This window comes from Natator depressus, chromosome 6, assembly GCF_965152275.1.
Source record: "Natator depressus isolate rNatDep1 chromosome 6, rNatDep2.hap1, whole genome shotgun sequence".
In the NCBI taxonomy this organism is placed as follows: domain Eukaryota; kingdom Metazoa; phylum Chordata; order Testudines; family Cheloniidae; genus Natator; species Natator depressus.
The window spans coordinates 67,228,683-67,300,771 of record NC_134239.1 but is presented as its reverse complement, the minus strand read 5'-3'; the positions used below and the strand labels follow the sequence as shown (position 1 = coordinate 67,300,771).

Sequence of the window (72,089 nt, the reverse complement as noted above, 5' to 3'; positions counted from 1 at the left end):
TTATCTTAGAGTAAACACACACACAGCATGATATGAACGAAGTGAGAAATTACCTTATGCAGAACAGAAGCTCCCACAGCTGTGCATATAACATTTGTTTTACTTTTTATTATTGGTTTACATATTAATTATTTTAAAAAAAGTAGAAAAACAAAGCAAAGGTGGATTGGGGCTAGAAAATTAATTTGAAGTGAAAACATTCATAAGAACAAAACACAAGAAACTTAGTTCTGGATCCTATGTTTCTTGTGTCCTGCAAACTCCCATTGGACTGCAAGGAATGCAGGGTCAGGCTCAGACATTTCTATTCAGGTTACACTTTACAACGTAAAGGAAAAATCTCTTATCTCCAAAGTGTTTTTCAAATATTCTAGTCTGTCCCACCCAAAACAGAAGAGCTAAAGTTAAACCCCGGCCCAGATGATACAAATGGAACAAACTGTTATGGAATGGATCCTGCTTACACTGATCTCTAGAGTGAAATCTATTTCTATGAAGTAGAATGAAAGTCCCGGTGCACTGATTGCAGTTCAGACACAGTGACTCTGCTCAGAAGGCCTGATCATTGAAATCAATGGAAGGATTGTCTGGACTTCAATGGGCTTTGGACCAGGCCAAAACTGAGGTTGTCTTGGAGGAGAAAAATGCATCTAACTTCACTCTGGGCCTGACTCTGCACCCTTTAAAGCCAATGGCAGAACTCCACTTGGCATCACTTGTGCTGGATGGGGACCCAGTAGAGCACTGGTTTTCAAACTTTTTTAGCTGAGCCCCTCCCCCCATTTTGAGTTTCAATTTTTGGTTATGCCCCCTTCTCCAATACCTGCCCCTCCTGCCTTGGGTTTTCAGGGTTGGGGAAGCTGTGTGTGACGGTCTCTGGGGGCGGAGCTAGCACTGGGCACAGAGGCATTGACACTGACCCACAGGCTAGGTAGCCCATTTAGGTGAGACAGAGGGCGGAGGTGATGCTCCCTTCACGAGCTCCCCCTGCACGGGACTGGCCCAAGCCCCCTGGCATCGCTGCCCCTCCGCCCCCCTGAACATTCCTCTACGCGCACACACACACACACACCCACATCTTTCAACACAGGGTTTTCACTGGGACGCCAAAGCAGCCAACCAAGCAACTCCACCTCTCTCTTCAGACACAGGATCTAAGGACTCCCAGCATTAGCCATTCCCCTGAGCCTCTAGGTCAGTGATTTTCAACCTATTTACCATTGTGGGCCACATATGCAGCTTTCTATGTGTTATGAGGGACTGCATCCACACACTATATACACTACCTGTACTGCTCTGAGGACATCACGTGGGCTGCAGCTGTGTGCTGATTGGGCCGCGGGTTGAGAACCAGTGCTCTAGGGGCTTGTTCTGTTGATCAAAAAGTGACACTGATTCCGTCAAAAGCAAAGAACATTATATTTTACAGGATAGCTAGTCATTTGGGAAAAACAAACACACCCAACAGCTGCACACTGGCTATGAGAGGTGATGATTTGATGTTGGCGGTTTTAGAATTAGTTTTCCCTTTCAATTTCCCCTCTCTGCCTGCCCTTTGGCCCTCGCTGTGTGTTTGAGTTTGCTGCAAAAGAATAATAAAGAGAAGTTTTGAAAGATAAAAGGAAGCCGATCATAGAACAGTTGGTGGGAAGAAAGATCCTCCTGGAACCACTCCAGCTATTCTGTTTAAGCTCTGAGGCTGTTTTCTCTAACCAGCCTCTCCCACTCACACTCCCACCTTCTACCCCTCCCGCTATTCACTGTATGGTCAAAAGTCACCTGTTCTTAGCTACATTCAGCACTGAACATCCACTGCAGTGCTGGTGACAAGACAGCCATATGACAGAGACAGTGAAAGCAAAACAGCCTCCTGACAGTACTTTCCCCCGCCCCTCCTCCTCCATTTTCTTCCTCTAATTCCTGGTCCATTAATACACAGTTACTGAGATTTAATAAATGTAAATCTGGTGTCAAAATACAGCTCTTCAGTTAAAAAGTGTTAAAAAGTCAACCAAGATTTAATTCTAACACACCAAACACTCCAAATCATCATGAGCTGACTACACTGAAACAGAAATTTAGACAGAAATCCCAGCAAATTTTACATTTCAGCTTGGAATGGGAAAAGGACAAGAATGACTGTAATAGCATTAATAACCTCTGGCCTGTCACGCCTTTAGTAGCCAGTGCTTGGAACCGTGAGGCTGAGACAATGCCATCTCTGCAAGTGTCTTTCAGTCGGGCAGTAAGAAAGTTTACCTCAAGTGAAAGCCTGACTGTATTGAAGCCTAATGCTAGCACAGAAAAGTCCTGCATATACTGTGACAAAGTGGAGTAATGAGAAGACAATCTCTCTCTCTCGCTCTCCTCTATGCAGTCACATAGTCCAGTCCCCTCCAGCAAACTCAAAGTGGGTCCAGTTCCTTTCCCGCAGCTCTGTCCTTGTGTGAACTCCATGGCAGATGTGATGGTGCCATGCTCAGGTTTTGCTGGTCACCACTACAACTACAATTTAGATCTCTATGATCCAGGAAAGAGGTCAGGGATCTTCTCCCAGCATGATGAAATGTGCAATCATTACTAAAGGGCATAGGATAGAATCCAAGCTGCACTTCTCTTGCCTTTCTGAGATCTCACCCCCACAAATAGGTGACTTTTTTTTAGCATGTCCCTTTGGTCTGGGGAGGATGTAGTCCAGTGATTTCTGGTTCCAGTGGTAGAAGGTTTAGGTTTGGTTTTAGGTCTGCTTGGGAAATCTCATGCATCTCCTTTGTATTGCTTCACAGCTGCCTGTTGAGCTTCTGTGCTTGCCGTTCCTTCGCCTCAAAGGCAAACTTTGTATCCTGAAGCTGGGCAATGGTCTCCTTGGCTTCCTTCAGATCCTGGCAGATGCGCTCATACTTCTGCATCAGATCCTTGTTTTCCCGGCGCAGCTCCTGCACCACCTGGTTCACCTCCTCTGTCTGCTTAGTGCAGTGGATCTTCAGCTGCTCCACCTCGGACAGCATAATCTCCATGTTTTTTACCAGCGACTCCAGTTTCTCCTTCGACATCGTGCCTGGTATGGTTCCGTTCAACTGGCCTATCCCGAAACCGAAGGGGCCAAAGACAGGTACCCTGAGTAACATGCACCAGGAAGCCTGGCACTTGCACTCCTACTGTCTCTTTTTATGCTCTCCTCTGCTCATCCTCCCCATTTCCCTTCCCCAAAGCATCTCTAATCCTCTTTGCTGTGTTAATCTACTTATTTTCACTGCACTGTAGAAATCTGCTAAAGGGCTGACAACAGTAACATATGCACTGTGTAGCAAAAGGCCCAACAACACTCCCTCTATGCAGCCTCTCGGACTCGCCCATCACTCACCATGGAGATTCACCCAGGGGCTCTCTGCAGTGCTCATCGCTCACGTAGACTAACTGCACTTATTGCTCAGCCAAGCCTCCTGCAAGCCAGCACCCTCCTCAGCGCCTGCTAAGAGCATGGCCTGCCTCACCGGTTACAGCTTCCACTGGCAGCAGTTGCTCCAGAAAAAGGTATTACCTTATCTTTCTCTTGTCTCTCATATCCTGGGGCCAACATGGCTACAACAACCCTGCAAACAGACACCAGTGTCAATCAGGAGTAGCTCCAATGAAGTGAGCCATACAGTGGTATAAAACACGTGTAGGCAAGAGGAAATTCAAGCTATTTCTGCTCTGGGTAAGGGGGAGCGAGTGAATCACGTTTAAACTTCTCACTCTTGCACAAAATACCCTACTGAGCTCCATACCATCCTGAAGCTTAAACCCAATCTCCTACTGTTCTCCCTCACTCCATCGGCTATCTCAGCTTTGCCAATGATGCCAACCACACAAATGACACAAAAATGATCTAACTATACACTCCCCAGATTCCCCTGGGCAATGGGCTGATGCCATCAGCCACTGGAGCCTGTGAGCGCTTTGCCCACTTTGGTCATGTGGGTGGGTGATGGGTACTTCTCTGGAAATTCCGTTAATTTAATAATAAACTTGCCCAGATAATAAGGATCATTCATTTGCTTGTGATCCAGTGTAATGATATTAACCCTGAGAAACTCATTCAGCTAAAACAGGGATGTCGCATACAATTCCACAGGAAGGAAATTTGATGTAGGCTAGTACTGGCCATCTGGTCAAAGCCTACACAGAAACTGGGAAACAGGCTCAAAGATACCTTTTGCAAAGTAAGGACAAAAAGTAGCCCTTCATATTACTCCAGTCCATGCCTACACACACTGTTTCTATTCACACGTGTTCTACATGCACAGACATGTACAATCCCACTCACCCAACAGAGCACGTGTACAGAGACAGAGACACTGACACTGTTTCCATCAGACCCACCCCCAGCCTAGTTATGCTCAGGTACACAGCTCTTTGTATTGCATTTTATTTTGTATGCTTAGTGACAACTGGTCTGCTTAAGTGGGAGCCTTAAGTGGCCTCTGTGGCACTACCATTTGTGTTAAATGCCAGTCTGACTTAGAAAGAGACAGCTGTGTGCACACCTTGCTCCCAGAGAGACCTTCTCCCTCCCTCAATCGGCCTCAGATCAGGACATTCTCTCTCTAATCTTGAGAAGTTTTAGGTGCTCATTCTAGAGCCATCCCCCTCCCCCGAGCTCTGACTATGCAGAGACAATAAATCTCCCTCACACAGGGAGTGGCTCCTCTCCTCCCATGCCAGCTTAAGCTGAAGGCAGTGATGGAATCATGCAAGGCCTGACAGTGTTCAGTATTGGTATTTCAAGCCAGAGCCTTGGAACTTATCATGATGGGAGGTTAAAGGGGCCAGAGTCATACAAGAAACTAGCACTGGCAGGTGGACCAGAGCACTTTGCAAAGGCTTGAGGGAAAACTATGTACAAAAGGGAAGGAAGGTAGGGGGGAGTATAGACGTAATTAAAATATATGTCCTAAAGTCCTTGTAGAAACATTTGCACTGGCTTCCAGCCCAGACCCCACGTGACACACATGGTAATGGAATAGGCTGGAACACAACAGCATTACAAAACTGCAGGTCTTCATTAGTGAGGAACCATCCCTGCCAGCACTGAGACGTACACATGGCAGGCCTACACAATTTAATGCAGATAGAATTACAACACCAATGCCCAGAGAAGGCAGTAGAGGAGTAATTTAGTTGGACTTTAGTACAGCACGTGAAACATGCTCTTTCTCAGTCTTACTCTCAAAACTCATTCAAACTGACTTGGATACAGACACTGGTTGTGGGAACTGAAAACTTCCTGAAAGACCATGGTAACATTAAATTGAAGTAAGTGTGTGTGTGTGTGTGTGTGTTTCTAGTGGAGAAAAGCAGGAATCACCTCTAGCTCTGGTGTTATTCCGTGTTTTTACTGATGATCTGGAAGAAAAAGTGAACTGTGTGTTCATGAAATTTGCAGGTGATGCCAAATTGGGAAGGAACTGCAAATACCCTTGAGGGTAGAGAAATAATGCAATGGGACTTTGGGCATGACTTCAATAGGCATTGGACTGGGCCCTTAGAGAGGAATTGGAGACATGGGCAAAAAACAACAAAAGGAGATTTTTCTTAGAAAAATGCAGGCTAATGTACCTGGGGGAAAATAATTCAAACCACAACTATTCAGCAGGGGAGAGAACAGACTAGCAGCAGTGTAGAAAAAAGATGTGGGGGAATGGTATGGGACAGCACAACTTCAACAGGACTTTGGGATTCAGTATCGCAGAGGAAAATAATTAAGCAGTGCTGAGCTGCATCACTTACAGGCTTCATGTCATGAATCAGCAAGGTTAATATCATTCCTTTTAAAGCTCTCGTACAGTGATTCTCAAACTGTGGGTCAGGACCCCAAAGTGGGTCGCAACCCCATTTTAATGGGGTCACCAGGACTGGCTTAGACTTGCTGGGACCCAGGGCCAAAGCCTGAGCCCCACCGCCTGGGACCAAAGGCCGAGGGCTTCAGCCCAGGGCACTGGGGCTCAGGTTACAGGCTCTCTCCCAAGGGCTGAAGCCCTTGGGCTTTAGCTTTGGGCCTCCCTACCCCAGGGTGGTGGGGCTTGGGCGGGCTCAGGCTTGGGTCCCCCCTCCTGGGGTCATGTAGTAATTTTTGTTTTCAGAAGGGGGTTGTGGTGCAGTTAAGTTTGAAAACCCCTGCTCTAGTACAACCGCTCCAGGGACCCAGTGTTTAGTTCTAGGCGTCTCACTATCTGAAGGGGACTGACAAATTGGAGGATGTTCAGAGAAGAGCAACATAAATGATCAGGAGGCTGCAGGGATTGGTTCATGAGGAAAGGTTAACAATTGCATGGTCCAGGGAATTTTTGGGACTGTTTTTCAGTCGTGCCTAATCCCCAAGTGCTCTGGGGAGATGACTGGTACAAAAAAAGTGCTTCCATCGCATTATTAAGGAAGGGGCTGGCGTACAACCAGTGACTGCTGGTCTAGTCACGTCAAGGTCATACTAAATCAGAAGGCTTGAGTTAAGCCACTCATTGGCTGCTCTAGACACACTATACCCAAAGACCCCAACTCCTAAATGACCACCAACCCCCGCCACACAGGAGAGTACGCGTTTGAGAAAGAGATGCCAACAGATGGGCAGCACTAGTGCTACGGATAGGAGAGACAGGAGCAGGAGAGCAAGAAAATTACAGGGAATAGCACAGGCTGAGGGAAGGGGCTTCTTGGGGTTTTCCATACTGGTTGGGAACTGCCACTACCGGCTGCAGCAGTACACTCGACCATACTACCTTTCCAGCCCCAGAGGCGAGAGAGAGAGGAGGGGGATCACCAAGAAAGGCACCTGAGACACAAATGATTCCAAAGCACAAGTTCACCTAACACGTACCTGTGTGTCGAGCTGAGGGGTGCTTGGAGGAGGGTGACACAAAGGCCTTTCATCTCCCATTACAGCAACTGTACCCTGGGCATTTTAGTTTCTGGGCTCTTCCAAAGGGGCACAGGAGACACCCCTGGGATAAGTCAATGTGTTCCCTCACACTGCCTCCAGGCATTCCTCCACACTGCAGGGAGCACAACTTGAGAACAGACATTTAAATTTGCAACCAACCAACCAAGCCCATTAGTGACAGTGGATGTTAAAGACAAACACACAAAACCTGGGAAATATCGCGTAAAGCCATATATCACACACACATCACCTTCTCACTCATACACTCACCCCCCTTATCTACCACACAAAACAACAGTAATCAACCACAGTCACCAAGGTGACACCCATACAACCTTAATTCTTAAGAGTAGCAGCACTGTATTCCAGAGTCAGGATCCTTATGAGTGGTTTATGCCTTCTACTTCCTTCCAGTTGGATTTTTTTATATGTAACCCTTCTGTCAGGTGTCGTCAGAAGCAAAAACATGCCAGGTACAGTTTTCTAGGGGTTGCTATTGAAAACTTAAACATCAGATTGAGCTCCCGCCAAAAACCTGGGAAGCTAAATTACCTCCCCTGGGTCTCCATGGCAGGCAATACTTCCCAATCTGCAAGCATTGAGTCCAGGGGTTTAAAACAAAAATCTTTTTATATAGGGGTGGAGAAAAGGAGAGACAGAATGAACTTGGGAAAGCCAGCTATTAACAAATCAACCATGTTCTGCAGGGTGTCTGAGCAACAGTCTTAACCTCAGACCTCCTCTCACAGCTGAGAGTGGCTAACACCTTCTAGCCCAGTGGCTCTCAACCTTTCCAGACTACTGTACCCCTTTCAGGAGTCTGATTTGTCTTGCATACCCCCAAGTTTCACCTCACCTAAAAACTACTTGCTTACAAAATCAGACATAAAAATACAAGCGTCTTAGCACGATATGACTGAAAAATTGCATACTGTCTCATTTTTATCATCTCATAATTACAAAATAAATCATTTAGAATATAAATATTATACTTACATTTCAGTGTATAGTATATAGAGCAGTATAAACAAGTCATTGTCTGTATGAAATTTTAGTTTGTGCTGACTTTGCTAGTGCTTTTTATGTAGCCTGTTGTAAAACTAGACAAATATCTAGATGAGTTGATGTACCCCCTGGAAGACCTCTGGTTGAGAACCACCATTCTAGCCACTTCTCTCCTTCTCCCCACTCCCTCACTCACAGTTTGTTGTCCAGGACAGGCAGAATCCAAAATTCAGGCAGATCCTTCTCCAGCCCCTAAGGGAAGTATTGTCAGTGCAGCACCAAGAACTCTACCACCTGACCCAGCTGAAGTGATTTCAGCTTTGATTGCTGGATAGGGAGGCCCACACCTGAATCCCTTAGCTAAGCTGTGGCACTGTCTGGCTTCAGCCCAAGCCGCCTCAGTGCTGTTACCTATCTCAGCACTGCCTCTGCACTGTCTGCTGCCTCAGCCGGCCCCCTTGAAGCTACCTCAGCCCAGCTCTGTATGCTGCCTCAGCTCGCTGCTGATTTACAGAAGGAGCTATGGTGTATAAAAGTGGTTCTCACCCAGGAGTCTGGGGCCTCCTGGGGGGCCTTGGGCAGGTTTCAGGGGGTCCACCAAGCAGGGCTAGCATTAGACTTGCTGCGGCCCAGGGCAGAAAGCCGAAGCCCCACCACCTGGGGCTGAAGCCAAAGCCTGAACTTAGTTTTACAAGTTCCTGTGGTGTGGGGTCCCGACCAACTGCCCCGTTTGCTACCCCTTAACCCTGGCCCAGGGTTTGATATACAGAAAAAACTGTTGTTGTGGCACAGGTGGGCCGTGGAGTTTTGGTAGCATGCTGAGGGGGCCTCAATAAGAAAAAGGTTGAGACCCCTGGCGTATAAGACCCTTTACAGAGTCCTTACCACCTCCTTTTCACCCTGTCCAGCCTCCCTTACCAAACTGTTCCTGACTGCAGTCTTGGTCATGGCAACCCCCTACCCCAGGCACATTTAGTGCTGTTCTTTCATTCCCCCAACAGGGATAATAGCATTTTCTTGCACCCCAAGCTCAAAACTTAACTGAGTTTTAAATGAAAATGCCCCAAACTGCCAGGCCCCTTCAGTTGTTTTCCTCCCCCCGGCCATGGAGCCTTTGCCCATCTGGAGTTCTCAGGCAACTCCGGGTCATTCTTCTTCCTGTTCACCAACAGGTGTCAGTAATGAGCTCCAAGCCCTCTAGAGCTTCAGGCCTTGGGGCTTACATACATATTGCTAATGCACTCATCACATTGGGAGCCAGAATACCATGTTAGATGGATTATTGGGCCACTGCAAGATGACAATGCCTGGGTCCTTGCATACACTATCATCACTTCTAAGTATAACAGAGAGTGGCTGATTTCCCATATCACTACATATGTATGTTTGCCTTTATACTTTTCAATCTCGTGGAATTCAAGGCAGCCTTTGTAGGTTCAGCTGCATGTACAGCTACATATTTTATTTATTTTGAATTAAAACTCCACACCGAAGGGTTCCCATCCACAGCCCTGGCCACACTGACTTACCTTAGAAAACACAATGTTCGAGAAGTTTACAAAATAAATCAGAAAATCGTTGAAAGCAGCAGCACGTCTTTCCCTCCATGCTTCATCTAGTCACCAGTCAGAAGATCAACACGCTACAGAATGGGTTTTATATCAGGTGGCCGGGCAAAGGAAAAACTGTTGACATTTGAGATCTTTCAAGTGCACTTAATGGATTTGTCTCAAAATCAGCGTGTTAGGGAAATCAAATATGGAATAGCAGAAATCAGTTCTAAAAGTGACCACAATTACATTAACTCCCTCCTGGGCATTGATAGGTCCTTTGAAAAATAAAAACAAATGCCTTAAACCCACCCTATTAACACATGGAGAAGATGGGAAAGTCTCAAGTTATTAATAAAGATCTAGATACAAGGTCACCCAAACGTCAAGCTGAGAGAGACGAATAGCTGTGACCTACAAATTTCTGAATCCTTGCCTGACTGAGAATAAAACAGACTGAAGAGTTTTGTATTATCACCTTTCTTGCAAATAAAATGAGATATTCCATGAGGCTATGCCTTATTTACATAAGGCTTCAAAGCATGAGGAAAAACAAAAACCTCCCATTCACCATCACCCCCGTGACAGAGAGTGCCGTAAGAGATTTCAGTCCACTGTACAGAAGTGGATGACACTGAAAATATTCATATACACACACACACACCATACATTTCACTTTCTGGGCAACACAGCGCCAGGCAATGGTGGGGATAGGATGCGTTGCTGCACAAATTATGGTAGCTGAGTATGGGAGGGAAGGGGGTGCAATGGTACCTTCTTGGAAGTATAGGGGAGGCAGTGAGGTAGAAGGGTGAGTGCAGGAGGATGTCTGCTATAGGGGGGCAGCGGGGTGTCCAGCATCTGGAACCAAGTGGGAATGTCTGTGGGAGCTTGCAGCCATCGTGGTTGGAATTAATAATAATATTTATATGGGAAATCAGCAAACACCAGTTTATTAAATCCAAAGGCCAAATGGTATTTTATGCAGCTGCCTTAAACATGTCTAACAGCCTAAAAATAAACACTCACTACAACCAATACAGTAACAAAGTATTCATAAGCATGTGTTCAATATACTTACAAATAGACCAGACCTAGGGATGACCATCTCATTTTGGCATATTCCAGCATGATTAGGTAGAGTCTGACAAAGAACCCTTCAATTCATAACCCTTTAACAAACAAATGTCATCACCAATCAGGGCAGGCCTTAGGGAAAATGGCACCCTGGGCAAACTTGTATTTTGGTGCCCCCCCTATCACCCCTGACCCCTGCTGTCTCCCCACCCATCCCCCCCAGACTCCCGCTACTTCCTCCGGCCCCCCACCCATTGCCCCTGCCCCCCACTGCCTCTCCTCCCCAGGGTACCTACCTATCCCCCCCCCCCAAGCTCCCATTCCATGGCCTCACACCCAAGGCAAACCCCTCTCCTTGCATCTTGGCCATGGTGCCCCAGGCTGTCAACCACTTTAGCTAAAAACCAATTTGAGACAGTTCACCCTTATTTCCATTCTTAATCCAGATAAGATTTACAACCTCCTTTCTTCCCAAGGTTTTTCCTCCCCTCCTTCTTACTGATGAAGAGTTTTTGCACTTGGGTTCACATAGGCCCTAACGTCTGAGATAACACTGGCGTGTGGGTGGGGAAGGGCCATGTTGGTTCATTTTAAGACAGATTTCTTGCGTCTTATTGAAAGCCTCTGCAGTCACCCCTATGTCAGGGGCCTTCTTTTTAGAAATTTCCCCTTACCTCATGAAGTTATTTTTTGAGCCAGACATCCTCCCTACTTCATTCCACCTGGCCTCTTTACTCATTATTTTCAAGGCCTTCCTTCTACTTGCTAGTCAGGGCCTCTCTTTACAACATATATATATTTTCTTAAGGAAACTTAAGATAAATATAAAAGTAAAGAATTAGAGTTATCCTACAATTGTTGTGCCCCTCACCTTCTCTTCCCACCACCACCACCTCTTCTTCCTCTCATCTGCTGCTTCCCAGCTTGGCCCAAACAGGGAGAGTAGAGGTCCTTGGCAGTGAGCAGCAATTACAGGCCATCTCTAGGGCCTACTTGGATGTGTGACCTCTCAGCCTGACTGCAGCAATGTGTAACAGGACAGCCAAATGCCTAGGTGTGACACAGCCTGTGTGACCCTTGGCAGCCCTCTGGAACAACATGAGTTTGGCAACCCCACGTTAGATAAATGAGTAATCAGACAAATCACATTTTTCTACAGATCTGCAAGACACCAAACAAATCTTATCAAATAGATGTTTTATGATTAATAAAATATTTGAGACTGATAGAAGCATTTTAGCATTTCACTTTGCAAATCCACTCGGGGAGGAAATAAAAAAAGGGCTGGATGATAACTGATTGACGTCACAGTAATGTCACAATCCCACTAACAGGGACAGAACGACTGGCTAGTCTAACTCCAGTGTCACAATCTCACCACTTAGTACAGAGTTGTTCAGGGCTACAGAGCAGGAAAGGAGGAAGAGGAAAGAGGAGGTAGGAGGTGAAGCTATCTCTGTCATCAGAACCCTATGGAGGGGTGATCAGCTATGGATTTAGTACAGTGGTTCTCAAACTTTTGGACTGGTGACCCTTTTCACATAGCAAGCCTCTGAGTGCAACTCCCCCAATAAATTAAAAATACTTTCTTATCTATTTAACACCATTATAAATGCTGGAGCTAAAGCAGGGTTTGGGGTGGAGGCTGATAGGTCATGACACCCCCCCCCATGTAATAACCTCACGACCCCCTGAGGGGTCCCAACTCCCAGTTTGAGAACCCCCGATTTAGTATTTGTCAACCAGTGAGCACCACTTTGGAAACACACTTTACGCAAACCAAATGGTTTTATTTATACAGGTAAAACATGCATCATGACAGGGGCTTGTCTCAGGCTTCAGAAAACACAAAAATGAAACAAGGTATATAGTAGAATACAGATACAGACAAAACATATCAATTTACATGTACAATGCTCAGTGGTTTATTTAACTCCAGCCTTCCAGGGAGACTGCAGTGGAACTAACTATAGTAATCTAGTGATGACTAGAGGCCTCAGTTCTTATGCTCAAAACCAGAACTGCCAAATATTACTCATTGGGAGGAAAACTACCTCAATCTTGGATTCATAAGTTTAGAGTCATTCCTGGTGGCAGTGTAGAATTTTGCTGTGTGTTTCAATGTGACATTTAACACCCCCCCCCCCGCGTTCAAATTATGACAGCTTTATAGCCATGCTGATCTCCAAATGCAGATTTAGATGGTGTTGCCCCTTGCAGAATTTGAAAAGTTTTCTGCAGGTTTCTGATGACCCTGCAGCCACGAAGTGGTAATCTAAAACAAACAAACAAGCACGCCCTACTTTGCAGATAGAGAGTACATTTATCCAAATATATTGAGGCACTGCACAAAGAGGTATTTCAAATTCACTTTACAGACTGAGTGTAAGCTCTTGAGGGGAGAGACTATCTTTCTGTACATCTACCATGCTTTTATGGGTCCCAAATCCCTGATTGGGGTCTACAAGCACTACTGCAATATAAATAAAACAGGGAAACCGAAACACAAAGAATGAAGCAATTTGCTCAAAGATGATTCTATTTTTACCTCTGCCATTGGCAAACGTAGGTTTCTTTCCTAGGTCTAGTTCTCCAATCCCTAGCCCATACTGCCTGCAAAAAGGGGCTAGTACATTCACATAGTCATAGCAGTGGGAGGACTGTCCTATCACTTTCATTTTGCATTGTTTCCCAGTGGCATTCTTCCTGTTAACCCTTTGTAGAATCCTCACTTCAGGAAATCCTCATCAAATGGTATCAGACTGGACAGCAGCTTTAAGACTTATGGATGCAGTCAGTAATATCTCTTCACGCTGTTGTCTCTGTACTGCTCTCTCGCATAACCTGCCTCGAAGATTCCAAAGTAGATAATCAAATGACAGCTTCAGCTCCTCAGGAAGTGAGATTAAAGGATTTATTGCTGCTATGGCAACGGCCAAATTCTACTGTCCTTAAAATAGTTTTGAAACCTTAGCAGATAACTGGGAGTTAATCTATGACTCACCTACAGGATTCAGTACCAGTTACCCAGAGTCTTGACACTCACTTTATAAAAAGAAACCCTATTATAAAATGTAACACTTTCTTTTTAATGTGTATTTTCATCCTGCACTTGGAACTCCCTGTTAATTGATGCTGAGAATAGAAACAGTGGTTGGATCCTTAATTATAGCACTCTGATCACAGCTCTGTAAATAATATTTGGTGAGAGTTTGCCCCAGATATTTTAAATTGAGGGACCAGCTCCTGTCTCAGTTCTGTCCTCCACATGATGCCTGTTTCATGTCCCGAGTTGGGGACAAGTCCCCTTTGCTGAAACTGGATGACACAATAAGGTAGTGAATAAATAACCAAACGTAGTTACAACATAAAGACCAGACACCACCATCTTTGTCAAACCTCCCCTTGGCATCTGTGGGTGTTTTGCTGTGGACTGAAGGTAGGGTGTAATCTTACATTTATATCCTTGTGCACTGACCATAATTAAAAAATGGAATTAGGTCCTGTGTGCCAAATAAGTTTGATACCTATGCAGTGGGCCCTGATACTTCAGGGGACAACACAGACACTAACTGAGGGAGTTAGGACACTTCTCTTTGGGGCAGATTATTCCATGATGGAGTTGTCTGCAGTGTCCTCTGCAGCATCTGGCACTGAGTAGAAGGACCATTGGGCTTATATGGTATGACAATTTGTATGCATCAATTATGCTGCAGAAGAAACAGAATTAGCTTGTGCTGTCTTCTGAAGAGTGTTCTCCTTGATGTTCAGCCATCACATCAATGAGCCTAGAACCGTGCTTAGCTGTGGCTAGTGCTAACCAGATCAAAGGGGTAAACCGATTAGTCACTGAAATCTGGATTCAGAATCTCCTCTTCTGACAAGGGGAAGTTCTGTTAGTAAGATGTTTCCCTTTTCACATAGTTTACAGATGAAAATTGCACTTAAAAAAACAAGAGTACACAGGAATTATCTATTAATACCATCTGAAGACAAATTAAAAGCACCACCCAAATGTAAATGCAGTTTTAAAAACAGTAAAGGCCCCAGTTCAGACTTGGTGTAGCCTTACTGAAGGCTAGTATTTATTTATTATAGCACCCACAGTATACCAAGTACTTCACAAACAATGAAGAGGGGTGGTCCCCTGCTCTGAGCGGAGGAGTTACTGCCACTTACAGCAGATCAGAATTTGATCCTAAATTTTTGCTAATGAATTCAGTCACCTCTCATGCCTCAGTTGCAATTTCCCAGCAATTCAGAATCTAACAATATCTATTGCAGGCAGGGCAGCCCTTTCCATGGTAATGGAGGGATGGCAAGATCTCAAACATCAACTCAGAGTAATCTCATGTTACATAGGCCAGGCGATTACATTAGAGAGGAAGGGAGTAAGAAAAGAGTCTCAAAGTGAAGGGGTGGATAAATTGTTATCATTTTACCTTGCAAATCCTGAGATTTTAGAATGGTAAAGCGAGTATTCTCAGTTCTGTATTTAAAAAGGATACACATTTCAGCAAAACAATAATTCTTAGAAAGACCCCACAACCTGAATTAAGTCCAAAGTCTTCATTCTACAGAAGGTGCTGCCTCTCTGAGCACATATACGTAACCTTAAACGATCCCAAGATATCAGACCTTAAAATTGGGACACCATTTTAAACATCCCTGAAATGTTATTAGCTAGAATTTCTCCCTCCCAGGCCTTATGTGGTTGGATTCATGGTGACTATACCAGACTTTATAGGCAGAAACATACAAAAATAGTACAAATAGTTTGTTTTTTAAAATGGAACATTTCTTATATGTTAAACAGAATGGAAAATTTCTTACCAATACTTTCCTTTCTGCAGCCCAGTGTCTCCTACAATTCTGGACGTCTGAGAAATAGCAAGCCATGAATAGATGTGGGGAGGGTTATGAAACCAAAGTTCTGTAGGAAAGAAGTTCCCCTTATTTTGGTGAGCTTGCTCAAAAGTTGGTATTTATTTCTGGGCCACCGCCTGCAGCACCTTTAGGCCAAAGGAGGCCTCAGCAGAAGATCCACCTCATAGTGCTTGGTTAATGAAGGTGTTAGCTGTAGACCCACGTGGCTGCTGTGAGAACTCCAATGAAACCCATGCAAACAATTTACAGACCAAAATTATGTACTGAATCATTCTTGAACAGCTATATTTGAGAAAGTCTTAAGCTGCTTGTGGACAATTCAACAACAATACAGCTAAATTCATCACAAATTATTTGCTAAGGTGTGTTCATAATTTGAGTTACATTTTCTATTTTAACAGAGACAGGACAAATCTCAGTAAAGGAAACCTGAGTTTCCACACAACAGTGGTAAAATTTACTTACATTTGCATCACTCAATAGGAATAAAACTGAAATGTTACTGTTTGAGGGCTGTAAGGCTTTTCCCTCACTCTTACAGCTGTGAAATCAGTATTCAGTGTTGTACATTTAGATGGTTTATGAAGTGATTTCTTCCTGAGTGACCTACATAAATGTTGCCTGACTATGATTATTTTTGCTGCATAAAACATCCTGAATTTCAACAATTTAATATAGCTTATTTCACACCTTAATTATGTCTCATGTGGGTTCCTATAATTGGTTTTGACAGATTCTCTAAATTAAAATGAAAGGAAGCTTTAAAAATGTGTTTTTATGGGAATCTAGTTTGAAGAAATTATTCCTTTGGGAAATAAGAGGCTTTTAAACATCTCTTTAAAACAAGATTCTTGTCTTTAAATACTGAAGCTAAAATCTGCAGTGTTTAGGCATCCAACACAAGTTTAATGTTTAATATAATCATATTAAAACCACGACAATCAGCAAAGTTAGGATCCATGCATTCTTTATTTTAATGATTAGACAAAGGAAAATTTGCAATAATCTATCAAAACTGTATCTTATCAAGAACTGGAAAGGTGTTTAAAAAAACTTATTCACATTCAATTCAGATTATGTACAAACCAGTGTCTGTAAAAAAGAAAACAGCAAATGCTTGAGTGTAAAATAATCCAATTCTAGTTCATATTCCAGCATTCCCAATGACCAAACTTATGCTGTAAAACAAGATACTACCGTAGTGCAGACATGTTCCACAGTCTTCATTATACTGGTCTCAACAGCATAGCTGTCAAAAACAGTTTCCCCACCCCCTTTTATTTATTTAAAGTTTTTTTGAGAAGTTTCCTAACACTTCTTCATCCGTCCTGAAATTCCACTCAGATGTAGTCCAGCATAATTCTTCCTCGCTGTGGCAATGGCAGAACGAGTTGCCATGTACAGTACCAGAGTCCAAACAACAAATGCACGGTCTGCTTTTTACTCCAAGGAGGTTAGCCATTTTCAGCAGAGTTCAGCCCTTGAGTATTTGGCTTAAAATCAGGATTTGCTCCCAGGACAGTTTGAACATGGTGCTCTACACAAGCACGTAGACCTCCAGACTCACCCTACACTGACTGCATCTGAATGCAGATGCACCACAGTCAGAAGGAGCTTCCAGTTATTTATAGTAGCAGCATTCAGTATAGCCATGAAAATAATTCCCCATTTACAAATATCTGTTATAACCATCTGCTCTGGACTAAATCTGAAAATAAAAGCAATGAGGAAGAAAACATATGGTATAAATCCAAGCAGACATTTTTAAGCACTCCTACAACTCAATGATGTTTTGGTTTAAGATATTTTGCAGATGAGTAGCCATTAAAAGAGAATAATCACTTATGAAAATTTGAAAAGTAGGGAAACTATCAGAGATGACAGAATTTAGTCTTGAAACGACAACACTTACTGGTTAATCAAATGTGATAGACATGTTTGGAACACAGAGGAGAAAGATCCACAGCTACTGGGATAACACAATAAAAGCTAAGAGCTTCTGTAGACTAAGGTGTTGTCAATAGTGTTCTAATTTAGGAATCAATAACCCCCTCAAAGAGCTATAAAATATACCAGAAATCTCTGGATTATACAAAGTAGACCAGATTGAAATAATCCAACAACAAATTAGATTTGTATTTTTATGGAAGACTAGAAGAGAAATTATGACAGGACTTAACTTCATACTTGTGCATTAAACTCCCAAATCCCAAGAAATGCAGAATGAACACTATTCTTAATTAACCCTTCTGGACCAAGTACTGAAGTGATCTAGCATCACAAGATCGTATTCAGCATGTGTGCTACCGTACTTCAGTGTAAAAGGGCAAATCAAGGAAAGAGTTTCAATCTTACTTTTGCATCTCCAGGCTTTAGCAAGTGTACTCAAGGCTTAATGTTATTATATTGGTGTATAATCTCCACCACAACCTTCTGTAACATAGCTAGAAGTTAAAACTCCAGGATGGCAGAATTTTAGGCAGTGGAAGACTGGCAATTTAAATGTTTTGAAGATTCTGAGTTGTTCTTTAAGGGCCAGATTCAACACTCACTGAAGTAAATGGAAAGGTTCCTATTTACTTCAAACAGGCATTAGATTGGGCCTTAAGGGAGTCAGAGTTCCAGCAGTGACTATTTCAAACAAAAGATAACCTCTGCATTTTACTAATAACTCTGTTAACTGAGACTTGGCTCAGATGTACAAATTGATGATAGTGATACCAACTTTTGGCAATTCTTTTCTATATAAACGACAAGCAATAGTTAGAATGCCCAACAAAAAAAAACAGCTGAATTTCTCAGAGATTAATGCTGATGAAAGGATCAAGTAACAACAGTAAAGAACACTCAAACTGCAGAAAACTTTGTATTAAAAATCCAATTTAAATGAAGTTCCACTCAAGTAATATCTGGGACAGTGAACTAGTCCTTACAATTACACAGGCAGTTCTGACCTAGACAGCCAGAATGAGGTACCGAGATGTGGTTACTTTATTAATGCTATCCATAATGAATTCAACAGGCAAATGCAGCCACTACCTAGAATGCAAATACTTTCAGATTAGAAGAGTGTGCGCACCTTAGTTGATGTAACTGCCCTGATTTGCAGATGCCAACATTCTGTGGCTAGTTGAGGTCACACTGAGCAATATACAGAAGTTCCCAGGACATTAAAGATGAGGCAGTTAAAGAAAGCAAAGCATTCTTGGTATGCAACACAAATGCAAACACCTCACCATATTACCTAGTACTCAAACAACAACTTGAGAATGTGCATGAAGTCTCAGTCCTACTACTACTCCATGTTTTCTGAAGTTGAGCTCTTTCTGGAGGGGAGAAAGTTTGCTTCAGAGGCTCTGTTTATACTGGTTTTGTCCATTAGGTGTTTAGAAAGGACTCCAATATTAAACTTATGTAAGCTGCAATGCCATCAATAGTCAGACCTTTCCATTCACCCTATGCTTCATTGAGGTCAGCTGCACCAAAACCAGGCTCTTCGCTTGCACAAAAAGTTTTTCTCCAATCTCGTCCTCCCCAAAATGTCCTATTCTAAAAAAACGTTCACCAAACACCAAATCATGTTAGTTTTAAATAAACAACAACAACACAACAAATTAAGGTGGGGTTATTAAGTTTAGTTTCAATTTTTCACTTTGTATAAAGGCTAACAACCCATGGGCCTCCTTTCAGCTGTTCTGGGACTCTCTTCTCCCTCAAGCTTCTCCAGGTTTTGCCAATCTCCTATTCCATCATGCCTCATTATAACTGGGAAAAAAGGCCATACTTTTTATTCCCAGGCAACACTAAGTGATGGCTCACTTGACTAATGAATATTCATTTATCAATATACTATATAAAATAAAATCACTCAGTGTTAGCCTGAAATAAGCTTGAGCGGCTGATCCTAAAGCTTAACATGTAACAGAGAAGTCAACTGAATGTTACTTAGGAAAAACATTGCCCTTCATTTTAATTTGCTGTAATCCAGAGCCTTTCAACTATATGTTTTTGGAGAGAAAGGTTTGAAGGAAACAGTGGAATGCTACTAAAAATAACCCTCCATTTCTCTACACCTGACAACAGAAGGTTAAAATCCTGGAATGCTTTGGACGGAGATGCTGCTGTAAATGTCTGCCTATTTCATATGCCCAAAGACCCAGTGGCGGAGAACGGGAACTGAGGGCAATGCAGTCCGGTGTGGCAAATGGCCATCTAAAGGCAGAGTTTGAATTGATGTTATTCTAGCAAAGATTAGCGAGACGACAAAAATAAATCCAGAAATTGTCATGTAATTTTAGTAAAGAAAATTTTAGAGTATTAGTCCTCCAACTTTTTACAAGGATCCATGTTAGGACCTCATGATTGACTTGTTCCACACTATTCAGTCCAATCCTTGGTAGCTACATCAGAAATTGGCGGCAGTAGGACAGGATGCACGCTCTATGCTTGAGAATGCAAAGCGTCAGTAAATTTGAGTACAGGCTCTTGTTCCAGTGTGAAAATAAGCTTTTAGATTTATCAAAACCAAGCACACTTAGGCACAGAGGCTATTAAGGGGTGGAACTCTCTTTAGGAGAGACTATTCTTTCTCCTTCGGTCCCATTGCTGCAATACCTGGCCCTTTCCTACTGACCCAAAGCGGGGTCAGGACTCAACTGGTGAAAAACATTGCTTTAAAGGTTTATTTTGGATTGACTCTCTTCAAATGGTTTACATGTCAAATCAGACAACTTTGCTAACTTCTTTTGTTTAATCTCATGGCAGTCCTGAGTGCCTTCAGCGTTGGGAAAATATCAACCTGTACCCAGGGCTCACGTTGCTGGTAGAAGCATTAGCAACTTTTACACAGGTGGTCCTTATTACATGTTTACAATTCAGAAATTGCTTGTGACTTAATGGCATCCAAGTTAGTCCATCAATTGAGAAAAAACCCTTTTTACACAGAAGAATCATATGCTACCCAGTGCAGTAGCTCAGGAAAACATGGGAGGAAGTTGCAATGATTCAGGCCAGAAATCTTGAGCATTGAACTTCACTGTCATGCGAGGACCAAGTAAAAAATCCCTTTTTCCTCCCAGATTTTCTAGAGTCAATATAAACGTCTGTAGAATATCAACTTCAAGTGTGCTAGATATAAAACTGATGGAATGCTAGCTGGTCCATAAAGGGCTGCACCAAGTTATCTGTGGCAAAGTAGAAAACGAGCCCAAAGGTTATGGAGATTGGAAGAGCTGGTAAAGCCTTCTTAAAGATGGCAAGAAGCAGTAGAGTAAGGCACAGACCCTGGAAAGAAGGACAAGGAGACGTTACATGGTAAAACTCATGACAGCAAAAATATGTATTACAGAACACATCAAGATGAAGGGCTGACAAAAGGGTTGGTAAATTACATTTTTTTTGCTTTTCCACACTGAGTGCTATTAATGTCAGGATTAACACTTACTACGCAAAGTAACTCACTAATGAGCCCACTCAGTAAAGCACTGAAGCATATATTTAAAATCCCACTGAAATCAATAGGACATAAACATGAACTTAAGTGTTGTGCTGAATTGAAGCTTAAGTGACTGATCCTGCTCCAACTGAAATCCACAGCAAAACTTGCAGTTTAAGTCCATGATGGTAAGATCAGGCACTGAATAACCAATATGCAAAATCCCAAAGGAAAATATACAACAGCAGCCCCCTTGGCCACTGAAGAATGCACTGAAGTATCACCACCACCACCACCACATTACATTATACTCACAATTAGTATAGCTACAAAACAGGCTAAAGTTGTGTTCCAGTCTCCACTTGCTGTTGCTGAGGCCTTGCCAACCAGAACACTGTAGAAAATGAAATCTCCTAAACCAAGCTTTACTCCCCCTGCAATGGTAAAAATATGGAAGTGTTACATAAAGACCCAAAATAACTCCCACAGCAAATGACTTCCATTGTACGTATCTGACAGAATAATCCAAGGAACCCAAAAGAAATTAGCAGATTCTTCTTGACCCTCCTGCTGCAGAGCTGTTCCAGTCTCCAATACACATGAATGTGTCATGTCGCAGTTTGCCAGTACACTTCATTGTATCAAGTTATAAACAGATTAAATGTCACAAATCAAACACAAGAGACATTTTTTTACACATACCCCCATTTTAAAATTAAGTTAGCAAGGACTCAAAATGGGAGGCTTGGAATCAATGAGAAGTAGAATTTTTTCAGAAGCTGTTTTAAAGCAACAAGGGAAGAAGCACTTATCTGCATGACTATCTCTTCCAGATAAACACGGACATCAGAAAATGGAATTTAAAAGGGAAAAATGAATAGAATACGCAAACATAAAATGTTCTGGAAAAAAAGGATAGCCAAAACGCAGTTCACAGAGTTCTACAATGTAGCTGATTTCATCTTTCGTCAGAGGTGTGGCTAGGTCCCAACAGAGTACTCCATTTTGACACAAACGGGTCATTTCTAACATCTCTAGAGTAAAAAGGAGGACCTCTGCTCATTTGCTCCACTTTATGCAAATCAGAGGAGGTCTTCAGACTCCTAATAATTGCCAACATGACTCTGAATTGAGCAAGTTTGGATGTTCCTGTTATATTTGTTATAGATCTAAGCCACTTTCAGTTGTTTCATTTTACAGCAACATTTTGCCAAAAGACTATTCCTATTACCTGGCCTAGTGGGCAGATGAGTCACTTGTCATTTTGGAGTTTCCACTTACATATCTTCCAGCTTACATATTACCAACACCCAGCAAAACATTCCAGTGACCTCTTGTGTCTTCTACAGAATCCTTATTCTGATAGCTCTGAAAGGCTCTTTGTGTAATTATGATGCATCTTTCAGATTAAATGGATGTTTGTGGTTCTGCAGTACGTGGACCCTTCAAAAGTGCATGAGCCAATGTGCTCGTTTTTATGGTAATTACCACCTTGGCAGGGACTTTAGTAGCATAATATCCAATTAACAGCATTTCTGTAAAACAGAAGTAAAGAAGATTTCCTGTATATTTGTTCCACTAAATAAGGCTCAGACAGTGCCATAGCTTTTTCAAAGCCTCTAAGTCAAGGCTGTCAAACACCCGGATGGTGGGCAAGATCCAGCCCCTTGGATACTCTCATCTAGCCCACAGCTCCCTTTCTCACAACAGTGCAATCCAGCTCTAGGCTCGTTCTGCAGGAACCAAGGGAGAGCTGGTGATTGAGTGGGCACCTGCTGAAGAGGAAGAGCCAAGGAGTGAGCTTATGCCTGATTGGCCACATGCAAGGAAGCCCCAGCCCCTTCCACCTCACCTCAGCATCCCTCCTCCTGCTATGGCAGCTGCCTCTGCATCTTCTGCCACCAGGACTGAGCCCCGTTGCTTCTGAACTTCCCTTGCCCCTCAAATTGTTTCTGTTCATCCTGGCCTAGTGGGAAGGGCCCCAGAGCTCTGCTACCCCAGATGAGGCACAGAAATCTAGGACTCCTCTTCTCCACAGCAGCTGCTCTCTCTTTCTCTCTTCTCCCTGTCTTTGTCCCCTTCTTCCCTCTCCCTCCCTGTCCCCTTCTTCCCTCGCCCTCTCCTCATCTTTCCGTCAGGGTTCCTGATAACCCCATCAAGCCCTGCAGCACCAGGTTTATGGGAGTGGGTCCTCCTCTTCCCACCATGTTTTTCTTGCCACTGCTGCCTCCACCAACCAACCCAGCCGTCTGTTACTTTTCAGACAAGGGGAAAGGAAGAATTAACGTAGCTAAACAGACGTACTCTACAGTCAGAGGAGGCTGGAAAACATGCTCCTTACCGGTGAGGTTTGTTTCTCTGGCCCACAAACCCCAAGTCAAAGTACACTTTGGCCCTCACCTCAGAATTAGTTTGACACTCCTACTCTAAGTTATAATTATTGGGTTTTTCTAGAAAGGTCCTCAACAGTTCCCTTCTGAACTCAAAGGAGTCCCCATATCTTAACCATTCCCCACATTTATTTTTCAGCCTAGGTCTACACTGAAAAATTAGATCAACCTAGCTACGTCGCTCAGGGCTGTGAAAAATTTTGCACCCTGTGTGACGTAGACAGGTTGACCTAACTCCCCCGTGTAGACGCAGCTGGGTCGACAGAACAATTCTTCCGTCAACCTATCTGCTGCCTGGATGGATTATCTACATCGATGGAAAAACCCCTTCCATAAAGGTAGGAAGGGTCTACACTAGAGTGGCACAGCTGCACCGCCATAGCTGTGCTGCTGTAGTGTAGACGTACTTCATTCATATGAGGCTATGGCCATTAGCTGGATGAAACGCTCTGCATCCCATCCGCACTGATCTTTGATTTGCAAGGTGGTCCCCCGTTTTGCAGGGACTCAGCATGGTTGCCCCTGAGCCTCTGCTAGCACAGGAGCGGGGTGTGACTGTACATCCCTTCCACTCAGTTCTTGTCCATGTTCACCAGAAATTTCCTGTGAATCTGGGAGGACTGCAGCTCAGGCTGCAACAAGTGTGGGGAGAAAACTCCTAGTCTGCCTTTAGACAGACAGTCCCATGAAGGACAGACTCCAGAAACCCTTTTCTTTACTACCTCTTAAACCTCTACAGTGGTTTCAGCTCTTTCAAACTGAGAGACAGACAGTCCCAAAACCACAGGGTTTGTAGTAAATCAAGATTACTGGCGAGGGGAGGGGAGGGGAAAAGAGATCGATTAAAACAAAAGAAACAGTCTGCATAAAATAGCTAGTCTTCAACCAGGCAAAAGCCAACTTAAGTCACTACTGGAAATCAGAAGCACCTTACACTTCTCATCTCCCTGGAGTCCCTCAGTACCACCGCTCAGGTTACTCTGATCTGTTCACTGTGATCTCCCCTAAGACTTAACCATTATGTGTTTCCTAAATTCATTCAGGATCATGTTCACTGCTTTGGACCAACTCTTTTGGTTCCTGTTTATCCTGTAAGAACTTTTACAGTTTGGAGCCTTTTGAACATGTACACACACAATAGTCTCCCAGCCCCTCTCCAACATCTCATTTACAAGGATAGTTTCCCATACTCCTAAAGGCCATGCTTTCACATGCTGATTGTCTTGACTGGAGGTGCCAATCTAAACCTAACTCAATCTGTCTTTAAAGAGACAGGTTGTATTGTTTTATAAGTCACCCTTCACTTTATTGTACTCTATCAGCTATGAAGCACTTTCAAATTAACACTGATCTGTCACAGAAGATACCAAGCTAGAGGCCAAGTGAAGCGCTGCATGGCAGCACATTCCAATCTGACTAGATTACCAGGCTCCAAGAATATTAACAACTTTTTTTTTTTTTTTTTAACTCCTGGTGGAAAGGTTCATTGTTAAAACTAAAAAGTCATTTTGGAAACAACTTCCGAATATCTAAAACATCTAGAATTGCAGCTACTATTCAAAATTTAATTTCTCATCATATTAAGGTCTAATTTAATGGAAAAGGAAGTATTTCAAAACTAAAAGAATTATGCAGAGTTAGGACTAGCAGTTGTCCTGATCTCAGTTCTAAAGGGCTTTCAAGAGACAGCTGTAGAAGGAAATTAATGCCTTACCATTACTTATCACTGACTACAGTGATTAATAATCCAAGCTCCAGAGAGACATGCTAAACTTTAAGGGAAAAATTCAGTAGGAACCTTACTGCATTGATCCAGTACAGAATTTGTTTACTTACCTTTATTAGCAAAGTGACATTAAAAAAAAAATACTTACAACATCCCAACTCACTCTTAAAAAACACAAAACTAGTGGGTTGCAGTAACAGACTGTATCACTGCTTGCTCTGCACAGTGATCACTGCATGCTAAAACAATTCTCTCTCAAGTCAAGTTGTGTTGAACAGTAACTTGATGAAAAGGGGAGTGTTGAGAATGCTGTCTTACCATGCTGATGATATTAAACATTTACATACTGCTGCAGTGTATTAAACGCTCAGTGATCAGTACAATGGCTACGAAGCTACTTCCACACAACGTGAATTTCCCAACATACTTCTAACAAGTTATTGCTGGCTGACAAGTATGACCAGCAGCACTGTAAATATGCTACTAGAACTACTGATTGTAGAAATAGAGGGAGAAAGACACACATCTCGGAACAATTTATTATTTTCTTCATTTAAAATACCCACATGGGCAGGGAGAAAAAGTGCCTACAGCTGGGACAGGAGTCTAACACTTACTTTAAATAACAATCCATTCAGAAAACTATAACTGTCTACCAACACAGCCAGTCTACACATAAAAGAATTAGGTCAGTTGTTAAAAGACTAAAATACACTCCACCCCACTCCCAAGATCCCTGTGCCCCTAAGTGTCCTTCCCAAAAGCTCTAGCAAAGAAAGAGGCTTTGCAGTTCACTCTGAAGGTCAACAGAGATTTGGGTTATTTTGGAGAAAGGCAGGCACTAAACTCCAAAGATGCGGTTATGAAATACACCCTACTAACATCCTACCACTTTCAACAAGTGCCTTCACAACTATGGCAGTAATGCACCGGGGGGGTGGGGAGGGGGGAGAGAGAGAGAGAGTCTGCCAGACAGGCAGGTCTGAAAATGCTTAGTGCTCTACAGGTCCAACACCACCTTAAATTCCACCTGGAAACGAAAAGCCTGCCTGTGCAGATCCCTGACTCCTGATGTTATGTGCTCACAGCGAGACACTGCATTTAACAAGCAGGCTGCTACAGGGGGAAAAAACAAAAACCAAGCAAGCTGCAACATCCTGCATTGAACTTTGGTTTCTAATTAGACTTAACATTTAGTTTTGTGCAGAGTGTACTGCGGTATTCTAATCTTGAGGTGACAAAAGGCATGGATCGCCGTTGCAAGGTCTGTATCCAAATGGATGACCATCTCTGACCATCAGCAGATTCATTACTGTTATATGACAGTTTAAGCAGATAGGGAGCTAACACAGTTGATCAATAGCAAAATAAGAACAATTATCTCAATATCCCCCCTCTGCAGCATCTCAAACGAAAACGAACAAAGACACCTAAATGGAGCTCCATCCAGTCCTGTGAAGGTCATCAGGTGGATCAACATGTCCTCATCATTAGGGACTTTTCAGCCCGTCCTTGCAATACAGTGTACTATGTAAGTAACATATGAATGAATAGACACATTATCTTTAGCTGACTGAAAACCAAATGTATATTTATTCAGTCTTGGAACAATACTTACTCTCTTCTGGGTCCTCGCTGGCTTGGGAGTTACTAGGGAGAGCCTGAACAGCAGCCCGGGATTCAGGAGTTGATTCAAGGGGCCCTATTCGGGTATCCCTTTGTTGCTCCCATTCCGGATTGAAACCTCCGTCATCCATGTCAGCATCTTCATTCTGAGTCTGGTTCGGTGCGGCTCAAGGGAAGAAAACAATAGTATAAAACCTATTTCAAAAGTGTTTCTCATACAAAGACACTCCTGTTAATACAGTCAGACACATGGGGTAACTGTCCTCCTCTAGTCGGCACTGGTGAGACCTCAGCTGAAGTACTGTGTCCAAGGTTAGGTGCCACACTTTAGGAAAGATATGGACAAATTGGAGAGAGTCCAGAGGAAAGCAACAAAAATGATGAAAGGTTTAGAAAACCTGACCTATGAGGAAAGGTTAAAAAGACTGAAAGGAGGGACCTTCAAATATGTTAAAAACTGTTATAAAGAGGACTGTGATCAATTGTTCTCCATGTCCACTGAACCCAAGACAAGAAGTAATGGATTCAATCTGCCACAAGGGAAATTTTAGGTTATATATTAGGAAAAACTTTCTAACTATAAGGATACTTAAGCTCTGGAATAGGCTTCCAAGGGAGGTTTTGGAATCCCTATCACTGGAGGTTATCTAACCTGTTTTTAAAAAAAAACACCTGTCAGGGATGGTCTAGGTTTACTTGGTACTTCCACAACACAGGGGCCTGGACTTGATTTTTCAAGGTCCTTTCCAGCCCTTTTCTAACATAAGAATGGCCATAGTGGGGCAGACCAGTATCCTGTCTTCTAACAGTGGCTGATGCCAGATGTGTTAGAGGAAATGAACAGAACAGGGCAATTTATCAAGTAATCCAGTTCCATCGTCTGGTGGTCAGAGGTTTAGGGACACCCAGAGCACGGGGCTGCATCCCTGACAATCTTGGCTAACAGCCATTGACGGATTTATTCTCCGTGAATTTGCTTAATTCTTTACTAAGCCCAGTTCTACTTTTGGCCTTCATAACATCCCCTAGCAACAAGTTCCTATGTTGTGTGAAGAACGCTTCCTTATGTTAGTTTTAAAACTGCTGCCTATTAATTTCATTGGGTGACCCCTGGTTCTTATGCTACGTGAAGGAATAAATAACACTGTCATTCATTTTCTCCACACCAGTCAAAATTTTACAGACCTCTATCATATCCCCGCTTAGTTATCCCTTTTCTGAACTAAAAAGTCCCAGTTTTTTTAATCTCTCCTCAGATGGAAACTAATAATTTTTGCTGCCTTTCTCTGTACTTTTTCCAACGTAATATATCTTTTTTGAGATGGGGTGACGTGAATGGCAGGCAGTATTCAATGTGTGGGCATACCATGGATTTATATAGTGACATTAAGATATTTTCTGTCTTATTATCTATCCCTTTTCTAATGGTTCCAAACATTTTGTTTGCTTTTTTGACTGCTGCTTCACATTGAACTGATGTTTTTAGAGAACTATCTACAATGACTCCAAGATTTCTTTCTTGAGTGGTAACAGCTGACTTAGACTCAGTCATTTTATATGTACAGTTGGTATTGTGTTTTCCAGTGTGCATTACTCTGCACTTATCAACAGTGAATTTCATCTGCCATTTTTGTTGCCCAGTCACCCAGTTTTGTGCAATCCCTTTGTAACTCTTCTCAGTCAGCTTTGGACTTAACTATTCTGAGTAAGTTTGTATCATCTGCAAATGTTGCCACCTCACTGTTTACCCCTTTTCCAGATCATTTACGAATATGTTGAAAAGAACTGGTTGCAGTTCAGATCCTTGGGGGGCAGTCTGCTATTTACTGTGAAAACTGATCATTTATTCCTACTCTTAGTTTCCTATCTTTTAACCAGTTACAGTGAGATTGTTGATGCAATATGAGGTTACAGCAAAATGTCATCCTATTATATCATGATCTGACATGACAACATGAGGACGTTTTATCAGCAGAATGTCTTTGACTCTCTCCAGTGAGACAACAGCTATATACCACATGCTCACTGGATGGGAGCCCTTAAAAAAGGGAAGAAAGCAGAACCACTCAGTGTTGTACAGAAATTTGTGAATGGACTATCAGGAAACCTGATCAAATCCTGCCCTTTCAATATGGCCTTATTCTTTAAAATCTCATTTTATAAACTTTGCCTTTCCCTGCACATGGATGTTGCCTTACCTCAACTATCCTCTGCACTGAACTGAGCTCAGTCAGTACAGGAACTCCTCACTTAACATTGTAGTTATGGTCCTGAAAAATGCAACTTTAAGCGAAACGATGTTAAGCGAATCCAATTTCCCCATAAGACTTAATGTAAGTGAGGAGGTTACGTTCCAGGGAAATTTTTTTCACCAGACAGAAGACTATATATATATATATATATAAAATATAAAAAAATGTGTATATATATATATATATATATATATATTACACACACACACACACAGTATAAGTTTTAAACAATTTAATACTGGTACACAGTGATGATGATTGTGAAGTTTGGTTGAGGTGGAGGAGTCAGAGGGTGGGATATTTCCCAGGGAATGCCTTAGTGCTAAATGATGAACTAGCAATTGGCTGAGCCCTCAAGGGTTAACTCTCACACTCTACAAGGCAGCAGGAAAGGAGGGAGGGCAGTCAGAGAGAGAGACAGAGACACACACGTGCATTTCCCCTTTAATTATGAAGAGTGGGGTCAGAAGTACACTGCCTTGTTAATTAGATCAGGAAGCTGAGACCGACCACAGCTGCTGCTGCCTAAGGCAGCAGCTCCCTCATCCGTGTCCCCCCCCCCCCCGCTCTATGGAAGATGGGGTAAGCAGGGTGCAGGAGCTGGGGGGGGGGGGGGGAGGGACACCTTGACATTAGCCTCCCTCTTCTTCCCCTCCCCCCCCACGGCAAGCAGGAGTCTCGGGGAGCAGCTCCAAGGCAGAGGGCAGGAGCAGCACATGGCAGTGGGGGGAGGGACAGCTGAACTACCGGCAATTGATAGCCTGCTGAGCAGCTGCTGCACAGGGAACTTAAGGGAGCAGGGAGCTGATAGGGGTCTGCTGATCCACCCTGGTTCCAAGCCCCCACCAGCTAGCTGCAACGGGCTGCTCTCCCTGCAAGCAGTGGACAAAGCAGGCGGCTGCCAAACGGCATTATAAGGGAGCATTGCACAGCTTTAAACGAGCAGGTTCCCTAATTGATCAGCAATGTAACCATGTTAACGGGACGACTAAGTGAAGAGTTCCTGTACTTGTTTAGACAAGTCTCTTAAATAGAAACCAGGAGTTCCATAACAATGAATAGCTGCAAGAATATTAATTGCATATTAACTGAACATCATTTGCAGTCAAGACAGATTATTTCTAGTGGGGCTTTCACTCTTAGGGAATGGAGAACCATTTGTTGCCCGGTCTGTGCAAAAAGAGTGTTTAAAAAGCCCCATCTGAAAGCAGGGACAGTTCTCTGTGAAGATGTTCTATAGTAAGAAAACATGCAAAAGAAATCCTCACCTTGTTTATCGTAAGTGGAGCTTTTGGAAGTTTTGCGTTGGGCTTCCGGGTCTTCCTCAGCCATGTTCACTAGCCATATCATCGTTGCTGTTGAAGAAAACACGCTGGTCAACATGTGCCAGCAGACAAACTCTGGTCTCAGCATTGGGCTATTGTTTCTCTACTACCTTTTTTGCTGCAACTATCTTCTGTCACAGGCAGTTTTACTTCCTTTTAAAATACTTAAAGGCATACTAATAGATGGGATTAAGTCAGTTTCAGCTACAACACATCTTCTAGATCTGACTGGATACAGACTGATCATAATAGATGTTATAAAAATGATAAGTCAAGTTGCAGCTGCCTTAGAGATACAGTTTCCTTTTAAGAGTACATATTGAAAAACTGAACTGAACTGATGATTCTCCTCCTACTCTCCTGTACAGAGCAACCAGATTTTCATTTGGAAGTAGAATGACTGGTATTGAAGTGGCACCAGTTTACACAGGCAGTGCTGGTAACTGAATCTATAGAAGTTATTTTTCTTTTTAAAAGGCTGGTCACTTCTCCTATTCTTTTACAATTCAATTGTATTCAATTTAAGTTGTTTATTTTTTAGGGCTGTTTCCCAGCCCTAACTTCCACTTCTTGGGCATACAGAAGGGCTGAGCCAGCTATTGGCGGATGTTACCAGTACAACAGAACTAAGATGCATCCGATGACGTGAGCTGTAGCTCACGAAAGCTTATGTTCAAATAAATTGGTTAGTCTCTAAGGTGCCACAAGTACTCCTTTTCTTTTTGCGAATACAGACTAACACAGCTGCTACTCTGAGAACTAAGATTGTGACAGATAAGTCAACCCTCACTCCATCCAACTCTCTCCCTCCACCACACTTCTCTCCTAAGCAGCCAACTGGAGTCTACAACATAAGACATTTCTACTGTGCTTGACATTTTAATACGTTTTCTGAATCAACATGATATTTGCTAGGTTTTCAGGACATCATAGTATCCCAAAGCTAGTATGTATGGAAAATGTCAGTGGTGGATACCCTAACAGATCAGATCTCCAAGTCACAATCTGTCTGATGAGTTGGACATCACCACATACATCCACCCTTCTATATCTGAGATGGCAATACCTAGGTAATAAACTGCATTTATCATGCACTTCTGGCCAGCTTTTAAAACACTGATCTTTAATGTTGCTTTTTTTTATTTTGGATAAAAACATGGCAATTCCCCTTAAACTACTAGAGCCTTCCATTCAATGTCAAAGTATTTTGGATTTTTTATAGCTTGCCTTCTATAGAGCCTTTCAGATGATCTCAAACAGTCCCCCCCCGCCCCTCCACAAAACAAGCCTCACAACACCCCTGCGAGATAGGTATTGGCCCCATTTTATACAAGACAACTGAGGCAGGGGGATGATCAGATATCGAGTTAATGTCAGAGCTAGGAAAAAGACAACTCCTGACTCCCTGTCATCCCACAAGAGCACAGTCCCTCTCCCAATTGTAAGGTCTTACCCAGTCGGCTTTCTTGTAGTGTTAAAATATGTAAGTGGTTTAACCAGATGTTCTGAATTTATCCAGTCTGAATGAACAGTGCTTAAAAAGCTCTATACACTCCCAGTAGCCAGAAATCAATATGCAAGATAAGCAGGAATCCCCAATAGTGAGCTCCATGGGTGATGCCCTGGTGAGAAGACCAGCTGCTGGTAAGGGAGAGGAAGCTGGCATTACCATAGTGGACCTCACCAGGCGGCTCAGGTTTTTTTAATCAGTTTCCGGCTGCTGGGTACCTGATTAGTCTAAAATATGGCTGCTGGAAGGGAGAAATAACTCTCTTCCCACTATCCCAGAGACTCTTAGCTGCTGGAGGTGAAAGTGTGTGTCTGGTACTTTATCTTCACCTGGCATTTTAGTTTCAGTTCTCCTCCTCTTTCATCCCAGAGTTTTCCGGAGCAGCAGCAAAGTAAAATTGGTTGATTCTTGACAATTTCACTGCTGCTCCCAGGATTAGCAACAGCAGCAGTGAAACTGATCAGATTTGTGCTAGTTTTACATTGCTGCTGCTTACTAGAGCTGGGCAAATAACTGATTTTTTTTGGTTCTACTTGAGCCAAATCTAAAAATTTGGAAAAAACATTGGTGAATTTCAACCCAAAAGGTCTTGTTTCCAGGCATTTTTAAAGGCCAGATTCACAAAACTGCCAGAGGTAGTTGTGGTCCTTACCTTATAACTTTTAGCTCAATGGTTAAGACATTCACCCAGTATGGGGGGGACCTGGGCTCAATTCCCCCATTTGCCTGATATGGAGCCAGGACTTGAACTTGTGTCTTCCCCCACTCTGAGGAGAGTGCCTGGACTATAGAACATCCTGAGACAGGTCTCTCTCCTATTGAAGCTATCCCACTTTGTATAAAATACTCGAATAGTTATTGGAACATAGAGAGAAAGTAAGAACCACTCTATAGCTCAGTGGTTAGGGCACTCATCTGGGACGTGGGAAACCCAAGTTCAAATCTTTGCTCCAATGCATAATTATGTATACAAGGTAGAACAGTTTCAACAGGAGAGACTGAGAAAGATCATAACACAATATCCCAGAATACACCAAAATATAGCCCAGTGATTAGATGGGGGGATGAGGAGAGACCCAAGTTCAAGTCCCTGCTCCATATCAGCTGGGGGACGGATTGAACTAGGTCTCCCACTTACTGGGCGAGTGCGCTAAGCACTGAACTAAAAGTTACAAGGTGGGCACACCCCACATATACTTTGTGAATATAGCCTAAACATGTTTTTAGGTTAAAACTAGTCTGCAGATGTGTGTCAAAATTGCAAATAATTTCAGGTCGACAAACTATGAGCAACACCAGAAGCAGACACACACAGAGAACACAGAAGCAGTTCACATTTAATAAGGTATTCCTTGCAACCATAAGCTAGAAACATAATTTTTAAAAGTCTGAAGAAAATTGGTTTTTTGCAGGAATACATGGGATAGGATCCCCTCGCTCTGTGGCGAGTAGATTGTTTAAGCCCTGCAAATGGATAAATATTTCTAAATAGAAACAAAGCCTATCCTAAGCGTGCTACAGTCACATTCTACTGATAATGTTTTGGCCAGACCAAGATCCCTTACCATTTTTTCCCATTTTAATTTAAAAAGAACAATGTGTGCTGTTTTTATCTTGGAATATCTTATAAAGAACATATTTCAGGTTTCTGAGTAAATAGCAAATTAAGAATTGAGGCCCAAGGAAATGAAATGTGATCTCCAGCTGCGCATGCAACAGAACATATTAAAGCAAAGGAAGCCAATGGGATGATTACATCTCCTTTCCTCAAAGTCAGGCAAGAGATTACAAATCTAAAAGCTTTAACGAAATATACTTACAGGAATAAATAAGTGCTGGGAAGAGTGTTTCATTTCTCTCTTGAGCTGTTTCAACCAACATACGAAGAGGACCTTTAGGACATAGGACAGCAACCAGATCTGCAGGGGAGAGCACACAGAAAAGATCCTGTACTACAGTATTACAGACTTGGTTTTTAAAAAGTTTTTATGTGAGACTGGCTGCAGGGATATGGTAATGGGATACCCTCTAAGATGCTGCCTGGAATATAGACCAGGTTAACAAGTTTGTCCCAGTCCTGTTTTCAGTGATAAGATACAAGTCCAGTGGATGTAGATATTGATGGTAAATAGAGTTGATAGTTTATTATATCTAAATTATGTGGCAGGGACCCACCCCCCGTCAAGCCCTCTCCACCATTCACTATATCCCTCAATTCTACTGCCACTTTTAATGTCTGGCATACAGAGGTGTCAGTGCATACCGCACACTTGCTCACTGTAGGAGGTGCAAGAGTGGAAGACTGACTGGTCAGAAGTCTGGGCCTTTGGCATAAACACATATGTTTTCCATGTTTAACTTCTATGATGTGCAAGTGCATGGTTCTCTTTGGTTCCTTCATGTTCCCCAGGGTCTGTTGCCCTCCATCCATGTTAGGTACTTACATGATCTCTCTCCTCCCCCCGCCATCACTGCAGTAATTGAGTGCTTCTTTAATGTATTTATCCCCACACCACCCCTATGAAGCAGGGCGGTATTATTATTCCTGCTTCACAGACTGAGAATTTAGGCACACATGCTGAGTGACATGCCCTTGGTCACACAGAAACTCTGTGGAATTGAACCTAGGGAACTGAGTCCCAAAACAGCGCCATAAACCACTAAGCCATCCCTGCTGGCTCCAGTCATCAGGGCACAACCTGAGCTCCACAGGGAGAAGAGCCCTACTCCCAAGAACTTTAGGAGTAAAGACACTTATAACTCTGTGGCCAGCTGGACTAAAACCCTGCAGCAGGGCTCCCTGGTTTCTCCAAGAAACTGGAAATTATGGCAAATTCAGATAAACTCAAATATTGGGAATTTTAATAAATTAAATAAGAATGCAAATACAGTGGAGTTGCATCTTACGCGGGGGTTAGGTTCTAAAGTCAGCATGTAAGGCTAAAATCGTGTATAGTCAAAATTACCCTTGAAAATCCCTTAAATCGCCCATAAAGTACAGTATACTGTACATGGTTTTGTGTATACAACCCTGTACAGTAATATGTATAAATGTATAATGCACACAGTAATGCACAGTATATAAGAGTACATATGCAAAATATAATTTTACAGTACTGTATTTTTAATTACAGGGTGTCACTGGGGCTTGATGTCGAGCCAGGTGACGGAGAGCTTGGGTGACGGGGAGCGAGTCGTAGACGAAGTGGTTGGCTCTGGTTCAGCTCGAGAAGTTGATTGCGTTGACTCATCTGATGCTGGTTGTTTTTCCTTGAAAAAACATGGTGATTGGCAACTGTCGCTGTTGTTTCTTGAGCTGCTCATACATTTCTTGATACAGTCTCAAATTGTCCGTAATACAACGTGTGATTTTGAGGCTGTGTTCCATAGAGGGATCGTATTCAAAAATTAAATCATTCTTCATTGACAGATGCAGCTTCACCAGTAGTCTGCACGTTTTTGAGGTTGAAGAGGTTCCTAAAATTGTTAAGCCAACCTTGGCTGGCTTTGAATTACTTCTCATCAGAAGACTGTCCCTCTTCGGCAGGAGGTTTGAACAGCGTGTAGAGGCTAAGAGCCTTTTCTTGCAACATGTTGGCATCAATAGGCACACGTTTACGGTTCATGTCTTCCAGCCATAAGTTTAATGCCTTTTCAGTCTTCACTAAAGTCTTATCACGCACCTGGCTCATCACTTGAGCAGTTATTGGAGCACTTGATGCCACAGCTTGATGAATTTCTCTCTCTAATCTTGATAGCACGGATGCTAGATTCATTGCAGCCATATTTACATGCCACGTTGGAGACTGACATACCGTCTCTCAGTAAGTCCAGCACTGCCAGCTTTTCCTCCAGCGTTGGAACAGATCGCTGTTTCTTCAGTTGAGCACCAGATGAAGTAGTTGGCTTGCGTTTAGGGGCCATGTTGTACGAAAAATACGTATCTTTAAACACTAGAATCACACTCAGCACGGCGAGATGCTCACACTATGAGAGGCACGCGGGAACTGAGACAGACTGAGGGAACAGCAGATTCACATCTCCCATCTCATGCTCACTCTGGGGCATATGCTCATTGAGTGGAATGGTGGGCAGAATCACCCGCACTATTTACAGGTATCTTGTTATGTTTCTTTTTTTTTTTGCCGAGCACGTATAGTTGAATTTGCGTAAGTTAAATACGCGTATGATGCGACTCACCTGTACACTAATTAACATATCTCTGGAGCTATTCTGACATTACTTTTAATGAGATATTACTTTTAATGTTTTTCATGCTGTCCCCAAACTGTTGTTTTTCAGCATGCTGTATATTTTTAAACTCAGACCATGTAGTTTCATCACAGAAGCTGGTAGAGGCACGCTTGGGGTTTTGATGACTGGGTAGTAAACAATGCAGCATCTGACAATTTTGGCAACCAGGAAGCAGCTGAAGCTTTGTGTACTGGGGAGGTTGTGAATTCCTCTCCCTCCCTTGTAGGCAGGGATGGGTGTAACTTCAAATTTGAAGCAGGATTTCATTCCAAATTCCTCATTCCACACCCTTGCTGCCCCACTGCACTCCATCACAATACCTATGGAATATCCACCTCAGTACTCGGGGATAAGCACTCAGTCTTGAGGTTTCTGCTAAAATTATAATAAACGGACAACTCTGAAACCTAATGATGACATTGTTGATGTTTGGATTGTTAACAGTCCATTGCGCACGCATTGTAAAACATCTGGTAGATCAATAAAGAAAGGTTAATCACTTTATGATAACGGGAGTCCTTTGAGATGCATGGTCCCTATGGCTATTCACTGCTCCCACAACCAGAAATTCTTCAATAGCAGTGTCTGTTGGTCCACACCAATGCACTGTGTCTCCTCGCGCTGCAAACAGAGGGTGTGAGGGGTGGGGCAAACCAACTGCCTCTCCAATTCCGACTCTGCTGTGAATCACGTGAGAATCCAAAGCAGAAGGGAAGGAAGGTGGATTGTGAATACCCATAGGAACCACACATTTCAAAGAACTCCTGTTACTATAATGTAAGTAACTTCCCTTTCTTCGAGTGCTAGTCTCTATGGGTATTCACTATGAGCGACTCTCAAGCAATGCCTATTGAGAAGGCAAGTGCGAGGAAGAGCTTTGCACCATGGGCGGTGCGCAATGGAGGCTGTGGGAGGCTAAGCCTCCCCAAACCTCACGCCACTGGGGGAGGAGGAATGGTGGATTTGGGGCCCTCAGAAAAATTGCCCCACCCCACCACAGCCCTAGGGTCAGGGCAGGGGCACAGACCTTTTTTGGTCTCACAGCCACAACAGGGGGAAGGAGGGGGGTGAAGCAGTGACTGGGGGCAGGGCCTCACGGGGGGAGAGAAGAGGCAGAGTGGGGGCAGGGCCCGCAGGTGGAAGGGGCAGAGCCAAGAGCTGTGTGCAGTACCAGCCAAGGCTGAGAGCTTGACTCCGGCTGGGGACGAGCTGTTAGCCCCCATCCTCATAGCTCTGACTGAGCCCCAGCCCAACCCACCCTACCCCCTGGTCAGGGCTGTGGGGGGGCTGAGAGCAGCAAGCGGGGGTGTGGCCTTGGAGGAAAGAGGCAGAGCTGGGGGCGAGCCTCCCCAAGGGGAAGCTTCAACCGCCACCCATGCTTTGCACCACAGTTAGCAGGATTGCAGAAACGAAGGAAGCACCCTCAGCTGAGGCTTGAATCAGGGAATAGTGCCTGGTAACATGCCAATAGAGCCAATCTGCCAGTCTATAGGTTTCCAAGAGTGGGACTCCTTGAAAGGATGCCACCGAGGCAGCTTGCACTCTGATAGAGTGAGCCCTGACAGACTGGGAAGGAGGGGCTACTGCCCTCTCATAGCAGAGAAAGATTCAGAATGGATTTCCAGCTGTGAGTCCCTGGAAAGACATCGCCTCTCCCTTCATCCTCTCAGATATGGAGACAAATAGTCATGGAGATCTTCTGAAGTGCTTTGTCCTATCCAGACTGCATGCCCCCAGGGCTCCAGCATTCCGTTTCCTGCCTCTATATTCTCTAGGTCTTCAGTTAAAAACAAAACAAAAAAAAAAAGTGAAGTGGAGTGTCCAGTTCAAGTGAAAGTCACATGGAACCTCAAGGATGAATTCGCAGTCCAGTCTGAGGGATACTCTGTCCCTGTGAAAGACAATATAAGGCAAGGGCCCTGAGGGCCCCTAAGCTCAACTACTCTCTTTGCTGAGGTGATGCTGTGAGGATGGCTACCTTCATTGATAAAAGTAAGAGGCAGCACGAAGCCAAGAGTTCAAAGGGCAGTTTCATGAATTGGGAGAGCTGTAGGTTCAGGTTCCAAAACAGAGTAGGTCTTGATACCAGTGGGAACATTCTGATGGTGCCTTTTAAGAACTTGACTGTTGTGGAATGGGTGAAAACCCTCTACCAGAGAATAAAAGGCATTGATAGCTGCTAAGCAAACCCTTAATTTACTAATGGATAGGCCTGTGACTTCAAATGAGAGGAGACAGTCCAGGATAAGAGGAATGCCAGATTCCTCTAGAGGCAAATTGCACCTGACACCACAGGGAGAACCACTCCCACTTGGCAGTGTAACACTTTCCCACAGAAGGTTTTTTGCTTTTGAAAACGATGAACAGGACTTTCTTCAAGCAGGATCTCTCTAATTCTGTCATCCATCCAAAAACAAGGCTGTCACGTGAAGGGGTGCCAGTTTGGGATACCTGGTGCCGCCCTTGTTCTGTGATCATATGTCTGGAAACGGGTACAGGTGACTGCATGGGTGGGAGGCCACCTGTAGGGCCAGAGTGAACCAGAACTGCTGGGGCTGGTCTTTTGGAGGACTCATGTTAGGAATGGAATGGGAAGGAAGGTGTACATCTACAGGTCTGACCAGTGCATAAAGAATGCATCCTCTCTGGAGCAGTTCTGTGAGCATCCAGAGAGCAATAAGTTGAGCACCTTCTGTTATCCTGGGTTGCAAAAAGTTGGAAGATGGGGATCCCCAATGGGAAAAGATTCATTGGGTGACAGATAGGTAGAGCTCCCACTTGTGAAAATGCCTGCTGAGGCTATCTGCTAGGGAATTCATTACCCCAGGCAGATGCACTGCAGAGGATGATCTGGTGCTGGATGCACCAGTTTCAGAGGTGTACCACCTCCCTGCAGAGTGATGCAAACCTTGATCCTCTCTGTGTGTTTATATACTAAGCAGTGGTCACACTGTCTGATCTTACCTGGACCCAAATGGATTGAATGAAGGGGAGGAATTGTTTGCATGCTTCATGGACTGTTTGAAGCTTGAGTCGGTTGACCTGGTGTATGCACTTTTAAGAAGTCCAGGAGCCCTGAGCTATCTGGTCACCCAGGTATGCCACCCCAGCCTCAAAGGGACACATCTGTCACGAGTGTCTTTGTGGGTGGGGCAGAAGCAAAGGGAAACCCCACCACACACAAACACTCTCTCTCTATTCCCATCAGGTGAGAGATGTTCAGACACTGGGAGGAAGCGCAACTCTCTTATCCAAGGAATCTCTTTGGGACAGACCTTACTCAGCCAAACTTGGAGCCTGCATAGGTGAAGCCTGGCGAAAGGGGTCACATGCAGCCATGTGGCCTAGAAGTACCAAGCAAGACCAGACTGCCATCTGAGGACCGAGACAGATTGGCTACCAAGCTCTCATTGCAAAGAATCCGTACTGTGGCTACACATGAGTCTACGACCGCTCCAATAATATCTATAGTCATTATGGGTGTTAAAGTGGACACTCCTGTATTTACTTGAAGTTCCAAGGAGTGGCATATGTATAGCAGGGCAGCAATTGCTATTCGTACTCCTGATATGATTGCCCCTTGAGGAGCCAGTGTCATAGACTCACAGGGTTGGTGCTATAGCCCCAGCTTTGGAACAGTCGTTTGGATTCTCTAAAGTAACATTACAATTTAAGAGAATAGGTAAGTGGAGCATACAGAGGTATTTTATAGAACGTGCAAGTCTCACACAGGCTGCCAACCTGCCTGCTCCCCCTTGAACAAGAGAAAGCGTGAATATTTATATATGGAGAGTTTGAAAAAACTAGGATTATTAAACTTGGAAAAAAGGAGTATTCGCAAGGATTTGACTGAGGTATTCAAAGTGATGAGCAGCATAATGAAATATGAGCAGCCCCCTTTTTCATCAAGTCCTCTGGTTCTTGTACATGGGACAATGAATGAAACTAAAAGAAGTAAATATAAAATCAAAGGAAGTCACTGAACCAGACATATCAATAAAGGTGGTCATAAGAGTATAGCAGTAGGAATACACTACTGACCACTTGACCAGGATGGGCATTGCATTATGCTCAGGGAGATTATAAAGGCTACATAAAAAGAAAAGCCAATAATAATGGGGGATTTCAACTATCCCCATATTGACTGGGAACACATCACCTTGGGATGGGATGCAGAGATAAAATCTCTGGACATCATTAATGACTGCTTCTTGGAGCAGTTAGTCCTAGAACCCTCAAGGGGAGGGGCAATTCTTGATTTAGTCCTAAGTAAAGCACAAGATCTAGTCCAAGAGGTGAATATAGCTGAACTGCTCAGTAACAGCCATCATAATGTAATTGAACTTAACATCCTCATGGGGGGGGGGGGGGGGAAGAGGGAAGAAACCCATCACAGTAGCTTTTAACTTCAAAGAAGGGGAATTACACAAAAATGAGGAAGCTAGTTAAACGGAAATTAAAAGGAACAGTCACAAGAGTGAAATGTCTGCAAACAGCATGGAAATTTAAAACGTCAGAATAGAGACTCAAACTAAATGTATACCCCAAATAAAAAAAAACAAACAAACTGAAAGAGGACCAAAAAAAAAAAAGTCACCATGGCTAAACAGCAGAATAAAAGAGGTGGTTTAGAGACATCCTTTAAAATTGGAAGACACATCCTACTGAAAACAGAAAGGAACATAAACTCTGGCAAGTCAAGTGTAAAAATATAATTATGCAGGCCAAAAAAGAATTTTAAGAGCAACTACCAAAAAGACATAAAAACTAACAGCACAATTTTTTTTGAAAAGCAGCAGAAGCAGGAAGCCTGACAGAAAAATCAGTGCAGCCACTGGATGATCAAGGTGCCAAAGCAGCACTTCAGGAAGACAAGGCCGTTGCAGAGAAGCTAAATCAATTCTTTGCACCAGTTTTCACTGCAGAGGACATGAAGGAGATTCCCATACCTGAGCCATTCTTTTTTAGGTGACAAATCTGAGTAACTGTCCTAGTCTGAGGTGTCAACAGAAGAGGTTTTGGAACAAACTGATAAATTAAATAGTAGTAAGTCACCAGGACCAGAATGTATTCACCCAAGAGTTCTGAAGGAACTCAAATATGAAATTGCAGAACTACTACCTGTGGTATGTAACCTATTGCTTAAATCAGCTTCTATACCAGATGACTGGAAGATAGCTAATGTAACGCCAATTTAAAAAAAAACAAAACTCCAGGGGTGATCCTGGCAATGACATGCCATTAAGCCTAACTTCAGCACAAGGCCAATTGTTTGAAACTAAAATAAAAAACAGAATTATCAGACACCTAGATGAACCTGATTTGTTGGGGAAGAGTCAACACAGCTTCTGTAAAGGGAAATCATGCCTAACCAAAATATTAGAATTATTTGAGGGAGTTCAAAGCATGCGGACAAGGGTGATTCAGTTGATTAGTGTACATGGACTTTCAGGTTTCAGAGTAGCAGCCGTGTTAGTCTGTATCCGCAAAAAGAAAAGGAGTACTTGTGGACTTTCAGAAAGCCTTTAATAAGTTCCCTCACCAAAGGCTCTTAAGCAAAATAAGAAGTCATGGGATAAGAGGGAGGTCCTCTCATGTTTCAGTAACTGGTTAAAAAACAGGAAACAAAGGGTAGGAATAAATTATAAGTTTTCACAATGGAGAGAAGTAAACACCGGGTCACCCAAGGATCTATGCTGGGACCTGTGCTATCCAACTTATTCATATATGATCTGGAAAAGAGGATATGATATAAAATTACTGAAGATAGTTAAATCCAAAGCTGATTGAGAAGAGTTACAAAGGGATCTATCTAAACTGGGTGACTGAGCAACAAAATGGCAGATAAAATTCAATGTTGCTAAGAGCAAAGTAATGCACAATGGAAAAAATAATCCCAACTATACACACAAAGTGATAAGAACCATTAGCAAAGGGATCGATAAGATGACAAAATATCATAATGCCGCTATCTAAATCCATAGTATGCCCACACCTTGAATACTGTGTGCATTTCTGATCACCCCATCTCAAAAAAGATATATTAGAATTGAAAAACGTACAGAGAAGGGCAAAAACAAAGATGAGAGGTATGGAACAGCTTCCATATGAGGAGAGATTAAAAAGACTGGGACTGTTCACTTTACAGAAGAGAAGAGTAAGGAGGGATATGACAGAGGTCTATAAAATCATGACTGGTGTGGAGAAAGTGAATAGGGAAGTGTTATTTACCCCTTCACATAACACAAGAACCAGGGGCACCCAATGAAATTAACAGGCAGCAGTTTTAAAACAAACATAAGGAAGTACTTCTTCACACAATGCAGTCATCCTTTGGAACTCATTGTTATGGGATGTTGTGAAGGTCAAAAGTACAATCGGGTTCAAAAAAGAATTAGATAAGAATCTGATAACCGTGGAATTCACCCCTACCAGGTTGAAAATAGTCCAAATGTGGTGACCTTCAGGTCACGCTGTGAAGCCTGTGTTCCTTGGGCTAGCACTCAGGGAAGGATAAGGTGCTCCGAGTGTGGGGTTTCTTTGGGGAATCCGAGGGGTGGGGATTATTATTATTATTGGGTAACTGCCTATTTTATATTGGACAGGAATTGCTGCTGTTTGTTATTGTTATGGAGTGTATTTCACATGGATGGGACAGTCTTGTCTAAACATCTATGTTGTTCAAAGTGAAATAAATAAAATCTTATGACTACTAACCCTTGGGTTCATGCCAGCTGTGATACAAGGGCCTAATAAGCAGTTGACCTATGAAAGCCAAGGAAGACTCTCCCTACCTCATTCATAACCTGGGTCAACCAGCTAGTGCTATGTGCATAAGGAACATTTTCACCTTCTTCTGAGGCATCAGATACCTAAGGACAATACTGGCCCAAGATGGACAAAGGGCCAATCAAGTCTGATTAATCCTGTATTTCTACAAATATGGAGAAAAAAAACAAACCAGATCCTCACCTTTCCCGCTATCAGGGAATTTCAGACTCTGTGTTCATCTGCAGTTAAAATTCACTTCTGCGTTTCCAAATTAATTCAAATTCTTTATGAGCAAGTTTGCATTGATCCTCCTCTTTGCTATAAGAAATTTCGATTATACACTAGGAGCTAGATTATACACAAACACATGCTTGCGCTAGCTCTTGTCTTGGTCACGTGAGTATCAATAGCAGTGTAGCATGGCTAGCGGAGGTATGGCTGAGCCACGCCAAGTACATACACACCCAAAACCAGGGGTTAGGTACTTGGCACAGCTCAGCCTCTGTTGCCACGATCCATGCTACCACCGCTTCATTGCTACTTATACTCGCGCTAGCTCTCATCAAGCTAGCGTGAGCATGTGTACACAAGCAGGGGAAATCATACGCCTAGCTTGTCATGTAGACGTAACCTTAGATATTCTGGCCTATTATGTAAACCAAATCAGTCTTTGAGACACATCTGCCCTTATAGCAAGATCATGAATAGCATAAAATACAGAGTACCATTCCTACTGAAGGGTTTCAGTGCCCTTTAAAAGTGTATGATAACTGTCTGAGACAGGTTATGTGATCTCTAGATATAGTTTATTGCAGCCTTCTCTGGGATGAAACAGAATATGTGATAATCTAGAAAAGGAAATGACTACTATAGCAATTTGAACTGGGGGAGAGTGTTTAACCATGCCATGACTAGATCCTCCTGTGTGAAGGGACTTTTCCCTAAGGAAAACTCCTAGAGGAATTTCTGAGATTACCCCCTTCTTGTCAGGGGATGGATTGGCCCCCTCGGTATCTGGAGGACCCTAGGGAGGCCACAGCTACCCACGTCAAGTCCTTGTACCCAGGATGTGGCTCCAGCCTCCCAAGGAACTGCTTCACTCTGGAAATGCAATAGCTCCCAAGGGCCCTTGAGGGAGTGGGAGACACAAGAGTTATTTTCAATGAGACCAGAAGGAGGACTACAATATGGGTCACACGCCTATCCTCTCCTCCCTTGTACTACCCCAATTCCAATCCCATCTGCACTTCCTGCAGACCCGGAGGGGGCCCCTCATAAGGTCCAGGGTATGTGGACAGAGACAGTATTGCAGAGGCACTCAGAGGTAACAGCCATTTGAGGGGGACTTACCCATGGGTTAGATGTAAGGGAACACAATCTGGTCCCTGGAATTTGAGTAAGACATTGCAGCAAAACCCTTGCCCTGCCTCTGTTTGGACCCTGGGTTTTATGTCTGGTCAAACAGATGGAAGAAGTGAAAGTAGGAAGAGGGCATGCCATCATCATTGCTGGTATGATGCTTTTTTCAGGATCTTACCATATACTGAAATCACAGCTAGGATAAGCCATGCAGTCCACTCAGGAAGGTATTTAATGAATACCAGCGCCATGAGAGCACTGATCATAATGAGATATGCTTGCTGGAGCCGGAGCGGGCCTTTCCAGTGAATGCAGATCATTCCCACCACACCGAAGTTCCAGATCATGAGCGCGAGGGTGATGTAGTCCATGGCAACGTTATAGGTTTTAAAAACCTCACTAAAACATTTAAGAAAAGGAGATTAGATAAAGAAAACAGGCAACTGTTTCCCTAAAGCAATGGCAAAAAACAAAGAAGGCAAACTTGAGAATTAGATTTTAAAACTCTACACTCCATGTATTTTAACAAACGAAGTTGTTCTTTTATTAGATCCTACTTAGATCTGACAATGACTCAAAGAAACAGTTTGCTTTTTGAGGAAGAGCTAGTTTTACAGGGTGTGTTTCATTTAAACTATTTCAGGTTTACTAATTCAGTTTTCTGCAGTACAATCCTCCATTGACCCTTGTTTCCTTCTCAGTCACAGATCAAAAAGCTGCCAGCACAGGACATCAATGCAAAGTAGTTACCTTGATTAACCTATAGATGGTCCTCCATTTTGTAAGTAAAATTTCAAAAAAATAATTTCCTGGCATACAAATGGCTCTGTTAGCCACCCGCATGGAATGTCAACTAGACACATAGCACCATTGTGTCAACCATGCAAGGGAAGGAGGATGTAGTGTGAATACTTCAGCTGATCAGACATTGTCCTGGGCCCTAATGAACTGATTTTTTTAAACTGAAGAGAACAAAATATTCTGTGAAATAAATATATCTAAGAAATTTAAAGTTATGACGGCTCTCCAGGAATATAAGCCTGGGGTTCTTCATTCATTTTTGTCCTATTAGATGAAATCATAGTGCTAACTCAGGGGTAAGAAATGCATGCTGACTGTAATAGAGTGTTTGGGGTCTGCATCACCATTATAGCTGCCCACCATTCCTAGAAAGTAAAAATCTCCCTTTGAGGATGGAGCTATGTTTCTCAATCAGATATGAGAGATTACTGAATACAATGAATGGAAAAACTACCTCGCAGGCAACAAGTGTATTTTCTCCAAGTCATAGGTAACTTCCACTGGCCTGTGAAAAATCAGTGCTTGAGCTTGCTGAACGGCCATTCCTGATGAGGTGGTGAAGTGCTGCTTCAGGATTTGACTTACAAGACAAGTACAAAGCCTTGAAACATGGGTCTATTCTGCCGTAGATGCAAGTGCATAACTTCCATTAGATATAATAGAAGTGTGTATCGGTGACAGAACAGATTCCTTTCAGTAGATTAAGTCTTTGAGACTGTTCCCAAATAAATATCCTTTGCATGGCTGACCCTTATCAATTACCACGGTGACATGAGGACAACTGTTTACGTATGCTTATGGTGAACAGACAAAGATTGGCTGGAAGGCAAATTCTGAAGTTGAAACTCTTGTAGACTTACCCCAAGTAGATGAATGAGAAAAAGAAAAGCAGCAATAGAGAAGAAATGATAAGCCAGCCATGGATCACCTGAAAGAGAAAGACACATCAATAAACATCTCCATTTCAAACTGGACATTTTAAAGTTAATTACATCTTTATCAAAAATGCCTTTTTAAGGTTCAATTTCATAAGCAGAAGATATAGTAATATCTGAGCCAGTTTTCAGAGTACCACTTACAGCCCCCAGCCATATTAATATCTTGTGGTTAGAGCAAGGGAATGAGATTCAGAAGTCTTTAGCTCCATACCATACTCTATACTGATACATTGATTTTTGGCTAGTCCCTTGACTTCTGTGCCTGAGTTTACTCATCTATAAAATTGGGCACTGCTTAACCAACCACTGTAAATTGCTTTGGAATCCTTGAATAAAAGGTGCTCTACAAGTGCAAAGTATTTTTAGCATATTAACTTACAGCACTTTGAAAAGGAGGACTTGTGGCACCTTAGAGACTAACCAATTTATTTGAGCATAAGCTTTCGTGAGCTACAGCTCACTTCATCAGATGCATACAGTGTTTTGAGATTAAAGTCTAGCAAGACATACATGAATTTTACAAAAAAAAATTACATTAGAAAATATCATCAAACCTTGTTTTAAGGAGTGAGCATACTTTGGGACAAGTCCTTCATACTAATGTCCCAGACTAAAAACAAAGATTGAAGAGAATTTGGAAAGCCCTATAACTATGATCATGTCTGAACTGACAGGCTGCAAGACGACAAAATGCTAGATTTCCTAAGTACCCGATTACAAAAAACAAAGCTCTGAAATGTTACATCAAACTGGTAGAAAATCATCCTAAACCCAGGGAAAAAAGCAATAGAAGAGATCTTTCAAAAACAAGTGAAGGAGGGGAACGGACAGTCTCTTCAGAAAAACAGATTCCTAGAATTGTAAGTCAAAAACTCCAACCTGTTAAAGACTTTGGGCAAGTTCTGGCCTTAAGAAGAGTACCTTTGAGGTGCAATGGGGTATGAAAAACGTGAAATATAAAGAAATATTTTTTCTTCTAGACAAGGAACCTCACACACAAGCTAAGACATGGACCCCACAACTAGTTTAAAGTTCTTTGTAGATAAAGAAGTCAGAAGCAGTAATTTAGTACTTGCTTGAACTGGTTAAAATGGCACAAGGAATCCTACCTGTGTTGAAGCCAGATTCAGAGCAGAATTTACTATTCAAAACAACTATACATCCAAGAGAACTCAATCTTTCTGATCTGGAGTTTTGTTTTTCCTCCTTATTTCCCTCCTTGTGAATGGTTTATATTGGATTTTAAACATTTTTAAAAACAATAAAAACTTATGAAATTTAATGTTTTACCTTGTAGAGATTATTTCTGTTTCACTAGTATTTATTTTACTTGCATGAAACAGCAACAACCTTCTAACAAACAAAAGAGAGTCAAGTTTCATATAGGTTTTAAATGTATTTTCTTAAGTGTGTTCAGAGTCCTCTGCAGGATCTCTTCCACTTTCTGTCTCTTCCTCTGGGCCATCCTTCATGATGTATCCCAGTTTACAAAAAAACCTCAATGTAACAAGACATGTTGGCAAGCCTGGGTACCTCACAGGTTAGCCTCTCTCTATATCTGATAGAGCCGTTTCAAAAAATAAAGGATACGCAGCTTTCTCCTTTGCATTAAACATTCGGTTTTTAAATGCTGTTGGCAGGGAAGACGTCAAATTTCTGTCACCAACAACTGTTACAAGGAGAAGAACTCTGAAGTTGGGGATCAGCTTTACAAATAATGTGTAAGGCTACACATACATTCTGATAGAGTGAAAGACTGGATTTTGTTTTTAAAAACAAAATCTTTTCAGGTCACTTTGATGGACAAGATGACATAACTTTATGGTTAAATGAAAGACACATTAGCAATAAGAAAACCCCAAAGAAAACTGTCCTACTGCCTAGGAAGAGAAGAGACCTGGAGGTCCAGTGTGCCTGAATACTAAAGTCGCATTCTAGCAAAGAGCAGGTCTGCTCTACTGAACAAATGCCAAAAAGTGCATAACTAAGGGAGTGGTTCTCAACCAGTGGTACACAGAGGTCTTCTAGGGGGTACATCAATTAACCTAGATATTTGCCTAGTTTTACAACAGGCTACATAAAAAGCACTAGTGAAGTCAGTACAAACTAAAATTTCATACAATGACTTGTTTATACTGCCCTATATACTATACACTGAAATGTAAGTATAATACTTATATTCCAATTGATTTATTTTATAATTATATGGTAAAAAGGAGAAAGCAAGCAATTTTTCAGTAATAGTGCACTGAGACACTTTTGTATTTTTAATGTCTGATTTTGTAAGCAAGTAGTTTTTAAGTGAGGTGAAACTTGGGGGTACGCAAGACAAATCAGACTCCTGAAGGGGATACAGTAGTCTGGAAAGGTTGAGAGCCACTGCTCTAAGGCCCCAATCCTGCAATACTTACATGTGCTTAACTACCGTGAGTAGCCTCACTGATACCTAACTGAAACAATTTGGTGTATCACACCACTTTCCACACCAGTAATGTGTGTTCTTCACATTACATGGCTTTTCAAATATTAAATCGTTTTCAAAACCACCTGTCCTTTTCTCATAGAAGTTTCTCAACACACTACATGTGAAAGACAAGTGTTATCCAACATATTTCATAACATGTCATGGCAAGTTTCTAAACTTCTGATTAAAACATTCCCACGTCTCACCTGACAATGACTCCTAACTGATTTGTTGGTACAGAGTCAGCTTGCCTGCTAAAAACCTGAATAAAAGGGACTCGCAACGGTTTGCAAAATACAGGGAATTAAATCTGGAGCTCTGGCAGTAAAAGAATTTGCTTAGACAGACTAAAAATATGGGGGAATTAAGGCAAAAATAAAAATACATGAAAGAATAAGAGAAGCTACTCAGACAAGCTGAGAAGGCTTGATTTCTGGTGGTTAGAGTCAGAATCTGAAATCACGACCAGCTCTACTATTGATTTGCTCTGTAACCTCATGTAAGACGCTTCACATTTGGGCCTCAATTTCTCCAGTTGGAAAATTGGGACAATACTTTCCCTACCTCAAAGGCATTTTCCCAGACATAATGCCTGAATGAAAGGCACTACAAATGAGCAAAGTATATAGCATACTGCCACCACTTGGGATGTCAAATATTCTTTTGCTAGAAGTTTGTTTATGTTCACTGAAATGTAAACCAACAGTGATTCTCTACATACCCAGCAGAAAATTAGATTTATGTTCAGCAACTGGGTGCCTGGATTTTTCAGCATTTCAGTGCAGCGGCTTGGAGATACTGTGTTAGCTTCATTAAAATTCAAAAGTTCAACATTTTTCATGAAGTAAACATGAAAATAAATACAATCACTACCAAAGCTCCAATATTTATTTTGTCATTAAATTTAGTTTTATGCAGTCTACATATTCACTTTCTGATGTGCCAAAGATCTTTGTAATGACAGTGCACAACTGCACTGCAGAAATGGCCAAGGGGAAGCTAGAGGTTTTGGCAGCTTGGTAAGCACAGGTGAGGCTTCTGGCATCTGGAGAGGCCCAAAGGACAGTTTGGGATTGCGGGTTTAAGCACATCAGTTGGCCAGTTCTACTAAAATGATCAGCAGTGAAATAATTTAAATATCTATTTTAAACTATCATTGTTTGGGGTATTGATTCAATACCACATTGTGATAAATGGGGAAGTTAACACCTCATAAATCTTGTTCCAGAGTGTCTGCAGACTCAGGCAGATGTCACTGCATCCATCACAATGTGGTGACATTTTCAAAAGGCTTTTTTTCATTGCATCCATGCAGGTTAGAAACTCCCCTCAAAAATCTAAGAAGCTGGAACTAAATTTTGAGGCAAGTTTGATAGCAAATTATGTGACTGTAAAACACAGATATTCAAGGGTCTGACTAAAAAAGACAGTATATCATTTTGTTATTCCACATCCTGCTTTATTAAGCATTAAAGAAAAAAACACAATCACTGGGCCAAAAGTAGCCCACACCCACAGCTTTAACATGGAGCTTTGACATATGGAGACTGTAAGTTCTAGCAAGTTGATGCGATGCTCATCTAGATTAAGTTTGAGCTCCCATCAATAATACCATTATGTATTTTTGAGTCCTGATCTCAGGTGACATACTGTCACACACAAACATTGCTGTTGAAGTGCATTTTATTATTGGCAATGCCAAGATCATGCCTTGTCCACTTTTACTCCATGAAAGACTATGTACTATCTGATGAAATAAATTGTCCATTCCCCCCCCCAGTATGGGGAACAAGGCTCCAAAAACTAAAGCAGTGAACATCCGCAACTGGTGCTGCCAGTTTAGTTAATCATGATTGCTCTTTCCCTGATAATACATTTCAGTAAATAAAAGAAGGTTAGCAGAACTAATTACCACGGTTAACATTTGTGCTCACCTTATAGCACCTGTATTTGTAAAGCACAACCAGGAGTATGGTCATGACAATGATGACACTGATCATGATGGCAGCATTGAGAATAGAGTTCAGAGCTCTCTGTCCCACGGTGTCTGTGTCTTCAGTGAACGGAGTGTAGATACTACAATACAGACCAAAAAAAGAAATGAAATTCCAATACATATTCCACATAAAAGTTTTCTAGATAAAAGCTCAGGATCAATAGGTAGATATTTAAAGCCAATTTCCCTCTTGACATCTCAGTGTTTATCTTTCAAATCAAAGTTACAAAAGTGAGAGTTATTTTCTGCTTAGTAAGAGAGCAACCAACATTTAAAAACTATTTTATTTATAGCAGTAGTTCTCAAACTGTAGGTTGTGACCCCAAAGTGGGTTGTGACCCCATTTTAATGGGATCACCAGGGCTGGCGTTAGACTTGCTGGGACCCAGGGCCAAAGCCCTCAGGCTTCAGACTTGTGTGGTAGGGCTCAGGTTACAGGTCCCCCACCTGGGGCTGAGCCCTTGAGCTTCAGCTTTGGTCCCCCCACCCAGGGCAGTGGGGTTCGGGCAGGCTCAGGTTTCAGTCACAACTCCTGGGGTCGCATAATAATTTTTGTTGTCAGAAGGGGGTCGCATGCAATGAAGTTTGAGAACTTCTGATTTATAGCATGCAAGTAAATGTGAATTAGGTCACACTAAATACATTTGGGCCTTTGTACATACACCACCTAGTGGATATTCAATAAAACGCAACCTGAAGATAAAAATGAGTAGTGCAGGGGAGGAATTAGATTTTCTGTTCTGTGGGAAATTCCACGAGTTTAAAAAACACCTGTTCCAAAAACAGAATAAAACCAAAATTTTAAGACTTCCTAAATCAATGTAATTCAAAAACAGTAATTTCAGATCAATGTTTCATTCTGATCTTAACATTTTAAAAAATTGAATTTTTTTGCAATATCTATTTTGAAGCCACAAACCAAACATGTTCTGACATTATCAAAAAGTTGTGTCAGTTTTTTTCCTCCAAAAATGCGTTTTTGTTAAATTCAACATGTTTCCACAAAATGTTTCTCCATTGGACAATGCAGATCTGTTGAAATTGAAAAATTTAGTTGGAAAATTTCTCGACAGCTCTTGATAATGTATTTATTTCTTTGTCAACAAGCAACATAAACAAACCCGAACCCTGCATACATATGGATGTTCATTAAGCTCTCATTTTTCACCACTAAGGAAGCTTTAATTTTTAATGGAGTGCAACTTTCATGGCCTGTGCTCAGAATTAAGTCCATATCACGTAAACATCACACAAGAGGCACAAACTATTCAATTAAAGGCCAAGATTCAGACGAAAGCAATGGTGAACAAATTATCTTGAGAGAGATGCTTCTACAAGGGAGACTTGAAACTATTGGCAAAGCTGCAAAGAGAAACTTCCGGTTTCATCGTGGTAAGTCCTTTAACTTACGCAAGCACAAGAAAAATTGGGTTGATCTGATAGGAAAAACCAATCTGGATCAGTCTCCAGGCTGACAGGAGCTGGGAACAATGTTGAAAGTAGGGCTGCTGGACTCCAGAAGGACCAGCATCAAACCAGGGCTTGGGCTAGAAGAAAGTTCATTGTATAACATAGGCACTTGAAGATGCGCAGACACATAGTAAAGGAAAGGATCCCCAGCAGATCCAAACCAACAAAGACAATAAAAAAAAAAAAATTAGAAGATTTGATACATACAGCTGTCCATCCTTGCGTGTATAAAAGCTGACAGACTTGATGGTTGCAACAACTACCACCATGCAAAGTGTGACAGGTGCAAAGAGCATAATCACATGCTTTGCCCCATATTTCAATGTCAACTCCTCATCTTCTTCGTCCTGTTCCACCACTTGCTGCATGCTATTCTGTGGCTGCCCATTAGTCTCCGATTCAGGGTTGTCATTGCGCCTTCGCTCACTATTATCATGGCGTCGTCTCTCGCTGTTGTCATTCTGCAAGATAAGTAATCCCATTTCCATAAGCATCTATTTGCCACGTGTTCTGTATGCTACGCCAAGGAGGCTGTGGAGTGGGGAATATACACTGTACTATTGACTGTCATATAGTTTCAGCAGCAAGGACCTAAACAACAGCATTTACAATACACTGCATGAAAACTGTGGACAGAATGGAAGTATATAAAGTAGGGCTGTCAAGCAATTAAAAAAATTAATCACAATTAATCGCTCTGTTAAACAATAATAGAATACCATTTATTTAAATATTTTTGGATTTTTCTATATTTTCAAACATATTGATTTCAATTACAACACATAATACAAAGTCTACAGTGCTCACCGTATATTTATTTTTGATGAAATATTTGTGCTGTAAAAAAAAAAATAGTATTTTTCAATTCACCTCATACAAGTACTGTAATGCAATCTCTTAATCATGAAAGTTGAATTTACAAATGTAGAATTAGGTACAAAAAAATAACTGCATTCAAAAATAAAACAATGTAAAACTTTAGAGCCTACGAGTTCACTCAGTCCTACTTTTGTTCAGCTAATCATTCAGACAAACAAGTCTGGTTACATTTTGCAGGAGATAATGCTGCCCACTTGTTGTTTACAATGTCACCTGAAAATGAGAACAGGCGTTCTCATGGCACTGTTGTAGCCAGCGTTGCAAGATATTTATGTGCCAGATGCGCAAAAGATTCATACATCCCTTCATCTTCAACCACCATTCCAGAGGACATGTGTCCATGCTGAAGACGGGTTCCACTCGATAACGACCCAAAGCAGTGCAGACCGACGCATGTTCACTTTTATCATCTGAGTCAGATACCACCTGCAGAAGGTTGATTTTCTTTTTTGATGTCTCAGGTTCTGTAGTTTCCACATCAAAGTGTTGCTCTTTTAAGACTTCTGAAAGCATGCTCCACACCTTGTCCCTCAGATTTTGGAAGGAGCTTCAGATTCTTAAACCTTGGATTGAGTGCGGTAGCTATCTTTAGAAATCTCACATCGGTACCTTCTTTGCGTTTTGTCAAATCTGCAGTGAAAGTGTTCTTAAAATGAACAATATGTGCTGGGTCATCATCCGAGACTGCTATAATATGAAATACATGCCAGAATGAGGGTAAAACAGAGCAGAAGACATACTATTCATCCCCAATGAGTTCAGTCAAAATTTAATGAACGCTTTTTTTTTTTAAAAAATGAGCATCATCAGCATGGAAGCATGTCCCCTGGAATGGTAGCCAAAGCATGAAGTGCCATACAAATGTTTAGCATATCTAGCACGTAAACCTTGCTATGCCGGCTACAAAAGTGCCATGCAAATGCCTTCTCACACTTTCAGGTGACTTTGTAAATAAGAAGCTGGCAGCATTATCTCCTGTAAATGTAAACAAACTTGTTTGCAAGGTGAATTTGATTTAAATCACTAGTCAGGAAGACTCAACTTAATCATGGATTTCTACATAAAAGTGCATTCTTGTTTGTTGTTATACATATTCTTCACAACTCAAGAGATAGATGTAGGTTTCGTTTGTAGAAGATATACACGATAAATTTTTGAAGTGATTTATTCTGAAAACTTTTCAGATTAGTGTTACAGCTATACCAGAAAACGAAAGATTGTTTGGTTATTTCATTTACCAAAGGTAATTGAAGCAGACATTTATGAAGTCATTGGGAGGTGAATTATCTCCAATTCAACAGGTTAATTATTAATATTTGGAGGATTTTCTTGTCATGCTGTATTAGGAGGAGAACATCACCAGACAGACATTTAAAATTGTTTTAACTAAAATAACGTTATGTATTCCGGATTATTTTCTTCAACAGCAAACATATAATATTTTAACAAAACAAGCATATGAATTTTTGAATTTAGTTAAACATTCAAGTTTTTTAAATCAGGTTTGTTTTTGTTAAAATTGTTTTTAAACTAAAATAGTTAAATGAATTTTTTTTAAACACAAACCAAAAATTAAATAGACTATGTCAGCCAGGTCAACATGAGAAACTCAAAATATTGGCTTCTGCAGCTAACTCAGTCGTCTTCACCTTCATTTTCCCATTTGTTCATAATCTGGAAAAGAAAAACAAGCTTTCCTGCTTTTTCAAGTCCCAAACGGTTTCTCAATTTGGAATGAAATAGTCCAAAGGAAGAAAATATTCTTTCTACACCAGCAGAAGAAGCTACTGCTGTTAAAAGTGAGATTATCACTTCAACAGTCTCTGAATCCAAGTGCTTAAGTGACTTCCACCAGTTCACTTCTTTAAAACATCATCAGCAAACATATATTTCTTGAATGGTTCTTACTCCCAAACTGGGTCTCCTTTACAGCCTGCTGCCATTATAGGTTTTCCCTTCTCGTGAGAGAATGGTATGGTAGATCTCAAATCAATGACGGATACACTCAGAAAGACCTCAAGACTTCTGGAATATACTGCTCAGACAGTTTCACTTTTGTTTCTACTGCCAGTCCCTCCCTTCTCACATTTATCTCCAGACCTCTTCTCCTTGTCCAGATTGATTCCATCCCCAACAATCTTCTATTCATTGAACTTTTTGAAACTTTGCACTTTTAGAGAGAGGTAAGGGATTGACTCTGTGTACACAAATATTCAGAGGGACAACTGGGTTGAGGTCTGTTATTTCTCACCTCTCTATATTAGTTATTTTAAAACATTTTTGCTGTTAACAAGCATTTATCTCTGCAAAACTAAGTATCCACAGTTTGAGAACTGCAAAACTAAGCATCTCTGATGGTATCTTCTAGACTGAGCACTGAGTTCCATTTGGTAGATAGAAAGATTAACCTAAATAATCTATACAGAAGCCCCTGCAACTCTGTAAAATTGGGTCCCTAATCCATGAACTATTGGAACTCATTTACAAAACTTTTCTTAAACATTACATGAACATATTGTCTCATACTATAGAATTAGAATTTATAATCCCTATTCCATGATGAGATATCTTTGAGCTGTAATGTATCTAATTAAAGCTATCTTTAGATAGGTTTTTTCAAAAAGCATTTTATCAAAAAAATCCAATTTAAATAATAAAAATCCAATTATTTTTAATTTTTTTTAAAAAAAGTCATTTTTATCCACCCTGCTTGTTTGTGTTAGCGACTGGCTGAATAAGGAGCAGGACTGAGTAGACTCGTAGGCTCTACAGTTTTACATTTGTTTTGTTTTTTAATTCAGTTATGTAACAAACAAAATCTACATTTGTAAATTGCATTATGGTACTTGTATGAGGTGAACAGAAAAATACTATTTCTTTTATCATTTTTACAGTGAAAATATCTGTAATAAAAATATAAAGTGAGCACTGTACGCTTTGTATTCTGTATTGTAATTTAAATCAATATATTTGAAAATGTAGAAAAGCATCCAAAAATAGTTAATAAATTTCAACTGGTATTCTATTGTTTAAGAGTGTGATTAATTGTGATTAATTTTTTTAAACGTGATTAATTTTTTTGCGTTAACTGAGTGAGTGAACTGCGATTAATCCACAACGCTAATATAAAGCAATATTAGGAACTCTAAAACAAGACAAGTTGTTAAAATTGATGTTGCTTTTGTCCAACAGCATGGATGTGTCTTCTACATAAACTGAAATTACACAAATTGAAGGGCCTATTTTTTTCCTTGGGTGGAGATACTGTCGAGGCATGAGCATCTGAAAGCAGATGTTAGCGCAAAGTTTGTAACAATTCTAACTTCTTACACAGTTATTGAAGATGGTGATAATGTGACATTTATGACACTTGTTGCATGAAAGCCCCATGAAAATTATTCTGAAACCAGTCTTCATGCGGTTTACATTCACTACACTACACTGAGCAATTTCTACCATTATTAAAGCTGGAAAAAACTCCACAAATTGGTCTGGCATTGCATTTCCACAGTTTTACAAGCAAGAAAACTGACAGATGAATAAATTTTTAAAAACTCAGATACTTCTCACATTTTTAAAATTAAAAAGACAATTCTCATGCGGAACAAACAAATTTGTGGCGTGAGTATATCAATTTTTCCCCCCTACAAAAAGGGATTTAGTTTAGATCAGCAGTCCTCAAATTTTATAACACCCTTTCCCTAACAGACCTTTCCATAACTAGACCATCCCTGACACGTGTTTCTCTCATCTGCTCTTAAAAACCTCCAATGACAGAGATTCCCCAACCTCCCTAGGCAATTTGTTCCAGTGCTTAAGCACCCTAACAGGAAGTTTTCCCTAATAACCAACCTAAATCTCCCCTGCTGAAATTTAAGCCAATTGCTTCTTGCTCATCCTCAGAAGTTAATGAGAACAATTTTTCACCCTCCTCCTTGTAATAACCTTATATGTACTTGAAAACTGTTATCATGTCCCCACTCAGTCCTCTCTTCCAGACTAAACAAACATTTTTTTTCAATCTTTCCTCACAGGTCATGTTTTCTAAACCTTTATTCATTTTTACTGCTGTTCTCTGGATTTTCTCCAGTTTGTCCACATAATGGGGCACCCAAAACTGGATGCAATACTCCAGCTGAGGCCTAATCAGTGCAGAGTAGAACAGAAGAATTTTTTTGTGTCTTGCTTACAACACTCCTGCTAATACCCCCCAGAGTGGTGGGGTTTTTTTTTGTTTTTTTTTTTGCAACAGTGTTACACTGTTGACTCATATTTAGCTTGTGATCCGCTACGGCCTCCAGATCCCTTTCTGCAGTATTCCTTCCTAGGCAGTCACTTCCCATTTTGCATGTGTGTAACTCATTGTTCCTTCCTAAGTGGAGTACTTTGCATTTGTCCTTATTGAATTTAAGCCTATTTACTTCAGACCATTTCTCCAGATCATTCTGAATTTTAATCCTATCCTCCAAAGCACTTGCAACCCCTCCCAGCTTGGTATCGTCCACAAACTTTATAAGTGTACTCTCTGCCATTATCTAAATCACTGATGAAAATATTGAACAGAACTGGATCCAGAACTGATCCCTGGGGGACCCCACTCGTTATGCCCTTCCAGCATGACACTGAACCACTGATAACTACTCTCTGGGAACGGTTTTCCAACCAGTTATGCACCTACCTTATAGTAGCTCCATCTAGGTTGTATTTCCCTAGTTTGTTTATGATAAGGACATGTGAGACAGTAGCAAAAGCCTTACTATAGTCAAGATATACTACATCTACCGCTTCCCCCCTATACCCAAGGTTTGTTACCCTGTCAAAGAAAGCTATTAGGTTGGTTTGACACAATTTGCTCTTGACAAATCCATGTTAACTGTTACTTATCACCTTATTATCTTCTAGGTGTTTGCAAGCTGACTGCCTGATGAAGTAGTTTGTTACTTACAGTATTGCTCAGGTGGTTGTCAGGGAAGTTTTCTGTCAGCTGCCCATGCTGGAACTGAGGTAGGTGTGCAGATAGCTCTGTCATTGGGACAGCTCTGTGGAAACCAATTATTGCTACACAAAACAGAACTTTCCTCTTGAGACACTGCAAGGAAAAGCAGATGTGTTAAGATTCCATATTTACCAACTCTTTTTTAAAAAAAAATGTCATAACTCATGTAGATCAAGGATAACCATTTCCCCTTCTTCTCTTTGGTGATGTACAACCATGCTACATTTTCATGAAAATCTACCCGACGGGGATTTCCCAGCACAAAAATAAAAAATTATCAGAAAAGTTAGTCAGCCATGAGAGTAAACAAAAGAAGTGCCAAGTTTAGGATTCTATAAGTTATTGAGAAAGAAGATAAATTCTTTATCCCACCTTGAGCAATTATGCAAACATTCATTGCACATTTGTTCAAAATGTAAACGATATACTTCTATTTTTAATTAGACTGCAGAACATCCTCCTATAACTTTCCTTAGCCTCATTACCTCACACCACACCCCACAGCCAAGTAATGGTAAACCAGATGCAGGATTCTTCACTCTTGGCTCACTCATTCTCAGGTTGGAGAACTCTCAGCTTCTGGGTACAAGTTTATAGTTTTAAATCTTGACATTTGAAAAACTGAAGTTTGACGTATAGCATTTAGTATCTTTAATGCTCTGGCAGTTGCCTGGAGTTACACAGAACAATACTTCCATTCAATTACTAAGCACAAAAACCTTCAGCAGGCCTTCAAGTATTAAGGCATATTCACACCCCCTAATGGATATCTCTTGGGCAAATTTACTCAAACGTGCCATGCATAATATATGTGATAGCCCCAGTTATTACTTAAAATCTATGCAAGCTCTAATGTAAAAACAATAAGATACATATGAATGAATCTCTCCCCCTCCCCTCCCACTTCCCCACCCAACAGCTAAGTACTAGAACCAGGAAACACGACTGTAAAAGCCAGGACACAGGAAAATAATTCAGTATGAGTTTTAGAAAAAACTAAGTGACAAACGTGGGGGTCCTGTTTAATAAATAATATTGTATCTGGATCTCTCAGTAGCTGAGTGTTTCCATACCATACATGGAAATTGATATTTCTCCCTAGAGGTCTGTCTGGGTAGCAGAGTCTATCCACCTCAGGAAAGAGACAGGAAACTCTTTCTAATAATGACTTCCACTTAATGGTCATTAAGAGACAATGCCAGAGTGATCAGCTCTAATGGCTCGAGCCTGCTCTAGTAACATAAGTGGTAAGTCCATCTAAGGTAGAAATCAACAACCGGTCGATCACTACTGACTGGTCGATCCTAGAGGATCTCCCAGTGTGCGGAGCCACATGCTCCCTGCCCCAAGGGGCGCGTTGGCCCCTTCCGGGAGCGGTGTGGGGCTGGGGTAGGCAGGAAACCTGCCTTAGCCTCGCTGCGCCCACCGCCGACTGGGAGCCGCCAGAGGTAAGTGCTGCCCAGCGGGAGGCCGCACCCCAACCCCCATCCCTGAGCCCCCTCCCAGAGCCAGCACCCCATACCCCCTTCTGCACCTCCTCCCAGAACCAGCACCCCAAACACATTCCTGCACCCCAACCCCCAGCCCCTTCCTAGAACCAGCATCCCATACCCCCTCCTGCACCCCAACCCGCTGCCTCCTCCCAGAGCCAGCACCCTGTGCCCCCTCCTGAACCGCAACACTCTGCTCCAGCCCTGATCCCCCTCCCAGAGCCAGCACCCTCTCCTGCACCCCAACCCGCTGCCCTGACCCCCCTCCCAGAGCCAGCACCCTGTACCCTGTCCTGCATCCCAACACACTGCCCCAGCCTGGAGCCCCCTCCTGCACCCAAACTCCCTCCTAGAGCTTGCACCCCAAACCCCCTCCTGAACCCTAACTCCCTGCCCCAGGCTCAACCCAGAGCCACCTCCCACACTGCGAACTCCTCCACCCCAGCCCAGAGCCCGCACCCCCTCCTGAACCCCAACTCCCTACCCTAGCCCTGTGAGAGTGAATGAGGGGGGCAGGGATATGGAGTGAGCAGGGCAAGGCTTTGGGGACAGGGCGGGGCAGATCCTGGGTTGCCCTTAGGTTCAAAAAGTGATCTTGGGCATAAAAAGGTTGGAGACCACTGCACTAAGGCTATGTCTACACTAGTACTTTTGTCAGTAAAACTTTTATGGGGGTGGGGGGGAAGGTTTTATGAAAAATACACCCTCCTGAGTGACAAGTTTCACTGACAGAAATGCTGGTGTGGACAGCGCTACGTCAGCGGGAGACGCTCTCCCACTGACACTGCTACCACCGCTCGTTGGTGGTGGCCGAATTATGCCAACAGGAGAGCTCTCTCCCATCAGCATAGAGCAGCTACACGGGAGACCTTAGAGGCGCAGCTGCAGTGGTACAGTTCTGTTGCTGTAAGGTCTCTAGTGTAGACGTAGCCTAACTGAGGCTTGGTCTACATTGAGAACTTACATTAGCATAGCTGCGTCTCTCAGGCGTGTGAATGTTCCATGCTCATGAGAGGTGCAGCTATGCAGACCTAACCCCCAGCACAGACAGAGCTAGGCTGATGGAAGAATTTGTCCATTAACCTAACTACCACCACTCAGCGAGGTGGATTAACTATAACGACAGGAGAACCCCTCCCTCCCATCAGCAATGGTAGTGTCTAGCTGTGCCGCTGTAGCTTTTTAAATGGAGACAAACCCTAATGTGCACCTAGGCTCTTGGTTTTAAAATCTTTTCCTCAAAGGTCATCTCTCCACTACAAAATTATGTCAACCTACGTTATAGCAGCATACAGTCCCCGCACTTATTACATCATTTGTGCGCGTCCACCCTACCCTCCTTGTGTCAGCGGTGCGCATCCTCACCAGGAGTGCTTGTATCAATGCAGAGTGCAATGCACCCTGGGTAGCTATCCCACTGTGCAATTCACCACCATCCAGCACAGGATGTTTTGGGAAGTTTCTGCAATGCCTCTTGGGACAAAATGAGTCATGCAGGGGTGACTGGGAGCATGGATTCAAATCCCCATAATGCAGTGTTCTTCACCCCATAATATTTAGTGCCTCTCTTCAAAAATCCCTGCAAATCCCCACGTCCCTCCTTGCTGTTTGCCATCTGTGACAGAAGCATGGATCCTACACAGCTCTGCACTATTGTGATGAGCTTTGCAAGAATGGGCCGCCTGATCCTGCAGTATTTGCAGAGCTGCAAGAGCAGGACGATTCCCTGGAGGCTAGATTTCTGTGGGATATAGAAAGAAACAATTCAAGGTTGTTAGCAGCATTCAGGGAGCAGCTGCAAATGGCTGAGCTACAGTGGACTGTGACTCTGGGCAATCTGCAGGACATAATGGATGGTTTTGCAGCAATGGGCTTCCTGAACTGCAGTGGGGCGACAGATGGCACACATATCCCTATATTAGCACCAGACCACCTTGCCACAGAGTATATCAATAGAAAGGACTACTTTTCTATGGTTATGCAAGTGCTGGTGGATCACCAGGGATGCTTTACCAGCATCAGTGTGGCTTGTCAGGGAAGATGCATGATGCGAGCATATTTAAGAACATAGGGACGTTCAGAAAGATGCAAGCAGGGACTTTCTTTCCCGACTGGCAGATTACCATTGGGGATGTTGAAATGCCAATTCTGATCCTGGGAGACTCAGCCTACCCCTTTCCCCCATGGCTCATGAAGCCGTACGCTGGTCACCTCGACAGCACCAAGGAACACTTCAACTACAGGCTCAACAGGTGCGGAATAACAGTTGAATGTACCTTTACCCAGAGGTGGGCAAACAATGGCCCGTGGCACCATTCTGCCCGGCCCCTGAGCTCCTGACCCAGGAGGCTAGCCCCCGGTCCCTCCCCCGCTTTGTCCCCCCCCACACAGCCACGCTGCCGAGCGGGCAGCACTCTCAGCAGTGTATCTGGCTCCGGTTGGGCGGCGGCCAGATATGCAGCTCTGAGTGGCATGGTAAGGGGGCCGGGGCCAGGGCATTGGATAAGGGGCAAGGGATCCCAGGGGGGCAGTCAGGGGATGGGGAACAGGGGGCAGTTGGATAGGGCAGAGGTTCGGGGGGGAGCAGTCAGGGGACGGGGAGAGTTGGGTCCAGGGGAGGGAGGGCGGTTGGGGCGAGGGTCTCGGGAGGGGGTGGTCAGGGGACAAGGAGCAGGGGGGGTTGGATGGGTTGGGAGTTTTGAGGGGGGCAGGCAGGGAGCATGGGCCAGGATGTTTGGGGAGGCACAGCCTTCCCTACCCAGCCCTCCACACCACTTTATACCCCGATGTGGTCCTCGGGCCAAAAAGTTTGCCCACTCCTGCTTTAACCATTTGATGGTTCACTGGCATCGTCTACTTATGAGATTGGACCTCAGTGAAAAAAAAAATCCCAATGGCAAAAGCTGCCTGATGCGTCCTGCATAACACCTTTGAAGCCAAGGTGGGAAGTTTCTGCTGGGGTAGAGGGCGGAGATGGAGCAGCTGTCTGCTGAATCTGAACAGCCAGATACAAGGGCTATAAGAAGAGCTCAGTGAAGAACTATATGGCTCAGTGAGGCTTTGAAAGACTGTTTTAATAGTGAGGCAGAGAGGTGTGTGCAGCTGTAGCGTGCTCTGCCTGGCCTTGCTCTTTTGCTTACTGAAGTAATCGCTGAGTGGCATGGGAAAGCGTCCTAATGCAGTGGAAGAAATAAGGCAGCCCTCCCCAAAAGTCTTCGGCAAAGGATTTCAGATTACCCCCACTAAAGTTTAATCAAGGTTTCTATTCAGGATTCACAGGACCTCCTGGTGCATGTAAACAAACTGCTCCACACAGCCCCATGCACCTAACTCTAGAGGGAAATGAAATGCAGATAGTAACTCTACCTCTCGATTGTTTCACTACCTCTTCTAACACAAGTAAAAAGAGTAAATCAACAGATTTGTCCTGCTACTTTGGGGGTTCCATCCCTGTAATTTCAAAGCAAACCACGTACTTACCAGAGGTTCCTTCCTCTGCATCAGTGCTCGACTGTCAGGACTGGCTGGACTGCGGTGAAGTAAAACACATGTCCTGGCTCTCACAGCTGGATACCCCAGTTGCCTGTCCCCCCAGCTGCCTCTCCCCCATACTCTTCCTCCACTTCTTTGTCCACTTCCTCCTCCTTGCTGTTCATGGCAGGGGCCTGTGACTCGGGCTCCTCCTAAGCATCCACAGGGCTGTTGGAGGTGGCGGTGGGGCTCTGCTTATGGCACGAAGCTCTTTGTAAAAGTAGCAGGTCTGTAGCTCTGCACCAGACCGATTGCTGGCCTCCCTTGCCTTTTGGTTCAAGTCTTTGGCTTTCACGTGGTACTGAGGCTGGTCCCTCTTGTAGCCCTTCCCCTACATGCCCCCAAGCAATCTACTCATAGATGTAGAGGTTTCTACAGCTGGATCGGGGCTGTGCCTGCACAGCCTCTTCTCCCCACAGACCCAACCTAACTATGTAGTGCAGACCAGGCCTAATGCTTTGTTCAAGCTACTAAATAAAAATACTTGGTTTTAAGAAGGCTCTTGGTCAATATTACTGATCACAGGTTCCTGAAGGGAAGAAATGCACTTGGACCTGCTGGGCAATAAGAGGTTGGTATAGCGTACTAAGTCCCAGTCTAACCATCGCAAGATTCCACCCCAAGACAGATAAGGGCAAAAGACCAAACACGAGATGGGGTGCACTCAGAAAGACCTGAACATCACCAATGATACAAAGCCGTGATGTCAACAGTGATACAAAGTATCAAAGAAAAAGAAAAGAGTGGCAAGGAATCCATAATAAAAGGGCACCGTCTCATCTGGGTCAAACTCATAAAAACAATCTTTAATAAAATCTAAATCCAATACAAATGCTTCAAAAATTTTTAGCAACAAATGAAAATAAAATTGCTTTAAAAACCAATCAACATAACCTGAAATGAATCACTTGGCTAGGTAAAGTGGTATAGTGTTTGAATTTTGAGTAACACTGGTCTAACTTCTATAGGGAGAGGCGGCTGTATAGTGTGGATGGCCTCCACCCCAGTAAAAGAGGAAACCATCTCTTGGGAATAGGTTAGCTAGAAATGTCAGGAGGACATTAAATTGACAACAAAAGGGGAGGGTAAAAAGAGGGAAGATGTGATCGTTCACTGAGGATAAAATCAAGATGTCGAGAACAGCATTAATTAAGGAACCAAAGGATAAGGAGAAAAGAAATTATTTAATTGCCTCAACACCAATACTAGGTACCTGGATAATAAACAAAAGGAATGGGAATTGCTCATTTATAAGCATAAATTTGATCTATTTGGTATTACTGAAACCCACTGGGATGATTTGCACTATTGGAATGTTAAAATCAATGGTTACAACCTATTTAGGAAGAACTGAGTGGACAAAAGAGGAGCAGGAGCGCCACTCTATGTCAAAAATGGCATTATCTGTTTCTGAGTCACTGATAACTCAGAAGAAAATTACCTTGAATGCTTATGGATCAATGTCCTAACACAATGAAGATGGGATATTAGCTGGTGTCTGTTATAGAGCATCAAACCACACTAGGGAACAGGATGAACATTTCTATCTATAATGTGTAAAGAATAAAAGAGATGCATGATCATGGGGGACTTCAATTCGATGACTTGCTGGAGATCTCATGCTGCCAGTACTAAAACATCCTTGACATTTCTAAATATTACAGATAACGTCCACCTAGTCTTGACGGGACAAAGGGAAACTGATCACAGAACTAAAAATTAATGGTAGCTTAGGTACAAATCTTCATGACTTGATCACATTTATAATGGGCAAACAGAATAAAGTCCAAACTAGTGGAACATATACTTGGTGCTTTAAAAGGGCCAGTTTCACAAAGCTGAAAGCAATTATGAGTGAAATCAGCTGGGAAAACAAATTTAATCAGAAAAATATGAATGATAATTGGGAATTGTTTAACAACACTTTAGTTGATGCCCAAAAAGCCCCAACTGAGGAAGGATATATAGGTTAAAAAACCCACCTGGTTTCAAGGGGAAGTGAAGGCAGCTATAAACTATATATAACAACTGGAAAAAAGGGGACATTGACAGTAATGAATATAAATCAGAGGCAAGGAATTGTCGAAAATTTATAAGGGAAGCAAAGGGACACAAGGAGAAATTATGTCCAGAAGAGTTAGGACAATAAGAAGGAGTTTTCTAAATATATTAGGAAGAAAAAGAATCCTAACAATGTTACGGTTCATTACTCGCTGGAAACGGTAGAATAATGCAGAAAAGGCAGAAATATTTATTGAACATGTCTGTTCTGCATTTGGGGAAAAAACAAACAAAAACAGATGATGTAGTCTCATCATATGATAACACGCTTTACATTCCACCAGTATTACTGGAGATTATTAACCAGCAGCTACTAAAGTCTGACATTTTTTAAAATCAACAGGCTCAGATAGCCTGTATTTAAGTTTTAAAAGAGCAGGCTGAGAAGCTCACTGGACCATTAATGTTGATTTTCAATAAACCTTGGAACATTGGGGAAGTTCCAGAAGACTGAAAGTAAGCTAATATTGTGCCAATATTTAAAAATAGTAAATAGGATGACCTGGGTAAGTATAGGCCTGTCAGTCTGACATTGATCACTGTCAAGATAATGGAGTGGCTAATATGGGACTTGATTGATAAAGAAATAAACGGGGTAATATAACTAACCCTAATGAAGATGGGTTTATGGAAAATTGACCCTGTCAAACTAACTTGATATCTTTTGATGAGATTATAAATTTGGTTGATAAAGGTAATGGTATTGATATAACAGACTTATTTCTGTAAGGCATTTGATTTGGTACTGCACAACATTTTGTTTAAAAAAAATGATAACATTAACATGGCACACATTAAATGGATTAAAAACTGCCTGATAGCTCTCAAAATGTAATTATAAACAGGAAATCATCATTGAGCAGGTGTGTTTCTAGTGGTGTCCCACAGCAACCTGCTCTTGGCCCTATGCTATTTAACATTTTTATTAATGACCTGGAAGAAATCACTGATACAATTTGCAGATGATACAAAAATTGGGGGAGTGGTAAATAAGAAGAGGACAAGTCACTGATACAGAGTGATCTGAATTGCTAGGTAAACTGGGCACAAAAAAACAAGATGTGGCTAAGTGTAAATGTATACATCTAGGAAGAAAGAACATAGGCCATACTTACAGGACGGGGGATTCCATCCTGGAAGCAGACACTCTAAAAAAGATTCAGGGATTATTGTGGATAATGAGCTGGACATGAGCTGCCAGTGCGACACTGTAGCCAAAACAGCTAATACAATCCTCGGATGCATAAATAGGGGAGTCTTGTGTAGGAGATTATGTTACCTCTATATTTGGCACAAGTGTTGGATATTAGGAAAAACTTTTTCACTAGGAGGGTAGTGAAGCACTGGAATGCGTTACCTCGGGAGGTGGTGGAATCTCCTTCCTTTGAGGTTTTTAAGGTCAGGCTTGACAAAGCCCTGGCTGGGATGATTCAGTTGGGAATTGGTCCTGCTCTGAGCAGGGGGTTGGACTAGATGACCTCCTGAGGTCCCTTCCAACTCTGATATTCTATGATTCTATGTGACTGCCTGCTGCTGAAATACTGTGTCCAGTTCTGGTGCTCACAATTCAAGAAGGATGTTGATGTATTAGAGACGGTTCAGAGAAGAGCCACGATAAGAATTGAAGGATTAGAAAACATGACATACAGGATAAACTCAAGGAGTTCAGTCTAACAGAGACAAGGCTAAGGAGCGACCTGATCACAGCCCATAAGTACCTACGTGGGAAATTGAATAATGGGTTCTTCAATCTAGCAGAGAAAGGTATAACATGATCCAATGGTTGGAAGTTGACCCAAATTCAGACTCGAAATAAGTAGGGCCCTACCAAGCCACAGTCCATTTCGGTCAATTTCATGGTCATAAGATTTTAAAAATAGTCAATTTCACAGTTTCAGATGTTTACATGTGAAATTTCAGGGTATTATAACTGTGGGGGTCGTGACCCATAAGGGTGTCGTAAAGCTATTGTAGGGGGGAGGTCACAGCGTATGCAAGGTCATCACTTTTCGGGGAGCAGGGCTGGCCTTATTGGTGGGCAACCACCCAGGCCCCATGGTCATGGGGTGCCATGGTCTGTACCCCCCCCAGGCAGCCAAAGAACTCTTTAGGTCTTGAACATTGGGCCTGGAGTGGGTGAGGGGCAGGGCTTGGGACGTTTCAGCCAGGGCCTCGTACCGCACATCGGGCTCGAGCTGCTAGTCTTAGCAGGGCTGGGAAGGGACAGGACTTCCTCTTCCCCTGCAGGGACTGCTCCCAGGTCAAATCCACCTCCAAGAACCTTCCCCAGCTGCAGCAGGGGACGAGGAAGTCCCATCCCTGCCCAGCCTGGCCATGATTAGCAGCTAGATAGGAGTGCTCGGCTGGGGCACCCCCAGCTCTGCCCCTCTCCTACACTAGCCAGATTTCACAGGGGAGACCAGATTTCACTGTCCACAATGCATTTTTCATGGTTGTTAACTTGTTAGGGCCCTAGAAATAAGACACTTTAAAAAAAAAAACAAAAAAACAGAGCAACTAACCACTGGAACAATTTACCAAGGGTTGTGGTGGATTCTCCATCACTCTCAATTTTTAAATCAAAATGGGGTGTTTTTCTAAAAGATATGCTTTAAGAATTATTTTGGGGAAGTTCTATGGCCCCTCTGTTATACAAGATGCCAGACTAGATAACCACAACAACGGTCCCTTCTGCCTTTGGAATCTATGACCCTAAAATGTCTGAAGCCAAAATATTACAGTACTGAGAAGAACCTAGAAGTGAACAAGTATAAGCAAAACTGATTATTTTCCCCATTAAAATGAAAAAGGAAACAGAGCAGTGAGTTACAGTCATGGTAAATTTAATTTTAAAAACTTTACATTTAATCATCTAAGTTATTAGTAATGTGTAAACAAATGTGTTTCTTTCTAACACTATTAAGTAAAGTGTCTCTTTAAATTAGGAACAGAAAGGAAAGTGTACTTCACCCAACCAGAAGGCAATTGTTTTAATTACCAAACACTCCAGAGTCTATTATAAACTTCATAACAGGACATCATCTGTTTTAGCAGTATTGTATGTTCCTTCTAAATTTGACAAAGCAATTTTGCTATAGACATTTCAACCCGCAAACTTATCTTGTAAAAATATTTCTCAGTCTAAAAACCACAGAAAGGTAAACCTTGCATTATTTAACAAATTACTTGAACTGGGATTTTGTTTTAATTGCTAGCATAACCTCAGTGTTGATCTAGAAGTTAGAGATATTACTCTACCATCAGCAGCGGTCTGACAAGGGATTCTGAACAATGCTATCACCAGTGACATTTCCTGGCAGTTTCAGCCCTGGTGGTAAGATCAGTGGGTAGTCAGATGTGGTCAGTACTCTCCCTTCTCCCACTATTCACAATGAAGGAACCTGCAGGACTGAATTGGCTATTGTCACTTAGAGGACAGTGAACATCTGATTATATGATCTGGTAACTTCAATAATCCCACGGTTTGGCCTACCATGGCACTGGCTGTGGCAGAATTCATTGGATTCTTAACCCTACACTGTGAAATAGCATCAAAACAAGTCACCCAGTTTCACTCCTCCCTATAAATCAGTCTGCTCAATGCTTTAGTTTCTTGTATGTTCAATTCACTGTGATCCTCTTAACCCCACTTTAAAGTAATTGCCACAACATGCATCTAACAAATATGTCATCCCTTGGAACAGTAATGCAATGTGGAATTCAGTTACATTGTTAGGACTTCTTATTTCTTGAAGTTGCAGATATATAGCTAACAATGCTATGGAAGCAACAGTAGGACTGGGAACTAGACATCACTGCTTGGTGACCTGTTGATTTAGAAGAGGCATAGACAGATTGCAAAGGAAGTCCTTTCAAAGGGGGTTTGTAACCATAAAATAGTATCCGAGAGGTGCAATGCTTAGCAGATGCCTCATTATCAGAAATGCTCAAAATCCCAACAATAAGACACTCTTCCTTGAGAGCCCAGTAGATCTGCCTCCGCAGCACTCCTCAGAATCAGAAGCAAGCACTAAACTCAGTTCCTCCAGGCATTGAGATCTGGATCTCTTCACTTTGAGTGCAAAAGAAATCAGTGTTGACCAATAAGATGACAGTCCCACAGTTAACAAAACAGCTGTAGGATAAAGCTAAATTACAGGAAATACATATCCTAAATATGTCGATGATTAGTGCAATATAAAACCCTATATTAAAAGGACCCAGGAATCCCTGCTACACTCTTCTTCAGGACAAATTCTGTTTCCATCAATGGCTATGGCCAATGGGTCAGCCACTTCACAAGAATTTGCTAGAAAGGAACCTCCTCTCTCCATTTGATCATTTTAATGTTGTCAGAATTGACTGTCACTGTGGTACTGGACAGTTTCACAATCCAAAAACATCTTCAGTTCTTAACACACATTCTAAATTAAACCTTCCATCAACCACACGACTAAACAGGCTTCTACATAGTAAAGCCCAGAAAACTGTAGAATAAGGGCTAAATACTTAAGTCTCGCATTAATGAATTAAAAGCTTCCCTCCGGTCTCAAGTCAGATGCTTAAAAGGTGGGAGCACCTTACAGCAGATATGATGCAACTTCAAGTAGCTGCTACCCTGAAGAATTTTTATTGAAGTCTAAAGAAGATAAAAATAGATACACATGATTCTGCACCTACAGTCAAACCCCTCCTGTATGAGCGATCCTTGCCAGAGCTTTTGTTTGTTTGGCGTGTAAGAATATTTGGTGCAGGTTAAAGATGTCAGAGTTACGGCCTGGCAACAGGAGGGGCAGCGGCAGCAGCAGCGCCTCCAACCTGCCCAGCAGCGCCCCTCACCCCCTCAGATTGTAAAGCTCTTTGGGGGCAGGCACCATCTGTTTGTTCCGGCCTGGGCAGCGCCTGGCACAAGGGGACCCCTGGGTCAGGGCTGGGCTCTGGCGCTCAGGTAACACAAACAATCAACTCGGGTGTGGAGGCAGGAAGCACTGGGAGGAGGAGCCCGTGTCCGTCCCTTCAACCCCCGCTGCTCTGGCCGTGGGCCTCCTACCGGCCCTGCTGCCCCGGAACACAAGCAGGGACCGTCCGGGCGCCAGCCCCTCCCTAGGCCCTGCGGGGTCAGCGGCTCCCGGAGCCCAGCAGCGCTCAGAGAGCGGGGCCCAGGCCCGTACAAAGCGCACCCCAGCCCGGGCTCCGGAGTCGGCGCCGCGCCGGGAGTCACAGGGGCCGGCGCCGCCCCCGCCGGGACTCACCCGAGACTCCAGGCCCCTCGGAGCACGCGGCCCCCTTCCCCCGCCACTCACCGCCGCTGGTTTCTTGTTTCCCTTCCGAGCGTCCGGCCCCAGCTGCTTCCGGCCCGGGCCCCGCCCCCACCCGATGACCTCACTTCCGCTTCCCATGTAGCTGTTCCGGTGACCCCCACGCCAGTAGCGGGGCAGGGTCCGGCAGCCAGAGGGCGAAGAGCGCGGGAATTGAGCGCGGCCTTTGCATTGACGCCAGCCCGCCAGGGCCCGCAGCCAGCCCAGGGGAGCGGCCGGAAGGACGCTGCGCACTTGTCGTGCTGGGTATGCGGTCAGGGAAACGGGCTGGGGGCAGCCCCCGCAACTGTGGAGTCACCGTCCTGCCCTCGCGTTCCGTCCTGCAGCCCGCACGACTCGGCGCCCCGTGCTCAGCTGCTCGGGGCGGGCGCGGCGGCGCAGGGAATGACTTAGAATTTGCTGTTGCGGATGGTGATCGCTCAGCCTGGAACTGCACCTCCACGACCAGGAAAAAACTGAGCCATAGCACCCGAGGAGAGGTTTAGCCCTGGAGGTGGAAGAGAGCCTACATCACGGCAGAGCCTGTCCTCCTTTGTAAACTAGTTGGACCTTTTCCTCAAACAAGCACCTCCACGTGTCGTTAGCTGCTAAACAATTTTAAATATTACAAAAAATGGCAGGAAGGACTTGGCTTTCAGGAGGTAGATCGCAAAAAGAAAAGGAGTACTTGGGGCACCTTAGAGGCTAACATTTATTTGAGCATAAGCTTTCGTGAGCTACAGCTCACTTCAGCGGATGCACGAAAGCTTATGCTCAAATAAATTTGTTAGTCTCTAAGGTGCCCCAAGTACTCCTTTTCGTGAATACAGACTAACACAGCTGCTACTCTGAAAACCAGGTAGATCGTGATACTAAAAACCTAGGGTAGCATAAGTAGCATCCTCCTTCCAGAAAAGAGTGTTCTTGAATAAGAACAACTTCTTATTCACCTCAATTTTAGAGAAAATGATCACCTGTTAACAAGGTAGAAGATTTTAGGCTCTTACATAGTGTACAGTAAAAGTACTATGGTGGAGGCTCTTAAGAGATCTTGTCCTTAAGTCACTTGATGGTAACTTCTTTGCAATCCACAAAGCAAGGCTAGAAGTGTTCTAAAAATAACTTAAGTTCATAGCAGGATGAAAAGGTAAAATAATTGGAAAGTGAGAAACCTCCAACAGCATGCACAGAAATTTATCACCCTGAAATCCTTCAGGCTCATTGTTGACATCAAGCAGCATGAAGTAGCATAGTCAAAGGAAAGCAGCCAAGTAAATTAAGAAAAAAAAATAAACATGCACAAAATCTTAGCATAAATCCAAGTTTGGCAGAAAACCAGAAAGGCTGCTGCAGATTCAGCTAATAGACCATATCCCATCTTCACATATGTCATTTCTGGTCTACTTACCCTAAATATGGGATCACTAAAAGTCATCCCACCCAACCCATCATAGGAAAAAGGCCCAAGTCACTCAAATGTTAGCATTCCGCCCTAGTTCCACTACACTGTCAAGGGAGCTGTCAAGACAAAAGGGATAAAGCAAGACCAGCTTTCCTCAGAGGAAGACAAGCTCAGGTAGGGGTTAAAAAAAATACCATTGACAAAAATTGGAAAGCATTGATCATCAGTCAGACTAGAACAATCTCCCACAGAACTGGAAAGCCTGTTTAAGATATTCAGAATTGAAGTAAACAAAACACTCAATATAAGCAACAATCCTGCAATTACCAAGAGATGGACTAGGTCTTAAAATTATAGGAAGAAGCTGAGTGGACAAAATGTGTGAAACAGGCTATTGCCCCAGTTAGCTATTTTATCTGAAACTTTGCCCGAGTGTTACTCTGCCAGGCGAGTCTAGCTCTCAAATCAACTTTTCTTGGTGTTGCAGTTTTAGTGAACTAATTAAGTTGCTATTGGGCCTTGAGCGTTGAGGTTGTGCATTGTAGGCCTGACAGGCTTCTCTGTTTGACCAGGGTAGTTGCAGCTGTTCACAGTGTTCAAGTTAGGAGCTGCTAGTGGGTTTTCTTTGGATTGATATAGGCTACTGCCTCACAATTGTCTTTGCTTTTTCTACCAAGGT

General features: G+C 42.7%; 1 protein-coding gene across 2 annotated transcripts; it reads right to left on the bottom strand.

Moving 5' to 3' along the window:
* Positions 1-16,397: 16,397 nt before the first annotated feature.
* PSEN1 (presenilin 1) lies at positions 16,398-70,095 on the bottom strand. 2 transcript variants are annotated; one of them, XM_074955599.1, is made up of 11 exons: positions 70,015-70,095; positions 57,579-57,722; positions 51,962-52,215; positions 50,223-50,364; positions 45,747-45,814; positions 44,264-44,484; positions 33,522-33,620; positions 30,135-30,221; positions 26,607-26,780; positions 21,188-21,306; positions 16,398-20,721 (listed from the first exon to the last, which is right to left on the bottom strand). In XM_074955599.1, exons 2-11 carry the CDS (start codon positions 57,660-57,662, stop codon positions 20,566-20,568), a joined length of 1,404 nt encoding a protein of 467 aa, XP_074811700.1. In that variant the 5' UTR covers positions 57,663-57,722; positions 70,015-70,095; the 3' UTR covers positions 16,398-20,565. The 2 variants fall into 2 exon arrangements, with proteins under 2 accessions (XP_074811700.1, XP_074811701.1); XM_074955600.1 differs by having other exon boundaries at positions 69,964-70,042.
* Between the last annotated feature and the right edge of the window lie 1,994 nt (positions 70,096-72,089).

Bases quoted from the DNA above. Each gene is read 5' to 3' on its own strand.
- PSEN1 (XM_074955599.1), bottom strand. From the start codon at position 57,662: ATGACAGAGCTATCTGCACACCTACCTCAGTTCCAGCATGGGCAGCTG. The intron at 21,307-26,606 runs GTAAGTATTGTT...TTACCATTGCAG, and splicing joins CAGCGAGGACCCAGAAGAGA to GGGGAGTAAAGCTTGGTTTA. The intron at 20,722-21,187 runs GTGAGTATAATG...CCTTCTTTCCAG, and splicing joins GTTTTGTAGCTATACTAATT to GGTCTGTGCCTTACTCTACT.